General features: G+C 47.5%; 1 protein-coding gene across 1 annotated transcript; it reads right to left on the bottom strand.

Moving 5' to 3' along the window:
• Positions 1 to 19,226: 19,226 nt before the first annotated feature.
• PLPP3 (phospholipid phosphatase 3) lies at positions 19,227 to 61,872 on the bottom strand. Its single transcript, XM_084290785.1, has 6 exons — positions 61,211 to 61,872; positions 37,819 to 37,976; positions 32,421 to 32,704; positions 31,598 to 31,655; positions 24,916 to 25,092; positions 19,227 to 21,018 (listed from the first exon to the last, which is right to left on the bottom strand). Exons 1-6 carry the CDS (start codon positions 61,347 to 61,349, stop codon positions 20,893 to 20,895), a joined length of 942 nt encoding a protein of 313 aa, XP_084146911.1. The 5' UTR covers positions 61,350 to 61,872; the 3' UTR covers positions 19,227 to 20,892.
• Between the last annotated feature and the right edge of the window lie 9,847 nt (positions 61,873 to 71,719).

Here is a 71,719-nt window from a genome sequence, read left to right as displayed (position 1 = left end):
CGGTGGGGACGGAGTCCCAGGCAGGTTCCCACCGTGCACTGACAGCACTCATGGCTTGCACGGTGGCTGCTCTGCTGTAATTGTCCATGTGCTCCTGTTAATCTGCAACAAGTGCACGCTAACTTGCTCTAGTTTCATTGAGTTTGAGGACCCTCAGGTCCCAACACTGTTACTCTGGGACCGTTCGGAGGCAGGGCTGTCACACTGGAGAACCCTTCAGCTCAACCCTATGACCATGTCTGCCACACAGCGCAACTCTGAAATACATGTTTTCAATCACTGAGTATGATTTCATGATATGATGGCTCTGCTAGCAAATAAAAATGAACAAACAAGCAAATAAGCAAATAAAAATAGTCAAAACACCAACAAAAACAACAAATTAAGAAACACTTTCCTGCTGCTTCCCAGTGCCTATGGATTGCATGCTCTCCACAGCTGTGTGTGTCACTGTGAAGAAATGTTCATCACTGAAATTAATTAATTCTTTCTTCCCCTAACAATACTGTTTATAGCACAGATCATCTCTAAGATCTGGCTCCTAAGCTGTATAATTCAGACAAGGGGGATGGCGGAGGCAGCACTGTTGTGAAGATGCAGAAGGTGGTTAAGCTGAGGTTATATCACAGCACATCGTTCACTTTAATGATTTAATTATTCATGATAGCCACTGGGGAGAAGGCAGAAAGCAAGAGCCTTAGGCAGGTCTCCCTTTACCACCCACCCAGCAGTCCTCGGGCTGTGCCTGTGGGTCGTTGGGGCCCTAAGACGTGGGGAGAAGGGCTGCAAAATGACTGCAGCCTTGCCTCCCCATGCTGGACCACCAAACATGAAATCTCCTCCAGGCCTATGTTCTCAGGAGAGCAAGCAAAGAGCTAAAAGAAAACAAACTAGAATTTTTTCAGGGGAAAATAAAATAAAATAAAAAAGGTGCAATAAATGAATATGCATGTTAGCTTTGTTGCTTACTACTCTTATTTTTAAAAAGGGGAATCATGATGGCATCTGCAGCATCAGATGGACTCTGGATCTTCCTCAAAAAGGCCCTGTGATCCTTTAGGTGACAAAAATATTGAGGCAAACGGAATTGCTCCGGTACTTATGCCAAGCTTTTAACAAGCAAGGGGCAGCAGCTGCAAGAACAACCAGGAAATCGCTGAGGAGCCGGTGCTTGACCAGCTTGTGGAAGGTGTTTGTGAGGAGCCGGTGACTGAGCCCCGTGACGCAGGTGGTCCCTTCCAGTCCTACGTGCCTGGGAATGGTCATGGCTCCCTCCCAGGCGCCATCGGCACTGATGTATTTATGTTCCTTGCTGCGGTATGTGAAGCAGCTTCTCTGGAGCCAAAAAGTTTTATACCTGGAAGTTGCACAGGAGACTCCCACACAGATCTGAAGAACGCACATAAGGATCGAGAAGGCAATGATGGCAGTGAGGGCTGCAGACAGTGCCACTGTGCCATTTGGTGGGGAGAAACCCAGCTTACACCCCTCTGCCCCAGTCCTTGGTGGGTATTTTGCTCTTTAACTCCAGGAGCTCTCTCTGCCTGCTGAGGAGTGTTGAGCATAGGAGTGAACGGGTCCACCTCTCTCTTTGTGCTCAAACATGGGAGTTCACATCCTCTGCCTCTTCCTCTCCGCCACTGGCCCCCTACAAGAGCAGAAGCACACCCCAGGGACCGCACAACAAACAAGGGTGAGGGGCAGCGGGGCGAGAACAAAGCCCTGCGGCCCTGTGAAAAGCTCATCCTGGAAAAGGGAGTCGATTCCAAGGCAGTACCGGTAAGGGAATTGAAAAAGCACCAGGAAAGCAGAACAAAAGCAAAGATAACAAGGCTTCAATGGTCTTCTCGTGCATGTCTTAGGCTTCATGCGTACGTGGGTTTCCATATATATATTTCCAGAAGGGAAATAGGAGCCTTGTTTATAAAAATTATGGGCTTGCTTCAGAGTTAAACCTCTACCCTTTAAACAGCAGCCTAAACCTCGGGACTGCTTCATGCAGGGTGAAGTGTTCCTAGCCCACTTTGGTTTTGAAAAGAATATGCAATTCAAGACATTCTCACCCTCCTGCTACCTTCTTTTGCCTTTGCTTTAGTGAAAGAAGGGACAAAAAGCTTCAGGAGTTGCTGTGATTGCATCATTCCTGTGTAGGAGGCCCCATACCTGTTCCTCTTCCTGTGCCCTTCACTCTCAAAGTGCCAAGAGCCTGATAACTACCTCCGTTATGTACCCTTGTAGCTACCTCTTGTAGTTCCCCTTGTGACTACGTCTTGTAGCTATTTCTTGTAACTACACTTTGGTTACCCTTGTCTTGCTGTAGTAGACACAGCTCCCAAAAACCACTTTGCCCCAGGCACTTATCCCACTGAGTGCTCCAGTTTCCAGTTTCCCTTTAAGAAAACCTTTCCTCTTATTAAATACTAAATTGAGTTATTAAGAGGTGTGGTGGTAAGCACTTCAAGGTATGAAGATTCAAAATTCTCCTTTGCTTTTCATCTGCCTCATCGGATATCACAGGGTAGTGCAAATTAGCACCCTACCCAGCCTGGGATGTAAGCCCTCACCCAGGGGCTCTGGTTTGGCACCACCATGAGACCCCACCCCAGACTTAAGGAGGATCAACATCATTAAAATTCATCAAAGCTCTTAACTGAAAGAAATCAGTTGTTGCAATAGTGGTCACTGCTCTTCTCTCAGGCAAAACTCCTGCTGGGAGCACCCAAAGGTTTGCCCAATCTTATATTGCAGCATCTGGGTGCCCTCTAACAAAAGAATCAAACCAGAGAGTTGCATAAATGTGAGTTTTCTTGCCCTGAATCTGTTGTTTCAGTTCACATGATTCATCAAATGATTCCATTGGAGCCTGTAAATAACTCCCCCCCCTCCCCCCATTATTACCCTAATAATTATCCTGAGATCGAAAATGTGTTTATTTTGACTCGGAGATTGTAAAACCACAGGAATAAAACAAGTTTAGGCTGCCAGCACTTTATTTAATTTCTTGTTCTTTTGCTGAAGCTCTGAGAATAACTTCTGTTTCCTGCTGAAGAAGGAAACAGTGTTTTCCTTGACTTATATAAATACGACTTCCCTGCTCATGCATTTTCCCAGTGCTGGAAATAGGCAGAAATCTTCCCGGCAGCCCACGTTTGCAGCCTGCTTATAAAATTTTGGCCTGCACCAGCTCACTTTGGGCTGGCTTGGCGGGTTGGGGTTCCCCCCTGGAGGTTAAGCATCTGCTGAGTCCTTATGGGCACAGGGAGGCTCAGCAGAGCGAGGGGAGGTGCCACCAGCCCTCCATAAGGACCTGCCTCCCAACTGGAGCGCTCTGACTTCATTTTGACCTCATTTTGCTCTTCTGCGTACATTTTTTTCTGTGATTTAAGTCATTCAGCCATAACATATAATCAAGACTTCCCTTACCAAGAAGAGCTGCAGCAAGAACAGAGGGAGTAAAATATAGGCTAGCCATGTAATGGGAGCGTGTGAATGTGGGATGGGAAACGCAGACGGGAGGACAGGAAGGCAGAGCTGCAGTATAAAAGCAGCACTGACATTGGGACTTATTTCTCTGGCATGTATATAATCATACGGTAATACCAAGTTGGGAGAACGTGGTAGAGTGTTTCAAACAAAGGACATGGCTGATGCCTGGAGCTCCTCTGCATATTTATTACATCAACATAATGATATAGAGAAATAAAAGAGAGACAGAGGCTGGCGTTATGAGTGTGGCTACTACCCTATATAGCGCTGCTGGGAACATGCCCGGCTGGGGCTTGGCGTGGAGGCTGGGCTTTGGGGAGGATCCTGGTGAATTAGTGAGAGTTCAGGAAAACACTTCTGAAAACAGCTGTTTGAAAACCTTGTTGTGGGCTGAGCATCTCAGGAATCCAAACCATTGAGCTTCCCAAGGAGGATGGTGAGAGGCTGGTTCATTGCAACCAGCTGGTCCCCAAAGCAGGGAGAGGAAAGGGAAAGGGCTGCTGGTGGGAAATTGATCTTTCACCAACCCAGCAGAAGTGATGGAAGAAATAGTAAACCCTTTCCAGTTGTGGCCCTTCCTAATGGCAACTGCAGCGATTGCCAAGGGAGGTGAGCACTTCTCAGGGTGCTCAGGTGGGGGCTTCTTCTCAAAGTCATACCCTAACACAAGCAGGGAATTACAGGCTTGATGCAAAGATTATAAAATTTAATTATCTAGCTTCTGTTATGCAAGAGGCCAAGAAAGATAACCTTCCTGCCAGGCCTTTAATCAATGATGTGCCTATTTACAGTAGCACTGAGTGATCTGAGGCTCCCTTGGTTTTAAGGGGTTCTGCGGCAAGATGCCCAGATTTCCAAGGCTAAAGATGATGTTCCCTTCATGTCATAGACAAGTGAACTGCAGATCTAGAAACTTTAAGCCCCTTGGAAGCCCTGAACCCCAACATTTTCATAAATACAACTACTTTCCTATGGCTTGACTCTTTCATATGAAGATTTCCCAGTGTTGTCCCCATAAACAAACATTTACATCTGAAGAGGACATCTGTCTATTTCCCTACCAGGGCCATTTTTTCCTTCCAGTGTACTCCCAGCTATCTCACAGATACTTATCTATTTTTCAACTTTTTTTTTTTTTTCTAATTTTATTTTTAATTTCTATTACTGCTGAGGTGATGGCAATACCCTGTAACAATATTATTCTATGCAATTTATCATGATAAGTCTGTTCCACTAATGCAATGGAGTTCTTGTTTGCTAGAAAATAAATAAATAAATAAATAGAATTCACAGGCAAGAAAAATCAGTGCAAGCCATACAGAACTTGCACACTACTGCGGCAAGAGAGCTGACGGGGAACAGCTCGCCTGCTGCTCATAATCAGTGCAATGCATCACTGCTGTGGTCTACTCATAACCCTTGAAATGAGGTTTTAATTCCCGAAGTCTTGCACAAACAACAGAGTTGCAGAGACGGATACACTGGGGTGGGGAGAGAGGAGCAGTGACCTTTACAAGGGAACACCCAGGGAAATGACACACCTCAGCCCAATCCTGATTTTTATTCTCAAAATTTGGCTGTTGGACACCCAACAGTGCTAGCTGTCAGACACCAGCCAGATCCAGCAAGCTTGGCTATTTGAGCACTTAAATCCAAATGAGGCCCAGTAGCACCCAAGTTTTAGGGATGGCACTGCATCTTTTGGCTTCTGAAGCTCCATCTACCCAGAGATCCCCTGTACTCAAGAAATTGAAGAAGGTGACCAAAGTGATGAATAGGTTTTATGGCTGGAGTTAATCTTGCCCAAAGTCTGGGCCTGGTGCCTTTGGGCACTGCACTGATTTATTTACAGGATCTGTTTTGTACAGAAGACTACAGATCAGAACATCCAGAAAGAAAAACAATGAGGCATGCGGCCAATTTATATTACATAACTTGTACTTTCTGTACGATGCATACAGTATTAAGATGCCCACTATTTTGATGGTGATAATCCATGAAAAATAATGAAGAAAAAAATAGGATCCCCCAGTTTCTGTGCATCTTCTCCAGCTTCTCTTTTTTTTTTTTTCTCCCTTGCTTAGGAAATGGAACAAAACTGTGGTGGGCCGAGGCTCCAAACTGGGGATTGTTTTCCCATCATTTTGCTTTTTCCCTCTTCTAAAAAGCCATTAATTTCCCCCTTGCTGCCTTTTGTCTAGGCTTCCCAGCAGGAGCACCAGGCACTCTTGCCCAATGTGCCTCCCTCTGCGGAGAAGCTGCTGTGTGCTGCTGCCATCACCGTGCATCTGAAGCAAGCAGAAACACCCAAGTTGCCACCTCGTTGCTTTCTCCATCAGCTCCTTGTCTCTGTTGAGAGAGCTCCACTGCAGAGTTCCTTGGGGTGAGGCTGTGAGTGCCGGGAAAGACACATGTTTCCCATTAGGCGCCTAAGTCTTCGCAGAGCCCTGGTGACAAGAGATTTTACAAAATAGCGCTTGGTGGAGAGGGGCCACAGGTGGGGGAGGGTTCTCCTGTTGCAGGGGAAGATTTGCAGGGGCTTCTGTTAATTATAAAATAGGGGAGGTGGGGAGAAGGTGACAGAGCCACAAAGGAACCCAGACTTGCAGTGTTCATTTTATCCCCAAGAAGCAAACAAAAAGAATTAACTTAATAAAAAGCTCTCCCACGCTGGCCAGGTCCAACGATGTGCTGTCCAAATCCATGCTGTATCACTCGAAGCTGCTGCAGGAAAGAAAAAAAAAAAAAAAAAAAGAAATAAACCACCCTCTGTTTATATAAATCACTTCATTTCACCAAAGAGTCACTCTCAGCACTGCTCTCACGCGCCGCTGTCCTGTTCCCTCGCCCTGCTTGGAAGCACTCCCTTGTTTCCAGGGTTGTATTACAATCCCATTTGTTTTTCACTATAAAACCAGCTCATTACGTGGCTCTTCCCATCCCTGCTGTTACAATACAGTATGCAATTTTGCATTTGCTTATGACACATCATGATCCGAGCAATATAAATATCTTGGCCGATCTGGTGTTAATCATCTCGTTACCGTCTGATGGGAGGGCAATTGAAAATACACGACGGCTCTGCAGGTTATTCATAGCATCAGCTCACTAATTTTTACTGGAATACATTCGCATGTGAATGACATGTTTATTGGAACTTCTTCTGCAGTCAAAGAGAGTTATTGTGGGCACGGGCTAAACGTATTTAGCCATTATATTCTGCAAGCCGCAGCTAAATGCCAGACTAGGGTTGAGCTGAGTTTGAACAGTCTATCTATAAAGTCTCCTCCAAGTGTCACTGAAACAGTCTTGCAAAAGAGTCCACAGGCTACCAGCTGCATATTAGCCTAATTCATTAGCTCTTAGCCCAATAATGAAATAATAATAATTGTCAGCGGTATAAACGTTGCGGCCAGGCAAAGAGTACATGGAAAACGCAGCCCTCAAAGAGAGCGGGTCATCGGCCAAGAGAAATAAATTCCCTCCAGCTCCCAGCACGCCAGCTGTGTCTGAATCAGCTGAAACGTGCAATGTCCGCAGACTGGTTTTATCTGCTTGGAAGGCGAAGGAAGGTTTGCTCGATGGTGGACGATGATAACGGGTGAGGCTGGAGCGCCCTCACGCCCCTCCAGCCTCCTGGCTGGGCTCTCCCTTATCTCCCAAGGAAATCTGCCTCCTCTTCCAGTTCTTGGCTCCATATCTGATCCTAAAGCACGTGGAGGTTGCTTTGCGTGACAAAGTCCTCCCCGTGGCATGCCCAGCTCCTGAGCCTGTCCCTGGGGTGGGTGATGAAGTAGGTATTTGTGAAGTTAAATAAAAGCAAAAATCCTCTTCTTTGAGGGTTTTTATAGCCCAAATGTGTGTTGCCATGGTGAATTGCTATTTAGATGGCTTCCATGAGAAAAAGACATTCCCATCAGGATGGTTTTATTGGGAATATTCACACCTCTGCACCATGGTTTAATTTTTCTCCCTACCCTGGGGAGCTGTGGACAGCAGAAAACAACAGGCACTGCAGGTTGCCTGGGGATTTGCAACCCGGCAAGCCTGGCACAGAACTTGGTGGGGACACAAATCTGTCCTGAAGCTTCCAGCAAGCTCAGCCCTGGCCCCCCAGAATAATCACCATTTTTCCTCGCAATAAAATGGTCTGGTGCTGCTGCAGGACACAAGGGCTTTTAACCTCCGTTGTGGGATTTGGGAAATTACTTCTGAGTTTGTGAGCCTCACAGTAGGCCAACTATTTTGGGGAAAAAAAATCACTATCCTGCCTTTTCACAAACCAGTGCACCTGGTTCTTCTGCCTCTCCTCATATGCAAAATTGAATGAATGGAAACCAACTAAAAAAATAAAGTTGCAAAGTGCATCTTTCTTATTTAAAAGAACCTGGGATGCCAGCTTTTTTTTTTTTTTTTTTTCCTCTCTTATTTACAAACTACCTATTTTTAGGATATGCCTGTTTTAGTGAAGGAAGCCAGGACAATAATAGCCATATAAGTTTTCATGGAGTTGATTCAGACAACCATTAAATCAAACTGCAGACTTGCAAAATTATGACAGAGAGCTTCATTCCATCCTTGAGATCTCAGCCCCTTTCTGACACCAAAATGTGAATCAAAAACTGAAATAACTCTTGGTGGGTTATTTTTGCTGAAACTTTGCACAACTGCAGGCAGAAGCCCAAAGCATTGAAAAATGCAAAGCACAAAGGACTTCATGCATTGTAAACCACTCCAGCTCAAGTATTAGAAGAGCTGTTCAGAAAGAATCAAGAGGAATTTTGTTGTTGTTGTTGTTGTTTTCTTCAAGAAGGCAATATTTCTTAATAAAAGACAAAAAAAAAAAAAAAAAAAAAAAAAAAAAAAAGCTGTTTTTCCCAGTGCTTAATTTTGGAATGAAACCAGAGTCTGATTAGAAGTGATGTGAAATGAAAATTGGATCTTAAGAGGACACAGCAGAGGACATTTTCGCAGGCTCGTCTTTTTGTTTTTGCTCTCTTTTGTTTGCAGCCCTCTTGTCACGGGGAACAACAGCAGAAAGAGGCCACGCAAGGCTTAAATATGGGCAGGAAATTTCCCACATGGGGACAGGCAGAAAAATTTGCTGAGATGTCAAAATGTAGCCCCGCTCGCCTGGAAGTGGATGTGAGACCAACACCTTTGAAAGCTGTTAGATAGGAAGAGCGCTCATGTCTCATCCCACAACTGGTCGCAATCCAGACATGAGGGGATATAAGGGATTTAAATCCTTTTTGGAGAAACAGTTAAAGCAGGAGTCTGCTGGTGTGTGAGATGGCTAACAGCTAGCATTTGGGCTGGATGAACCATGCATTTTGAGAAACCCCGACCAGCTGCACCACACCAGTGAGACCGCAACCAGAATCTCATCAGGGACTGGGGAGATTTGGCCATGGAGGTCTGACTCAGACACAGGTGGGACTCAGGTCTGGGGTTCCCACATCCCCACCACGGCCCGTCATGGCTAAACACACGTGTTTCCTGACCACAAAATGCCTTGTGATATCAAAAAAAAAACCTTCCCCAGGAACGCTTTGTTAGAAAGTGCTCTTTCCTATGAAACCTTCCGTTTTGAAGATAAAGTAAAAATAAAGAATGAAGCAGAAGTTTTTCATCCAAAACTTCCCAGACATCTCCTTGCCAGGGGGTTTTGGCCAATCCCATGCTAATCCATGGTCAGAAGTTAGGGTTTGTCCTTTCAATAAGGACCACAAAGCTCCTATTTCCTGCCACCCCATCACCTGATGTCTGGTTTGGGACAAACAAGGTGTTTCCCTCCCCTGCACCTCATTTTCTCTACTGGTAATGATGGGCAGTGGTGATTGCAGCCTGCTTTGATGAAGCATCCTGTGATCTACAAACGAAATGCTCTGTGTAAATGCAAGGAACATAATTATTGTTATCAAAAAACAAGCTGCCCGGTCACCTCAGAGCTGGTTTATATGTTCGTGATTGGTTTAGATCAAAAAGGTGATAAAGCAACGTGTTTAAACATGCCATCACATTCCCGATATACCCAATCCAGTCTTGGGGGACAGTAAATATTGCAAGCGTGGTTAACCCCTGTTTCAGGACACTGCAATACCTTTGCCTTTGATAATCTTCTGAGCTCCAGCCGCCCTGCTGATGCTGGGATTTGGAAATTCCCAGTCGATACTCACTCTGCCATACAAGTCAGGTTAGTTTTCAGCCCATGTTTTGCTAGAACGAATTGTGTGCAGACCTCAGGAATGAGAACCAAATACTACTTGACATTTACAGTGGGTATTTAATTTCAGAAAGAGCCTTTGTGTAGAGCAGAATCACACAGCAATGAAGAGCCCCTTCCAGCCTGAAAAACAGCTGCTATTTAGTGTTTTATAATCACTTTATGCCGCCCTCTAAAACAGAGGGTGAGGATTCGAATGCTGCATCCTGTTAAAATTACAGAAGTCTCAATAGACTGAAAGCCATTTTCCAAATTGGAGTTTAGCTGTAATTATGGGTCAAACATCTCCTCTTAAGTAAAAAGCCCCCTTATTTAATGATGTGACACAACATCGCTGCAGGGGCTTTGCTTTTCAGCCGTTTTCCTACCTCTCATTTATTATATTAATCTGGCCAGAAGGAGAAAACAACACAACCATGGGAGGGCTATAAATCTGCCTGTTTTTGAGCATAACTCAAGCCCTAAATAAAGAGAGGTTGGGAAGCCACTTCCTCCATCGACAGGTTATTCCATAATTATCCTCTCCTGTGCTCTCTCCGCCTTCCCCTGCAGCCTGGAGCCAGGATGGGGCCGGGATGCTCGGCACAGTGGACACAGGGCCAAGCCCCACACTCCCCAGCCTTGTGCAAGGCAGCCTCTGTTATCAGCGTCCACAGCATCTTCCCACAGCTCAGACAAAAGCTCTGCGGTTATTTGTAGATGTCTGTAATTTGTGGGGTCCTCCCATCATTTTATTTGCTCGTAAATATAGGACTGGGAACTCCTGCACTCAGTCGTCCTCTTATTGCTTGATGTTTCCTGTGTACCGAGCGTGCTGGCCAAACAAATATTCCCCTACCCTTGTTTACTGCACTCAGCTCTTTGGCATGTCATACATCAGGCCCAGCTTCCTCCCCTGCTCCTTATAATTGTGATTACCTGAATTGGAGCTATTAAAGGCTTTTAGCAGTCCTTTTCCTCCCAAGAAAATGAACCCAAATCTCCAGAATGTCACGTTCCGCTTCGTTTGTACAAACGGTGGTCAGAAATCCTCTCGGGAATATTGGGATCATCTGTCATTATCACCCAGCCCATCTCGCTGTAGCCAAGCTGGCTCCTGGCTGGTTTCCTCCACAGATATTTAAAGGCTATCACAGTATTTATCTCTCTTTCCTTTGCTATTTGTGTGTTAGAAGATCCTCAGGCTTACGTTTCTTTGCTATTTTCATCGCTTTTCCCCTGTTTCAGGAATAGGCAGTGCTTGCTCTGGAAGTGGAGGGTAGGCGACCTGAGGACAGGCTATGCGTGGCAGGGCTGCGATTGCTGCATCCTGCAAACTGCTCCCGAGGGCTTCGCAGGGTACAACCCACACACATGGCCCGTGTGCCATCTGTCCCACACCATGCATAGCCTCTGACATGGAAACTAGTGAGGGAGCTGAGCTCGGGGGGAGTTTTCCCCACTTTAGGGCCACTGGCTATTCTGGACCTGTGAGCTGCAAGGGGACGAACCTGTTGATTTTTCCACTAAGCTGCATAGGCCCCTCAAACAGCTCCGTAATGCAAAACATGTGCTGCTGAGCTCCGGCAGCCAGTTCTCACTTCGGCTTAGCCCATGTTTGTTCAAACTCTGAGTGCCATCAGACAACAGAGAATTTGGGGTGAGGAAAGCAACATTCCTGGAAATCTTGTTCCTGTAAGAACGTGCTCCAGCTGGACACAGGACCCTTACCTGGAAGGTTATTTAGCCCCCTTGCTGCCATTTAGCTCCAGCTCCTGTTAAAACCTGCCCCTAAATAAACATGTAGAGCAACGCCGAGGTTCACAGGGACTTTAGGTGCCTAGCATGTGCTGCACAGCAAAGTGCATGGGGAGCATCATTGGCAGGTTACCTTCCACGTTGCCTGAAATGTGTCCTTACAGCCAATATCGCCATCCCCAGAGGTCTCAGTATGGGGAAGGCTGCATCATTTCCACTGCACACTTAGGAAAGATTGGCTCTGGGGAAAGGAGAGAGGCAACCCCTGCCAATGGACCCAGCAGCTATGCCAGGAGCATCTCATTTTGCTGAGCTCGGGGGCCATGCTCCAGGCAACACCTCACAGGCTGGTGAGCCACGTGCTTGCACGGCTGTCCCTCGGTGAGCATGAGTGGAGCTCACCACGTTCCTCCTGCCACCCCAGCCAAAGGGCTTCCCAGGAGCAAGCCTTGCAGCCACGCTTTGTTAAAAATAATGAGTCTTCTCTTGCTGCTTGCATTGTGTCTTGAGGTACAAAAGAAAAGGAAAACACTCCTCAAGCACTTTGAGATTGTAAGCGATTTTGGAGATAAGGAGGTTTTTTTGTGTGTTCTTGGTGCCTGCAACTATGTAGATCTGCATTGTAACTGGGAAAACAGATTTGAAAAAAATTTTTTAACATTTCCTAATGGGCATTCGTATTTTGACTTTCTGCCTCAATTCAAGAGGAAAATAGTAAAATATCTGAATTTCTCAAGGGATAGAAACCCCACATTCAAAACTGCCTTAATAAAGTGGGGAATGGCTAGCAGAACCCCCCAGTATTTTTGGCAACTATAAATACCAGCAGATCTTCTTGCTGATTATGTACCTTGGCTGATGGAGTAGCTGGTGGGACATACCATACAAATGTGCCTTTAGGATGTCCTTCCCTTCTGACTTGTGACATCTGCCTCAGTTTCCTGGAGTCACTAAACCCAAATGTGAAAGGTTTTCCTTGGACCAAGAAGGGTGAGTGCCTTAGAGCCAAAGCCATCTCAGTGCAGCAACCTCACCTCACTCCTGTCCACCTTGGCACCACACAATATGTAGATATAGAGGTTGTATTTGCCTGTTGTGTTCTTAAGCTCATTTTTTGTTTAATAAACCTCTTGATTGCATGGCTGTTATGTGCAAAAAATGCACAATTTTCCCTCCACAAGGAAAGATAATGCACAGCATCTCATGTATTGACATGACCTACCCCAAAAGATCTCCCCATGTCCATGTAGATGCCCCAAGGGTTGCAGCAGTGTGTGCAGGGGCAAGTGGAGCTAAATCTGTGCCATTTTTCCCCCCTTCTGTACTTAAACAGAAATAGCTGCTCATAAATATAATCAAATTGGGAGAAAACGTCTCGAGGCAAACTCAAAGCTCATTACAGGTCCCATGCTGGAAATGTTTGTGTTATGTTGCCCATAAAGCACAACAGGTATTTTGGTAGCTTGGCTCCAAGCAGCCTGCTCCTGATCGAACCCTCTGGCTGCTTGCAGAGGTGCCAGCTTGTCGTCAGCAGTACCGCTATGTGCTAATATCTTCTCCCAGAGAGGTCTGGCGGGTGGTTCATTAGCTTAAGCACTAATCCTCGCTGCCTTGGATGTATTTGTACAGAGACCTGCTCTGCAAGAGAGCTGCTTTCCATGCTCTTTCCTCTGAACTGTTAATCCACCTGCTCGGTGCCTAGCCTGGCCCACTTCCGCAGGGAGCTGCTCTCTTCTTTGCAAGATGAGACATGCATGGCTTAATGCCTCGAGTGAGCTTGCCTGTACTATTCAAATCTTCCTGTAAGGGCTTAGAAATACAATTGCTGCCTTATTTTCAGTGCCAGTTCAGACAAGGAGCAGGCACACAATTATTTGAATATTTTGTCCTTAATAAACAAGACTGAAGCTGTAACCCCGGCCTGGCATCCCTCCCCTTGCCCCTCTGGCCTATTTAGCATACAGTGGGTGGAAAGTCTTATGCAGGCTTTTGTTTGGCTCGCGTTCGTCGGTGTCTGTGCAGATAACTGTTATCAGCCCCATGTGCCGCTGTTTACTTTCAGCAAGGTCGCATCTGCATAAGTCAGTTGCACTGCAAGAATGTAGTGTATAGGTAACCTCTGGTTCCTCCGTAGCTCCTCTGGAAAGCTGAAATGATTATAGGAATTTCTGCTGTGTGAATTTTAAGGTAAAGGTCAATATATGGCAAAGCTGTCTTTCCGAATATATCTTAACCCTCCAGCTTTGCGTCAACCAAAGAATCATCTCCAAACCTCTCAAGGTCTTTTGCCATGTGTACCTTAGGTCATGGGGCCTGGTTCACACCCTTAACAGCATCACACCTGATTTATACTGAGTATAAATGAGCACGAAGTAACTTAGCCCCCCACTCCAAGCTTGGAAACGCAACCAACCTCCCCAGCATCACCTGACGAATTGCATCTTACACATTGGCATGGAAGTCACTAATGCTCATCTTGCAAAGAGGCCTCTTCTGCAGCTATGGACAACCCAACAAGAGTGCAGTTATCCTTTCCCCAGAGCACCCCAAGGTCAAGCAGATAAGGTGCCTGACAGAAGCAGGCATGAAGGAGGGCAAATGCCATCAAGCGGTGACTCTCCCGGGGCCTGGTAGGGGTTAGGACCTGATAAGGGATCTCCTCTTTGACAGTGTCAGATAAAATCTGACCTACAGGCAGAAGGTGCTCCTCTCTAATTGCTTCTAAAAAGGAAAATTGGTCCTCAGCTATTCACTTCCCCACCGGTTTTGTGTTAACTTGCAGCCTTTCTGACATTTTTGAAAAGCGAGGAAAAACCTGAACAGAAAGTGAGCAGGCTTTAAACTTAGAAGCATTATTTACAAGCAAGGCCCTTGAAAAGCTAACTAGGGGACTTAGCTATGGGAAAATGGTGTGATTTAATAAGATTTTTTTTTTTTTTTTGATAAATAAAAACAAAGGGATATGGTACTTGAGAATACAGAGGCAGTTAGTAATGAAAAATAAGGGAGTTAACAGCACATTTTTAACAGTGAGGCCCAGGAGCCAGTGGGACAGCTGGCCAAGGCATGTGGTAAATCCTACGCAATTTGGCACCTTTGCATCAATCCTGGATGACTTCCTAAAGGCCATGCAGTACCTTAGCCATTGCTATCAGGCTAAACACAAAAGCTGTGGGACGATTTCTGAGCAAAGGATGGAGTGTTGGTGTACTGTTGGCCTCAGCATCAGTTAATTTGTTTGCCATCCATGTTGACGACTCCTGGAAATCCATGAGTTGAAAATGCCATGTCCAACCAGCCTGCACCCGTTCAGGGGAACCCTAGGCTGGGTGTGCTGAAAAGCATTGCCTCTCTTCAATTAAGCAGTGTTTTTTCAGCTGCTATTGTCTCATCATTTACAAGCAGAACTTCCATAGACTTTTTCTAGTTTTTATTATTTTCCCATGGCAAGAAATACTTCATAAAGAAAAAAATATCAAAGCAAAGCCCATTTTTTGTTTTAAGGAAAAGCTTCAATGGTATTTCCCCCCACCCCCCAAGCCTTGGTAGTTATTCTTGCTTTAATTTGAGCAAGGCTTATATCAGTTGAAGTTATACTTGTGCTTACTTGACTTCAGGTAAACAGGACTAATCCTGCTTAAAACTAAACTAAGAATATCTACACAGTTTAATGAAATGGATTAAAATTTTACCTCATATTAAACATTAACAATCTTTCTTGTTCAGACAAGCCCTGGGAGGCTGGAGAAACATTATTTATTTGCCTTCTACGTCACTGAAATTTCCTTGAAAAGAAGCAAATTATGCACTTGTGTAGAGGGCCAGGCCCTTTGATATAATGGTGTTGCATTGGCTTGTGCTCATGGGAGATCTGGCTCCCTTCCTCTGTCGGATGAAAAGAGTGTTTCTTTTCTTTTTTAGATTTTATTTTATTTCTGAGTTCCTTATTAAAACAGCACAGTTCTTCCTGTTCCATTTGTGAGGTTTCTTTAGGGAAAAGATCAGCCTAGCACGTATTAAATGCTCTTTGATTTAATTTATATCTCCAAATGACCTCAGCTGGCACGCACCCACACCACACACCTGGAGATGGAGATGTCAAAGTTTGGGTGGAAAGCCAAGATTTTCACACCGGTTCCTGTACAAAGTGATGGCTTTGTTTCACTTCTCTCTTTTTCAGGGTAAGTGAAGTCACATTATTTCAAGTTTTGGTGTAGCTTTAATTACTTCAAAGACTGCAGGAGCAGGCTGAATTCCCATTAATTCCCATTTTTCCCATCTGTGTATATGTATGTGTACGTATATTTTGGTGTTTGGTGGTTCTTATCCTCAAATTCCTGCTGACACGTGGGAACACTAAAAGGCGTTTTTCTTAAATCACAACCCATTGTTCCTGTTGGTTGTGAATCCTCAGTACAAAGTGAGATCAAACCCTGCAGAGCTCGTGCCTTTGCACACCGCAGATGCTGGTGCCTTTGCTACCAGCAGCGAATTAGCCAGCAGCCTCACACTTCACGTGTCCCAAAAACACAGCACGGAGAGTCACCTGATTAGCAATGGAAAAAATGAAACACACCAACAAACAAACAAACAACAACAGCAGCAAAACACCAAACACCAACACAAAGACGGTCATATTCTGGGGGAAGAACAAAAATTAAACGTTTTGCGCAGCCGCGCCTGTATATATTAAAAGCAGTGCTGCCTGCGAGCTACCGCCGCGGTCGCAGTCGGCGGCTCTCGAGCAGGACAGGAACAGGCCGAACGAGACTTTCTAAGGAAACCAAAGGGCACTGGGAGATTTTTCCTCGTGACTGCGCTCCCTTCTAGCTACAGATAGGACGGGCTAGGTATTCGTCGCAACCAGTCTGATCACTGCTACCCAAACACATGCATAGGTGTAGTCTGTGCCCCGAGGAAATCATAACTTAAGACAAGCTCACGCAGGCACTCCCACGCCGGCTGGTGCCAGCGGGGGTGGCGTGCAAAGGTGATAATTGAAAGTTGTTGGGTTCGAGGGTTGTTTTGTGTGTGTTATTTCCCCCCCCCGCTGAATCAACAGGTTGTTGTTTTGGACCTCCTGCTTCCTTCAGTGAAGGTGGCGACTTGTCTTCAGGCTCACAGGTCTGAGCCCAGGCCTGGCAGGCCCCTGGCACCCCGTCAGCAAGTGTCGGGAGGTGTGCAGGGCTGGGCAGCAGCCCAGGTCTGTAAGGAGGCCCCCAGCCTGTGTTTACAGATGGCAGGAGCCGGGTGATTCACCTCATTCATAAAATCTGCCTCTCCGATCTCGGCCCCAGAGGTGAGGCTGAGCACCAGGCCTGCCTTTTGGGAGGGGAGCGGTGGGTGAAGCCGAGGGTGCGGCAAGAGAAAGGGGACGTCGGGTGAGAAATGCAGCAAACACGGGGTGCTGTCTCCTGAGGTGTCCATGGTGTGGTCAGGAGGCTGAAACCAGCTTCCAGCACTGAGCTGGAGGAGCTCAGCCTCACAGGTCCTGTGGCCCTGTGGCTGGCTGCTGGCTGGGTCGCTGCAAACAGCTGGATGAAACCTCCGGCCACCCAAACGAGCCAGGTTTGGAGCAGAGCACAGCAGGTCCCTGCTTGCAGGAAGGATCTCCTCCCTCTCCCTCCCTTGATTGAAAACTTCATATCCAAAAAATCATCAAGCAGAAGTTCAACAGCTTCAGCGTCTGAAGGCTGCCAAGCATTCTTGCTGAGGGAAGCTGTTTGGGTACACCGAAACACGGCCGAACCTGGGGCTTGCGTAAACCTTTCTTACCTTGGAACAAAAGATCTGCTCCCATGGCAGTCAGGTGCACTGCATGAATCGTGTGAAAACACGCCGAACCGGTCCCTGTGCAAAAAAAGACAGGTTTGACTGGAACAGCCCCTTGTGCAGAAAGGACCTGCCAGCATCAAAGGCAGATGTGTGCTGGGTGCTCCACAGCCTCCGATTAGCATCTGCAGGAGCAGAGCCCACGTTTTGCAGCACTGAAGGCCACAACGGGCACCCAGCCTCGGGCTCCAGCAACGTGCCTGGTTTGCATAAATGTGTTTGAGTCTTTTCATCCATCAAACTCACTGGGAGAGCTGCAGCATGAAAACCACCGTGCTGCCCAACCCAGCCAGCCACAGTCTCGTGGCTGCTCCCCAACCCCGCTGATGTGCATGAAGGACCAAACCTGGCACGGTGCATGCTCCAGCAGCATGCACAGACTCTGCTCAGGGACTGCCTGCAGAAGTGGTTGCCTTCAGATCCTAGAGCATGTATGGTTTGGTTTTAAAAGTGTTTGGTTTTTTTTTTTTTTTTTTTTTTTTCTTTTTTCTTTTTCCATTTCACTCTTTTCTCTTTCATTTCCTTCCTGCCCCGCAGGAAGCGATGATAACAGATATGCCCCATTGCTGTTCTCATGGCTCACACTGCCTGCTCAGATCCAGCCACCCCATTCAGTCTCCCCTCCACACTTGTGGTGGTGCCTGTGATGTGCAATTGGCAGCTCGCAGTGCTGCTGGATGCCTCCCACACTGGTGTCCAGCATCACCCTGCCACTGCCTGGACCAGCATGCCCAGAACTCATTTCTCCTCTAGCACCTATACACTCACTCTTCTGCTAATCGGGACAGGGCACTCTGGGCTGTGCTGCTGGCAGTCATCACTCCCCTTTGCTTATTTACCAAGCAGTCAGCAGGGGTGAGCAGCAGAGCCAGAAATAGGACACGGTGCTATTGACACCAGGACACACATTATAACCTTAAAGCCTGCTGCCTTGTCCAGAAACATGCACTGACTGCCTTTCCTGCCCCGTACCTGGCCTACACATCCCACACAAGGCCTCCAGCATCTCACCACCTCCCCAGCTGCCTGATGCTCCCCAAGCCCTCCTCTGTCCCCCATATATCTGTACAACTGCTTCCATACACCCAACACTAGCAAAGCTCCCTTTGCATTTAGGACAGGCACAGGTTTACTAAGTTGTTCCACACGTAATAAAATACTACTGCTAATTACGGTAATAATAGCAAGTGCTAGCTGAGCTCTGCCTGCTTAATTTCCACCTGCTATTTATTTTCAGTTTGATGTGGTATTCACTTCCTGTCATGCATTCTTGCAAATTATTTCTGTGCTGCGTTATCTTGCCAATGTGGTTCACCCAAGGAGTGGCCGAAACGCAGCTCTGACTGAGGGTGTCACCACCAAGGAGTTAATTTTGTTCTCAGATCCTGTAGGAGTGGGGGAAAAAAAAAATCAAGCCTGAAGTGGAACCGTACGCTGTGCACGTGTGTGTATGTGAGCACACGCCACTGTGGGATGTTTTTTTTTCCTCTTTTCCCCTTCCACCCACATCTTCACAACCCATCAAGCTGCAAGGCTTTTGGTTCAGTTGCAAAGTATCATGGGGTTGTTTCATGGGAAAGGTGTTGGCAGAGTTGTGAGCCCTCCTGGGAGACCCAGCAGCCAGACTCTTAAAAACAAACAAACACACAAAAAAACATATTTATTTAAATCTTAGAATATTGATGGAGAAAGGGATGCAATCAATAAAAAGAAATGTCCTTAAAGCCTGGGCATTGTCAGGAGCAGTTCAATGCAAACCTGTGATTGCAGCCATCATACCCTCTCCACCCAGAAGCCTATCTATGGTGGCATCGGGTCCCCTACATCCAGATGACTCGTGCATCAAGTCCCAAAGGGTGACCCGAGTTCCCTGGGCAGGAGGGCTCAACCCAAAGGCAGGACGCAACACACGTGGGGCTGTTTAGTTGTGTTATGAGCTTTTATTTAAAAAGCACATTTATACAGCAATAATTTCGCAGATACAAATTTTAATTTTGTATTCTACAAAAGTCTTTGAATATTCTTCTCTTTACAAAATGGAACATTACAAAAATACAGACAATTTAATATGATTTTTTTATACAAATGTCTCTAATTGTAGTTATTTTCATTAAAATATTACTACCACAGAACTACAATATTTTAGTCGACTATAAAAAATTAATTCAATGCTTTTTTAAGCAGCAAAATGTAAATAACACAGGTCAGGACACAGTTTATAGTCATAGTGGATATATCTAAAATTGTTTCAGAAATAATATTTTACATAGTTAATTTTTAAGGTTTTATACATTATTTATATAATATTTATATATAAAAAAATCATAGCTTGCTATAGTTGAAATGATAGGACGGATTCTGTACGAAGGATGTGCAAATGGCCGTTCTGCATGCTTTGCGTGATCCCTTTGCAAGCGCGCTCTGTGAAAGGTCTGCAAGCCAAAAACCTGTGGTTTCCGGGCAAAAACAAAAACTAAAAAAAAAAAAATTAAAAAAAAAAATCACACTCGGCGGAGGCACAACTGATTTCCCACCGGCGTCCCCGAACGGAGCACTCCGCCTGGCACCCGCAGCGGCAGCGCACACCAGGGCGCCAACGGGAGAAGCGGGGGGGGGGGATGCACGAACCGACTGACACCCAGGCTGGGACGTGCCGCCCAGCAGCCCGTCCCAAAACGGCAGAATTAAAGTTTCCCCGGGACTCAGCCCCGAGGTCGTAGTGCGAACGTGCCTCCGGCAGAGCCGCCACTGCCCAAACCGTGAGCGCACAGAAAATCTGCTGCGATTTTGAGGGGGGGGAGGACCGGGAAGCGGAGGATGCTCTTTTCCATTTTAAGGCCATTTGCGGCTGCTGCATGCGCCCGGTGGCTCAGGCAGGATGAAGCCTCGCCAGGAAGCGAGCGGGAAGGAAGAAATGTGGCTTTCTGTGCCAAGGGTGGGTTTGTTCAACCTCGCTGCGTGTCTCAGGACTGCTTGTGAAAGGTGTGTAGTGTGAACAGAGACCCTCCGGACATCTTTGACTGGGCAAGCTTCTTCTACGCTAAGTCACAGTATGGAACAGAGGAGGCAAAAACAAACTAGCATCCGATAGGAAAAAAAAAAGCAACTCTTACAAACCAATCCCAGATCTTGACTCAGTGCTGTTTCTCATACATAGTGCTATATAATTCAATTGTGAGTTGTTTTTTTTTCCTCGCAGGCATTGGACATCTTCATCATAAAAAAGAAAACAAAAACAACTAAGATGGCCAGCTTTCCAAAATCCCTTAGTGTTCATTACGCTATGAACAATTTGGCGTTCACTACAACATGAACACTCAAACCAATTGCACATCCAGGACTCCGGCAGCTCTCTTTGCTTGTTCATCTTTTTGTCGTGTGTCTGTTTCTCACTGTCGCTTCTGACTTAGTTGACCACCACCCCTTTCCTCCAAATGTCGCAAGTTGAAAAGACCACAGAGTAAGACTTTACCGGTCGGGCAAGAAAGTCTCTCCCTACATTCTACTGTCTGATGAGATTTGAGAGCAGCAGGTAGTTGCTGTCAGCAGTCATTTTTTTGCAAAAATAAAAAATAAAATAAAATACAACGCCAATCCGATCTCTCAAAGGCCTACACCATGTTGTGATGGTTATTGCGTTCAATGATGTCCACAGGTGAAAGGATCTCCTTCCGGATGGGGGGCGGTGGCAGGCAGGTCTTTGTCTTGGGTTTGAAGAGGTCTGAGACGTAAAACACCTGGGGGAACAAGAGGGAAAGGCAAACTTAGCCCCACTGGGAGATGCTTCATTCACAAATTTGGTTTACAAAGCACGTACAAAGCTGCAGGCTCAAACACTTCTTGTGCTGTTGAATTCCTGCATGTAGCCCCAGCACCTGCTACCACCTTCCCGTAGGACACAGAAGGCTCAGACCTCACATAACACAGCATAAAAACATGACAGAACAATTTCATTTATTGCTGTGTCTTCACCAAGAGCAGGACCCCAACCCCACTGCTGAGCGGGTTAAAAAGCCAGGAAACAGACACACAGCTCACACTCACACAAAACAAAGGTCTCCAATGAGCCTGCCTGACTCATGCAAGCCGTTTTAGGGATGGGATCGATGTGAAATAACACATTTAGGCAGACACCAGGTAGGCAATGAGACGCCCTCAAATCCAAATTGTACTAAACATTACAGGCAGCAAGTCCAAAGCACACGATGGACTTGATTCACATCTTGCCCTTTCCCCACCGGCCCAGAGAATAGAGGAGGAGCCATTCCTGACTGCTTTTTCCTAAATATCCCGTGATGTAAGCCCTCTCCCGGATGTGAAAAAGCCAGCACTTGGCAATTTTGGGAGGCAGCAACACAATAAGAAACAAAGTGCTGGGAGGAAACTTCCACATCCTCCCTTGGCAGCCGCTGCACTGAGCTTATCAGCGCCGTCAGACCGGGGCACTTTCTCCCATGCCAAACCTCAGCCCCACACCAGGAGGGAAAAGACTTAGACAGCACAGATCCTCCAGAGGTAACAAAAAGCAGCCAGGATTCTTCTTTTTGTTAGCTGGTACCAAATCCCAGAACTTCAGTTGTGCCATCAGTGGCTTCTGCCAGCCCAAAGTCGCTGGCTCAGCTTCAGGTATCATCAAGCGCTGGTAACTCAGAGCAAGGTGTGGGTTAGCTGAACTGAAGCGCTGGGAAGAGCAGCACGTGGCAGCTGCAGGAATTAGCAGCACATTTGACTTTTCTCCTCCAGTACTCAGATCCAACATCTGAGCAATAAGATAAATGAGGGGGGGGGGAAAATCCAAGGTGCTCAAATGAATAATATCAGATTTACACCTTCAGGCTGGGTAACGTGGGGAAGGAGCTGAGACATTCCCCTCTGCTTCTCCACATTTTCTAGCTACCCACAGCCTCACATGGCAAGTTTAGTTGTCCTTGGAAACAACTTTTGCAAGTCCATATCAGCACAGGAAGATAAGGAACTGAGCTGAATAGACACCAAACCTGCTATAAATGGCAATTCACTCCTACAACCATAACTGCGGATTCAGGAAGCCGAGCTGTTGCTGCTCAGCTTTTATTGCTTCACAGACAGGCACGGAAGGAGCTGACATGCAAAGTGGCCTTTTCCTTGGGGACGTGTTGGTATCTGGCTGCCTGGTTTTGTAACGGAGCTGGTAAAGTCGTTTACAGGGCATCCAAGCAGCAGCATTTGCGCCTCTATTTCCATCACAGGATCCAGCTGAACCCACAGAGGATCACAAGCCTGGATCTGGCCTCTTGCTGCTGCATCTCAGAGCATGAGCATCTTGAGCTGCTCTGGTGATGGTTTTCCTCTTGGCTGTTAACAAGCGTAAAACCTCCGCTCAGCTGGCTGCTGGTGCCAGCGCTCTTGCGTGCCCACCTCGGAGAGCTGGATTCAATCAAAAAGATGTCCAATTTCTGCACCGACACAGCCATGACAAATTGATTTACGGGAGGAGAGTACTCAGTTCAAGAAGCATATGGGGATTACGCTGAGCCTGGTCCTTGTTTTGGACAGGAGTGAGTTATGGTGGAGTGTCATCCTGCGCACTTCAGCCTTTACTGTGCTGCTTGCTGCTTTTCGGGGTTTCATTCAGAGACTGGGTAAGAGGTTTCCTTTCTCTTTAAACTGTATTTCACTTCAACGTGGCTGGAGGTTATACAAACACTTATAGGAATCATGAAACATGATCTTTTGGGGTTAAAACAGTGTGTTAAATCCTCCTAATGCTTGAAGTGTTTAACACAAAAAAGGACTAATAAACGTGCAAAGTTTTTCACTTGGATTAGCTCCATTTCCTGTAGAAGGTGCTCTCCACCCATAAAGAAAACTTGACAGCAGAAGACTGAGCGCCTGTTGTACAAAGCCAATATCTTATATTGCCACTTAGCAAGTCATATTCCTTTTTGGTATGCCGAAGAATTCCTTAATCACAGACAGAGAGGTTAAATCAACCTTCTGATCAAACCAGAGCAACACCAGGAGTGTGTCCTTCTGACACCTCCCCTTTTCTCTCCATCAGAAAAGACATAAACTGCACGACACATAGCAGGCTGCCTGCGACGTGCATAAAAACTATTTCCATTTAAGCAGTCCTCATCATATTTCACCCTGGAACCAAGTCCGAATGTTTCATCAGCTGGAAGCGCTTGACACTAATGTCTTCTGCTTGTTATTTCAGGCACTGGAGGACAAACGCGTCTGCTGCAGCACAACCTGGATTTAAGTCCTGGCAGTCCTCGGAGGTGAAACCCACAATTGGTTTCTAGCAGAAATTATAGCCTGATAACTACGGTGTTTTAACGGCCATCATCCGGCGTGCTGCTGAAGGCTGTGCTGCAGGGAGGGGAAGAGCAGCAGGTCCCTGCCTCTGCTTTGCAGCATCCCCTGCATGAGCACCTGAACCCAACCTGGGCTAGCAGCCCTGGGACACACCAACAAAATGCTCTAAGACTTCCACCTACCCCAAAGAGTCTGGGGTGAGGCTTTCCTGGCTTCCAACCCCTGTCTCCAAAGGGCATGGAGATGACCAGCCCTTCCACAAGCTGGCTGGAAAGGGCAGCGCCAGCAAACCCGTGCCCACCTGTGAAGCTCACAGACAGCTGCTTCCTACACTGCTTTGCCTCTGTACAGGAAAACCAGCCCAGCGCTGCTGTGGCCTCCCCTTCCCAGCACAGCTTCCATCTGCTAGGGGGAAAACGGCCAGATCTGCTGCTGGCCCCAGCCAGGAAGCCTGGGGATGTCTGCACCAAGCATCCGGAGAGCTGCTGTCTTCCTGACACCGTGATCCGGGCAGCCGCTGCCCTATATCCCAAATACTGCTGGCATATGGAGAGGTTAACTGCACCCCTGTAACACAGCCTGGTGATGTGACCCGGTGTCTAGACCTCCTGCATAACCCGCAGAGGAATAGATGACCAGGATGTGTGGAAACACCCTGGCAGTATTGGTATGGAAGATGCAGGAGCTGTGCTGACGCTGGCGGCAGGGTTAAGGCAGCTGCCTTCTGCATCTGCTGGCTCCACGTGCCTGAACGGGACTTTGGCACTCGTCAACACCACAACCCAACAACCATTGCCCAGTGGGTTAATAATGCTTTATAACAACTTTCCAGCCGTGCCATTTTTGACTTAGCTATGGATTATTATCAATGAGTGGAAAGTATATACACAACCTATTTTCTCTCCCTGAGAAATAAAGTATTAGGGAACTTAATTCCTTGCCTTGTTTTGCATCACTTTTCCATCAGTTAAAAAATAAAACAACAAAAACACCTCTAGACCAGAAAGTGGTAAGCTGTTACAGCCTTGGTTTGGGGAGCTTGTACAAAGACACGAGTGACCCCAGCCCCTTTGTTTCCAGGCAAGGCAGCAACCCTGAGAACAGCCCCAGTGCCCCCCACCACTTCCATCTGTCACTTCCAGTTACGGGGCCTGCAGTCAGGTCACTCCTCAGAGAGTAAATTGCATGAGAGCAGCCCAGGCTGCCACAGACAAGCAGACACAGCTTTTGTTAACAGTTTTCTCACGAGCCCTTCCGCTACATTAAAAAACCGAGCTCACAGCAGCAGCACCAGTAACCCCTGCCCCAGAGGCCCCCCCTGCAGCAGCACTCACCACGCAGTAAGCCACCAGGGCTCCCTGTGCAAAGCCTGCCAGCACGTCGGTGGGGTGATGCTTGTGGTCTGACACGCGGGACAGGCCGGTGTAAAACGCCATCATGATGAGCGTGAACTGCAGCAGGGGACGGAGCAGGCGGGCGCCCTTCCACGTGAACCTGGCCTGCAGATAAAACTGCAGGGAAGAGAGAAAAAAAGAAAAAAGGGTGAGTTAATTTGAGGGTCCCACCTGCACTGGGGTAGACGCAGGGGCCCCATGGAGCAAGGAGGGGGAGTTTTTAACACAAAGGATGCTCTCTACAGGCCTGTGACCTCCTGCCTGCCACTTTGGAGCCTGGCAAGGGGCTTGATACCCATTTACAGCCCCTTTTGTGCACCCAGAGCAGTTCACACTGCCTTGAGACAGGAGGGAGCGAAGCTCTCACCAGAAACCCCAAGCAGCTTAATAATACCATTTACCTACTGAAGCAAAATTAATTGGAAAGCTGATATGGGGGAAGCACTGTGTTGGTTGATTTAGTGTGTCTGGCTATTGCATAAGCATTCTATTTACCCCTTTTTGGAAGGAATACACACCAGGCTCGTTAAAGGAAACGAAACATCATGTCATCGGAATGGAGCAGATGCTCCAAATTACCCAAATTGTTAGCCAATTAGCATGGAAGAGAGCAGCACCAAAACAGCTTGGTGCTGGCTAGCTCACATTATGATTCTGGGGAGTATTTCTGCAAACCAGCCAGAGTCTGGGAACGGGGCCACATCCCCACGGCACACACCCCACACTGTGCAAACTGGTCCACAAGATGCTGGGGGACAAGCTATGGCTCTCAGGTCCTCGTGGCACCCCCCACTGCTGCAGTCTGGTGAAGTAAATGTCTCAGGAATACTTTCGGGTCCAGGGTACAGTGCAAAGCTCAGCTTCCAGTATGTTGTTGCAGAGCAAAAATAGTTCCATGTACTATATCTTACAAACTGTTACCCTTAGTTCTACCAGGGGGTTTGAAACTTAATGTCTTACACTTCAGGCTGTGTCCCACTAAAGCCATTAAGAATGAAATTTGATGCTGGGTAACCTGACATTTGTCCCTTTAGACCACCCTAACATCCCCTCAAATCGTTGTATCCCCCAAGCTCGAACTAGATAGGTCTAAGTGATGAAGCAAATTTTTGGTTAAAAATTAGCAATAAAAAGCTAACACTGAATTTGAACATGATAAAACAGACACCTTTTGGAGTCTGAAGTGATTTAAAAAAAAAAAAAAAAAAAAGCACAAAAAAAACATAGGAAATTCTATAAAACCAGGAAAGAAATGTCTAACTTGTTTGAGATTTGTGCTTTGGGCAAACCATTTTATCAACTAGATTATACAGAGATTTTACCTTTTCTTTAGAAACACTTGCAAAAACTGCCCTCCCTTCCCCTGCCCAGCCTCTGCCCCGGTGTCCTCTGGCCCCGGTGCCTCCTGCTCCAGGAAACAGCCAAGTCCGAAACCACTTGGACTTGGAGCAAAACTTGCATGTTTGCATCGCGATGTCCCGTTCCCCTACTTCCATGCAACTTGCACTCCATCCCCACTGTGCCCTGCTGAAATCAGCCCAGGAGTTCAAAAGTTATCACAAATTGCCATGCAGATGCAGACAGCAAGGTCACGCAAGCCCCGTTTCCTTCAAATGGTGCAAGGGGCTGTTTGCATACTGATTCCCACTTTCCCCAGCACAACCCTGGCCTGTGCAGCTTGTGTACACCCTCTGGCCCTGTGTAAGGTGTGGAAAGGCTGAGCAGCACTGTCCTGGGTGTCCTGGAAGCCACCGGAGCACCCAGCACCGACTCACACCCACACTTGTCTGAGAACCTGCTTCGGAAGCAGGCTGGGAGCACGTCCCAAGCGATGCCTGCTAAGGACTGCCAGGTTTGGGTGGGAATGTGGGGCTGGACAAAGCTCTTCCAGGGAGGGGACGGCGGAGCAAGACCACAGCCTGGGTTATCTGCACCACAGACTGTCACAGGGCAGCTAAAGGCAGGAGCAGCATCAATGGGAACAGCCCAGAGAAGGGGTGGATGGAGAGAATGAAGCGAGATCACAGCAGGAGCTGTCTGGAGCTCCCACCCACTGCCTGGCTTCTGGCAGGAGCCGAATTACCACGGAGCAGATGGCTTCGAGGGCATCGCATAGCTCTGCTCCTGCCAGGGGACTTCCACAGCGTCGGCGGGGACAACCCGCGGCCACACACAACCCCTGAGCGAACCCATTGGGGAGGAGCTGGCAGGGGACACGGGCTGAGAACCTCATCTCCAGCCTCCCAGGGCTTTCTGCCACCCAGACATCCCATCCCCTTCACGCTGCCCCCACCACAAGGCTGAGCTCCACCAACCACGGCTCTGAGTCACCCGAAGGTTTCCTTCTGGGAAGCAGCCGGTCTTGTTCAGGAGTTAACCTGACGTTACCTCCTCCAGCCCCATCTGGAGCAGTAACTGAAACGGTGTGAGGCCAGAAGTCCTCAAACCCTTAATGTAGGCAGAAGGATAAAGACCTCCCAGCACCAAGTGGACGAGCTGATCGCCTCTTCCCCGCCTCTGCTGGCTGCACAGCATCCTCCCACCCTACTGGGAATATCGCTGTCTGCTCGGCAGAGAAGGTCGCACCTCGGCCCCAGCCTCTGGTATAAACCACTTTTTTCACGTACTTAGGTCACCACCAAGCCTCAATCCAAGTCCACAACCACCACGGAGCTTCCCTCGTACACATCATCACTCAGCAGCACGGCAGCATCGGGAGCTTCTCTGCCCTTGGCAAGAAACCCCAATGCAAAGCTCCACGGTCACCCAGGCAAAACCAGAAGCACCTGTAAGTTTCCATACAAACAGCAGACCACAATGAAACCCCTTCTGATCTGAAGGCTTCAACCTCACCCACCGAATGCCCATTAACATCTAAGCTGCTCTGTTTCACTCTCATTTTCTCCAGAATCAGCCAACGCTGCTGAGGGATATTAACTTAGTTTTCCTTCACCCTCTGAGCGACTGGCTGGGGTTTTGGGGACGTTCTGGCTGAAAAAAAAAAAAAATCAGCATTATGGTCTCAGGTACCTGATGGGAGCAGAAAACCCCATTGCTCCCCTCAAAGCCTCCCCACAAACCTGAGGTGTGGGCTGGGTGCACCGTGAGCTGTTACAGACCTCCTCCTTCCTCAGCCTGCTATAAATATGGGCTATGGGCTCGCTCAGCCAAGGAGCAACAAAGCAAGGAAAATTAAGACAAAGAGGATTGCCCAAGCGCAATTTCCCCTTTTAAATTTTTATACAAAGGCCTGATGTTAATTGGGTATTCTTGGTGACAAGGAGGCTGCGAGAAACTTAGCCCTGAAGTCTCAGGGCTTATAATGAAATCCCAGGAGCTCTGACTGTGTGGCAAACGCCTTTCTGTGGGACTTTTCCACCAAAGCCCTCCAGGGCTTGGCATCAATTCACAGGTCCCTGTTGGGATCCCATGCCCAAACCAATAGTGCCCAACAGAGACCAGCTGGCCACAGGGCTCAGTGCTGAAACCAGGCACTGGTCACCCACCGCCTCCCTGTTCCTGCCCAGCCTCAGACCCTGCAGGACCCTCTGCAGACCCAACACACTCCAGCAATGATGGATTCTGCAGGTATTTTCCCAAATGGAAGGCATTTTGTAGCATCCTTGAGGTCTCCAGACAGACCCCGTTGGCCACAGATCCCACCAGGGCATACAGCATATTACTGACCATAAACTTGTTTCTGCACGGGGTTTATACACACCAGCACATCACTGATGAGCACACACAGAGCAAACTTCCATCAAAAATATCCCCCTGCCCACGTGTGGATGCTGCATTTTAAAGGTGGCTTGACTTCAAGCGTGGGGTGATGTAATATCTTTTAATAGACCAACTAAAGCTTTCTGCACCCACGACCTCCATCGCGTGGGACACAGGACTTGAAGCCATCGTCGTGCTGAATGGGCTGCAAGAGCCATGCCAGGGCATGCCAGGAAGTGACTTGTTCTTGGAAAATGAAGTATTGTTCAACACAGAGCTTGGACGTTGCACTTAGGACATGGTTGGCCAGCTGAACCCCTGCAGCTCTCGCTCAGTCCCACAAATGCCCCCAAAGTGCCTTCACCACCATCAGTGCCTCCAGTTTGCAGAGGTCCCCCGCCAGCTCCCAGTTGCCACTGCTCCAGCAACAACCTGCTGCCATGTTACAACATCACCGTCCCTAGCTAGTCTTCCAAAAATCCCCTCATGCATTTATGGCTGAACCCTGGATGTGATTTTTTTCCCCTGACTTTTTAAGGCACTGCACAACTGAACAGCCGGTCAGAGGGAGCCTGCTACCAACCTTATCTCGGTCACTGGACAAGGTATAGTTTAAAACAAAGTCATTCTTAGGGGACAAAACTGCTCCATGGAGAGGAATAAGGAGAGCAGATGGGGAGAGGAGCAGCGGCTGTTGGGTGCTGACAGCTCCAATGTTCCCATAAGGGGAAAGGAAAGGATAGTGAACAGATTGGAGCTGACTTTTTGCTCCGAAGTCATGGCCCCCAGAGTTACACAGGAGCACTTCCAAAGCCTGTTGCAAAGCTAAAAGAAAATTAGGCTACTTTGTATTAGTGCAGGCACTAGTACAAAGCAGCATTGGAAAACGAGCCACATTTTTTCCACATGTCCTAAGGGAATGCTACACGTTACTGCTTTAGGGTCTCCAGCGCACCCCCTGCCACCAGTGCCTTCCAGGCATCTGAATTCTCATTTTGCATCTCACTTGTTCCATAACCACTGTTTTTTCAAAAAAACAAGGGACAAAAAGTCCTGGCAAAGCAGAGCGGTCTGCACGGCGCCCTTTGGAAAGCGGGTCAAGCCCTGGCAGTGTCGGCCAGCTATGGCCAAAGCGAGCGGCTGGGAACATGGGATGGGGCTGGGCTCTCCCCGAGGCACTGCCTGGGAAGCCCAGGTTTGTCCCCTACCCTGACACAGGCTACGATGCTGTGAAAAGGGTGAGAGGTCGTGCTGGGCTTCCAAAAAGGCCTGGGAGCTGCCTCTCCTAAAAAATAAAAGTACCAGTAACCTTGCTAAGTATTCGAGGAAGAAACACGACCGACTTAGTGGGGACTGGCAGTCCTTGCTGCCTCCAGATGCCAGGCCAACTTATCTCCCTGCCTGCAGAACACTCAGAAATAAATAAATGCCCCTCCCGAGGCAGTGAGAGTGACAATTTCCAAACTCAGCTCGGAAAGTTTTGCGAGGGCAGGGCAGGAGGGCCGAGCCTCCTGCGAAGCATCACGAGGCGGCTCCGGCACGGGGTGGGGGAGATGCTGCCAACCACCACGCTTTGGGTGCCCGGGCTGGGGCACAGGAGGGCCATTTTTGTGCAAGCAGTGATTTTTGTCGGTGGGAAAATGGAAAAAAAAAACAAAAAAAAAAAAAAAAAAAAAAAAAAAAAAAAAAAAAAACCACCACACATGCTGCGGCAGGGAGCTGGTTTCTCTTTTGTTTCCTGCCTCGTCCTCCCCACACTGGCTTCTGGTAAGGGCAACACAGGGGGTGCGGGCTGCTTCTCCCCCAGCCTAGCACCTGGCAGAGCTTCAACCTCATTATTGTAACGTGGCTGGGAGGAGGAGATGGCCAAACTGTTTCCCAAAATATTTCAAGAACAGATTAAAAAAAAAAAAAAAAAACTACAGGGGGAATGAGGAAAGAATTTAATACACTCCCCCCATACAGCCTGGAAAGCTTAGTAATTAAATTACAGGAACAGCGCCCAGCCCACGGAGGGTAAATCCAGGGATTAAAAGCCAGGAGGGAGCTGCAGTAATTTATCTTTTCAGAGGGGAAAGTAGAGGGACGGGGGAAGCACTGCTAATAGATAAATAAGAGTTCATGTTTAATGTTTTTACAAGCACTACAAGCACAGGGCTGGTTCTTTGCTTGCCAGTCTGAGCTTACAGGAGATGGGGAGGGGGGACAAATCTTGAAAGGAACCTGAAACCTTTTTTTTTTTTTTTAAAAAAAGCACAAATCACTATCCAAATCCCTTCCACAAAAAAAACTCAGTGCGGGACCTTTTTGGGGGCGCGGGGAGCGTGCCTGAGGCAGCCCTGGCAGGAAGCACCTTGGCACGGGCCCCGTGCAGGAAGGGCAGAGCCATTTGTCACCGACAAAGGAAAACGAGCCCCAGCCCTCCACGACAGATCCGGCCGGGCAGGCAGCTTCACCTGCTCCGCCAGCCCTGAAACACAGCCTAGGAATCAACCCACACCCCTGATGGAGATGCCACAGTGCATCCCCCCACCACCACCATGGCCAATGCAGTATTTTGGCACCCTCAAAATTCTCCCTGGTGGAAACCGCAGCTTGGGGTGAGCAAAAATGCACAAGTCATCCGCTGGGGTAGTAGGGCTCGGATTTAATTGCAGCCTTGGCTACATCCAAAAGCTGCACAGCTCAGCTATAACCCGGGAGTTTCCAGCCCAAATAACACCGCAGGGTCCAAAAGTGAGATTTTTTCCACCATCGGCGTGTTTGGGCTCTTGTTTTCAACCAACGCCCCCCATCTCTAGTCCTCATCTCACTACTGTTGCTACCAAACGGGGGTGAATGCCTTGGGGTGGGGGTCAGGAGTTGAACCAGCTCCATCTCCAGTAAGGCTGAGGTCACTTACCACCAAATACAGCATGGTGTAGAGGGAGAAGGACGCGTGCCCGGAGAAGAAGGATTTCCTGCAAAACAAACAGGTGCTAAGAACCAGCCACTACCATATTCTTGGTGTCACAAGATTACACATAACAGGGTAACTTGCCCATTAGCTAGCGAGATGGCCCCAAAGCAGAGGGAACCACAACCCCCCCCATCTTTCGGGTTACAAAAGCCCTGTTATCCGCCCTGCTCGCTCCTGAGGCCGAAAACGAGCGGATGGGCAGGATGTGTGCATTGTTCGTCCCTTCCTGGTCTATTCGTGGGACAGCGCAGCTATTTCCAGGACAGCATGATAACTCATCGTCTCGCCTCAAATAACCAGGAAACCGTGAAGAAATGAAAAGCAAGCACTTCTCCGGTTGCTTAATTACGGCATTTAGGCGCCCCTCATTTAGGTTCCCCCTAAAAATGTCAAAACTGGGCATGGGATGAGTCTGATGAGGAGCGTGAAAGGGAGGTGCTAGGGACCTAAAGGAGAAGCCCTCCCTGCACAGCGGGACGGATGGCTGACATTAACTCAGCTCTTATGGTGAATTCCCAAACTGAGCAACCTCTCACGAAACAATAGTGTAGGAGTACAGAGAAAGGAAGAAGAAAACTATTCAGGCGAACCCCACGACTCCCGAGGGAAACCACCCGTTGCTGCAGCCTTCCCAGGGACAGCAGCAGCGAAATCGTCTACTGCTGGCAGAGAAACCCTGAGAATATTTAGCGTGAGACACCGTTTTGGCATCGGCAGCCCATTTCTTTGGACGCTTTCCCCCTGACAGGGACACAAGGGCTCTCACCTGGCTTCCTGGACCTTGCTGTCGTTTCCCCTGCAGGTGTAGTTCTGGATGTAAACCCCCTTCCCGCAGCTGATGGTGGAGAAATCCAGGTCGCAAACCTCCAGGAAATGCGGCCGCAAGCGCCCGACGGACACTTTGGCAATGTCTGTGAAGGACTGGCTGATGGCACAGCCAAAAACGAAGCAGCCCACCTGCTTGTAGAGCGCTGCCACGTAGGGGTTCTGGATAAAGGAGTGCGACTTCTCCTTCAGGTAGTGGATTCGGTACAGCTCTCCCGTGATGATCTGCGGGGATCAAGCAACACAGAGGGGCTGGGGTTAGAGAGAGGGAAGGATGCTTTGCAAAACCAGCCGAGACAGCAAGATGAAGATGTGCCAAGCTGCAAGCCAGGAGAGACAAAATTCACTCTTACAACAGGCTGCTTAATGATTTGCTCTTCTTGCTCTGAGCATCTCAAACCAAGAATCTGTTGCCATAGTGAGTAAAGCTTAGTCCAGAGGTTGCCACCTCCTGATCCTCCTCATCTTCCGCTTTTTACTGCCTCTCAAGAAGAGATTGCACTCCTCAAAGTTTCGTTTATAGAAAATTTAAAAAAAAAAAAAAAAAAAAAAAAAAGCTGGATTTTGGTTTAGTATGTTTGTGTATCTTCACAGAACTGAAATAGTGCCCCATTCTATTCTATTTCAGTGTCACAGAAATAAAAATTCAACATAAAACAGATACATAACATGGGATTGTTTGGGAAGGAGAAGCCAGATCCACTGTCCCCACATCAAAGTGACTTTGGAAAGGAAAAAAAAAAATGAACAACTTCCCAACCTGTCTCTTTTCCTCTTTGAAACCCATGCACACAACAGGGCATGACTCAGAAAACGCTGAGCTTCCCAGATTCTGGCCCCAAATTTGCCACCACCAGACTCCATTTCAGCCATGCAAAGCCACCACACACACCAGGTATTGCTGGGAACCTCAAGGGATCCCTAAGTTGCATGGCAGCAAACGATGCATTTGTGGTGCCACCAAAGGCTTTGGCAATATTGCCATCGCAGAGCAGAGGGCTGGCTTCTTGTAATCCCAACTTTTAAAAGGCAGCTTAATGAAAATCAGGCTGTGAAACCAAGTCCAAATGTCTCACCTCTCCCAAAGAGGCAAAGGCTTAAGTTGTTCTCTGTCACGTTACACACCTAGCTTTTGAGCTCCAGATTTATAACTTCAGGATTTCATTCATTACTTTAAATGCTTTTATACCTGACCAATAAAGCAAGGCAAGGGGTTTCTTTGTTTTGTTTTGGCTGCCCCATCGTCTCTGCCCCTCTCTGGTCTGGTCACAAGGACGGCGATACGTAAATTCAACCATCAGGAAAAATGCCTTCATGTTAATCCCTTTCTGGAGCAGGCAGCAATATTCCTGCTGGCGTGGCAGCCTGCCAGAGGCGTTCAGGAGACAAGGCTCCCCTGCCTACCTTTTTAAAAGCTTGGCACAACGTTTGGAAACTAATAAACTGGAAAAGTATGGCAATTAGGCCAAGAAGAGATGAAGTTGTATCACTGTTTGAACTCACTCGTACCACAGCTTGGAAAACAAAGGTTGACCTAAGGCGTCTGAAATCGCAGCTAAGCAGGGTTTATCAAGAAGAGATACAAGTACAATAATGAAAAAACAAAAACCAAGCCAGATCTTTCAGCAGCTGTACACAGAAATACATCAGGCAGCTGCACTGTCATCCAGGGCTTACACGTCAAATCTAATATTTACTCTTGGAAGCCTGGTCGTGCCCAAGAGCTGCCTGGGGAGCTGCAGCTAACCAGCTCCATTTTAATCCTCACAGACTCCAAACCATCATTTGCACAATCTTTATCCCCGTTCTGGGCTACCTTCAAGCCTGAGCTGGGATCCAGGAAATCTCTTTGCATGAGAACCACAGAAGAATGTCAGAGCATCTCCTGCTCCTCTGCCAGAAGGCAACACTTGGGCATCCGGAGTGGATGCAGATGATGGATGCGGATGGTCCTTGGGGCTGTTTGGAGACTCACTCCCATCCATCTGCATCTCCCTGAGTTCATTCTCATGCTGGTGACAAAAACCTGCAAGTACCTTGTCTCTGCCTTCATCATGCACCCAGCATACAAAGGTTTCTGCCATGCACACAAGGGCACAGCCACTGCCTGCAGCCTCCTAAACACCTAAATCTGCAAGAAGGAGAGCTGTGAGGCTCAAAACTCCCAGCTCTTGCTAAGGGGAGACGAGCTGAATTAAGGGTGACATCTGATACCAGCCGATGTGCCATTGCTCCCAAAGCACAAACAGCCACGTAAAGCTGAGACTCCTGGCCTGGGAAAAGGCATGTGACCAACATTTTTAGCAAGGACCAACAAAAGTCTGGGGATTAATATTTTTTTCTCACCGTTGGTGGTCTCGGTAATTGCACATATGTAGCAGATTGTAAATTGGAGACTTCATTCCCTCACTAACACACGGCTGGGCAGCCATGAGCCCTCCACGCTCAGTTAAAGTCATGGCTCAAGCTTAATGAGAAGCTAAAATTGGGTAAACTTGGTTTTTTGGCAGTGCCGTCCCAGATAAAGCAGGATGGTGGAAAATTAACGTAGCACAGATGTGCAGGAACTGAAAAGACATCCTGAAAATGAGCAAGTCAAAGCTATCCATTCAGCTCTGCTCCTGCCTCGTGTCCCTGGCGAGCCATCCACGTGGGATGAGCGCCGTGACCGCCACACGTGTTCAAAAAAAGTTGGCCATTGTGACAAAGGCAATAGCAAGCTCTTCTGTCTGTGCATGCCTTTTGCACATTTTCAGTTCTCATGCCCATTTCACTGTTATCACAAGGTATCAGCAGCAATTCAATTAGCCTGTGATTGCTTAGAGTCTTTCGAACCCTTAGGTCTTTGGAGCATCGTTCTCTGTGCTTAATTGCATTGAAGCCTATCACCTCGAACTGCAAAACAGTCAGCTAACCTGGATGTGAAACTCATATTACCCATGAAATCCACCTCCTTAGGTATTTTCCACAGGTGTTTACAGCTCATCAGGTGTCAGGGCTGGGGCCACACTGCAGTGGTGCCTGCACAAGGCTCAGGAAGAAGAAAAGGGCATTTTCCATCCCAGTGAACACCAACGTGCTTCTTTAATCCAGGAAGATCAAACTGACAATTTTCTAGCAGAAACAGTCAGAAGAGATGTGGGAGCACACAGCCCACAACTTCAGGGTCATCTGCATGGGAATTTGCCTTTCATCAGTAAATACGTAGGTATTAAAAACAAATGTGTATCTCCTCACAGCCTGATGGAAGCAAAGGTCTGTGGCTCTGTGTTTACTTAACTGGACCTCTGAGTGTCCTCAAGCCATTTAAAACATGACCTGGACCTTTTGCCCAGGGCTAGGCTGCCCATCACGCCACGTAAGGCAAGGGTGTAAGATTTTGGCTTTGCCACCCAACATGCCATCCCCCTGGCAGCCCTCCTAACCGCTGCCCTGCCTTTCGAAGGCAAATGTTTTGAGCAAAAAGGAACGGAGTCAGTGCTTTGTGGATTTGGAAGGAATTCCTATTATGCTACAATAATTCTGGTATCTGGGTTACATCTGAAAAAGAGGTCAGACTGACTTGAATTTTCCACGCGTGCTGCCATAGCACAGAAATCTGTTTCTTCAATTCCTTGTTAGCCATTTGTATCACTCACCAGCAAATAAGGGAGCTTGTGAATTTACCTTATTAAATTACATTTGTTGTGGGCACAGCGAAACCAGCGCAGAAACATCTAATTCTTTGGGGATTTTCTTTTTCTTTTAATTGACCTGCTATTTCTTGGTAGAAAGCTGATGGATCACATAGGCAGCTGATTATGTTTCCAGTTTCTGTTCCAACTCCTCTATTTGCCACCGCCTCATTACTGATCCGAAGCACACTCCGCATGCAGCCAGCATGACGATAGCTCAGGCAGTAATGTGAAAATGAGGGGCTTTCTCATTTCATTTTTATGGCTTTTCCACACTCGGGGGTAATTCACCTGCAGGGTAAAATTCTGCTGCACTTATGGAATTAGGGGGTTGTCACCTTTTGGGGGTTGCTTTGAGTAGGGAGGGAATAAGCAGAAGGTGTTTTGGGGACCTATTCTGCTAAGTAAACGCACGTGGTCAGGGAATGATGGAGAGATGGGCACAAGCTGGCAGATGCACTGCACATCTCGCTGCTGCCTGCGAGCAGACTCATGGCCTATTGGCAGCAAAATGAAAGGAACGGGATGGTTTCTGCTGGCCCCAGTGAGAGGGAACATTGGCGCTTCATGAGCGCCCAGGGACAACGCAGGGAGGCTATTCTGGGGAACATTCATTGGACTCCAAGATCTTTGAATGTCCCTTCCAACAGAACCGTTCTGTTATATTAACTACTCAAAGCAGCAAGGCTGGGGACAAGGTGTTACTGGAGCAGGCACCATGCCACACTAAAATATCTACCAGCCATGACATTGCTCCCACGAGGGAGGATGGAAGCCAAGAGGGGAACAAGTGCTCCTGACCTCCCCGTCTCCAGCATGGAGCAAGAGGAAGGCAGCATCTTTGGGAAAGCACCTGAGCTGTGCTGCCAGCAGGTGAGCAAGGAAAATGCAGGTACTTTTCATTAAATAACTCATTGGGAATTTCATCTGCAGATGCAAGTGTTTGACCAGCAGCCAGGAGACGGCTTCTGCCCAAGCATGAGACACGTGCTGGTGGAAGGAGGCTCAGCTCCATGGGCTGAGTTCAGCTTTTTGGCTGAAATATAAAGCTCTCACTGTACAATCATCATCTCTTAGCATAGCTCTAGGAAACCTGGCAGGAAAAGAAATGAAGACGTTGGGAAGGTGGTGTATCAACTACTTTTTACAGTGAGGGCTCTGGGAATATGCTCCCCGTGGAAGATTTTAATTGTCTTTTTAATATGCCTATATTATACAATCTCTTAAAAATCTAATACTAACCTGTGAAACTTTTCCAGGTACTGGTTAGCTGAAAAGGTTCATCTTTTTATTATTTTTTTTTTCAGCCTTATAAAATAGGCAAATACCTAGAGTTATTTGAATAGGGACAAACCATGCCAAGTCCTCACTGACACTCAACTCTTTTTGCTTCTGCTCTGAACTCCTACCACAGGGTGAAAAAGCTCTTGCAGAGCTCCCAGACTTGCCCAAACAGCTTTGGGCCTGTTTATGAGCTTCGAGAGTAATCTTATTCCTCCCATTACCAGCTTTCATTTGCAAATGTTCACTGAACTTACACGGAAGTCAGATAGCCGCCGAGGAGAGGTGCACCTCAGTACATAGCACGGACCGGCTACAGAGGTTAAAAAAAGCTGTCATGAATGCCCAAGGGGCAGGAGAGGAGGCTCCAAAGATGGTACTTACAGCAAGGATGGCAATGAGGATGCCTGCAGCACACAGCACTGCATCATTGATCGTCTCCATCGACTTCAGCGGGTACCTGATGCTGTCATCGTCGCAGTAGAAGCCCCGCTGGTAGGGCTGGATTGTGCTTGTTTCAATGATGAGGAAGGGCAACCCAGCTAGAAAGAAGGGGAGACGATAACCAACCCATCAGTGATACAAGGTAAATACAAACGAGCCATAAAAATTATACATATATACATATATGTACACACATATAAAATAAAAGTAGAAAAAACCTTGCAAACCACCCAGTGCCATTCCTGATGCTTCTCTTTTCCTATTGCTATCTTTCCAGAGGGGATAGCTTTGGGTTTTGTTTTTCCAAGTTGCTCTTGTGGGGAAAAAGCATCTCTCCTGTTATGGTTATCAGATGTCTGCTCTGCCTGGTTTCAGTTAAGCCTCATGCACTGCAAATATTAACTTACAGGAACGGACCCCAAAAGCAATCCCTCGGCAAAAAGCCATGAAAGCAAAGCTGGCACTTTTCTCCACGGTGGGCTGATGCCCCACCGCAGCGCCCTGCCGCCAGGCAGGACGAGCTGTGCAAGCAAACACTGAGGGATTGAGTATCAGCACTGCATTTCCTACCTGACTGGCCCAGCTAAAGTCAACCCACGTTCCTTTTATACCTTGGAAGCCTTCCTAGGCTCCCTCCTATTTACAGGGTACGGGCATGCTGGTACCCTCCCATGCCCTAAGTCTATGTGTTTTAGGCAGCCACAGGACATCCGTCCTCCACCCATCCACACAAGGGTAACCTGAGCTTGCACCCAGCTCCAGTAGCTACTGAAAGCCCATCAGAGCCCATTCCCCTTCAATCACACTAAGGCCACGTGAAAATCTTAATAAAACACCATTTGAAAGCCCCTACACAAGTCAGATGCATCCAACCAGCTCAGCTGGAGCTCTGCATCAGGTGCTGGGCTCAAAAAACAGACTGCCATGGATTAGGACACACAAAAGGACACCAAGATTGCTGCGCATGTGAAACTCCGTATTCTCCTTAGTGTTTTGGTGAAACACAGCGTTACCTCAAAAGGTATTTCCCAGCCACAACGTTAACTTGCACAGGGCACACACATTCCTCATGCCTCAGTCTCCCCATCCATCTTTGCTGTTAAGCAGTACATCCCCATCAAAGCAAGGCCCTAATTCTCTGAACCCTGTTCAGAGCAAATCACAGACCACAACGTGCAGGAAACCCTCCTCCCACTCACAGAGCAGAACACTGGCAAGAGGAAAACAAACAAGGCAAAGCACCTGATGCAGCACAGCAAGAATATGTAAAGGATGGGGCCAAGGCAAAGCAGAAAAACCATGAGCCGTGGCCAGTGGAAAGCACAGGGGATGCCATTTAGGTGACAACACAGAGTGGCTCAAGCTTTGGGCCAAAATAGCAAGTCTTATGCCCAGACCTTGTAGAAAGCATGTGGGAATGTTTGTCAACCACCAACTTGCTTAAGCCCCCCTTGGTTTGTTAGCACAGCTAGAAGTCCAAGAGATCAGTTTTTTTTTGTTTTGTTTTAAACCAGCAATGAAAAAAAAACAAAACAAAACAACTATTTTTTTTTTTTTTTAATATAAATTTGGATCACAGTCCACTGAGCGTGATTTGCAAAGGTACTGCTTGAGGAGTTAACACATAATCAAAATAACTTTCCTCATCTCCACGGGAACAATTTTTGTCCTTTGTTTGCGCAATCCATTTTGGCTCCCTTTGCTCTCTGTTAACAGGTTTACCTAATCCAGGATTATTAGGGGTTTTTTGTTAGCCTATTAACAAAAAAACAAAAGAAGATAGTGCCACTCATCCGCTCCCTGCTCCAAGTGAGCAGGGCCAAAACCGCTCATACCCAAAGCCTTTTGGAAGTAGCCAGGGCCACCGCTCAGGACTCCTACTAGATCACCTCCAAAAGCTCCAGAAATGGGTTAATGGTGAGCATTCGGCCCTGCAGTGCTTGGCAGGACAGGGCAGTTTCCAACACATGTGAAATGATAAACCAAGGTTTCAGACCTGCATGCCCATCTCGGATTTGGTAAATACGATCGGACATCTCGTTTGAATCCAGTTGATCTTCATTCTGCTATTTAACTGTTCTGAGGCATAGCCAGCTTGGCCCTGAAATGTGCCTCTGATGCCAGCAATATGATATTAATAGGCCACTTAAAAAATCCTTAGTTTCCCAATGAAAAATTGCAGTAGAAGAGCTAACGGCGCTCGGTGTGATCCAATTTCACATGCACTTGAAGCGGCAGCGTAACAGTTGAACTCGGGGAGTAGACATGCCACGGTTACGTGGCTTATTGTTATTTCTCCAGTTCCTCTTGTTAATAGCTTTCACATGACAGGTCTGTAAAACACATGTTCCCACAGACAATAAAATACATCTGAAAGCTAAAACTGGCTTAAAATAAAATAAAAAAAAAAAGACAATAGTGTTCCTATATATTATATGAACCCAGGAATAATAAAGATTTGTTTTCCCTTCATTCACTGAACAGCATGGGGTAGTATTTCCGCATTTCAATTATATGTACGCTTGCCACAGCTATAATAAGAGCATAACTGACCTATATGGTATACATTTTCTTTAAGCGCGCATAGGCATAGTTCAGAAAATCCAATGGTTTTGTTTTCTCTCCTACAAACTTGTGGTTTAGTGGGATATTGCCAATCGAGTCTTGACATTTTTCCAGCAAAACAGTAACCTCAGATTCCCTTTTTTTTTCTCCCCTCCCCTTTTTTTTTTTTTTTTTTTTACATGAGAAACATAAACACACTCCATAGCTGAACGGATATTGCTTAGAAGACATAACATGCCCTTGATTTCGAGGGCTGGGTAAGAGGCTGCTTTTGCAGCCATAATTACCCAAGCAACAGAAGACCCTAGCCCCAGCCTGTGCTGAATGGTAAATTGTGCTAAAGATGGCTCTTCTTCCAAGAGATTATTTCTTGGAGCATGGGTTGTCTACTGGACTAGGTCACCACCCACATTTTTTTGGCAAGGGGGTTCCAGCACGGAGAGGCCTGAAGCAGAGCCAAAAGGCGTCCAGAGAATGGGTTTTGCAGAAAACACTACAGAGGGAAGTCTGGAAGAACACAGAAAATTAAAAGCGGAGCAAGATGCCTTTGAGATCCCTTAGAAAAACACCACAGAAACTTTATTCACACTAGGAGGCAAAGGTAGCCAGAACTGGAGCTACAGCCCATGCACCCTTGGAAAGGCAAGGCAAAGTAGTGTAGGGTTATACCAGAGAGATCACATTTTGCCTCATGACTTCTTATGCCCCAGTGTAACTCATTTTAGTGATAAAAAATTCAGGTTATGAATCCCTGCCTGCAAAGATTTGCATCAACAAATTCAACAGCTGAACTGCCCGCAATGGTGCTGACTTTCCAACCTCTACCACTTCCCATCTCCTCCACCCTTCCCACTTCCCATCCCCAGCCACAGTACAGAACTACTGAGGATAGATGAGGTACGTCTCAGAACGTGCTAACAAGTGGCAATTTGCACTGAAGTGACCAGTAGCCCTACAAGGCATACAAAAAATTACACTGACTTAGGGATGGTCCACCTTCTTCAAAAATGGCCCTATTTGGCCATTCTGCCTGTCGCTGTAAGGTACCTGTGTTCTCAGATCACTTGCAAAACCTTTAATAGCACTGCAGAAGGACTTCACATCCTTCTTATTACTGGTATCACCATGCTGAGATATTTTATGCAGCAGCCAATGAACCATCCCCTAATGCATCAAGACCACCCTGGCATATTCATATGGGACCATGTAGCCAGAGATGGGATTATTATCCCAATTTTTCAGACAGATAAAACCAAGGCAGAGTACAACAGAGGGATTTGCTTATTCCAAAGTAAAAAAGGTAAATGGAACAGAGATTGCCTTTCTGAATTGTAACATCCTTCGTAAGGTAAAGGAAAGGCTTTTTCCCCCATACATAAAGGGGAATTTCTGCTTTAATAACAGAACAAGGAAATCCCAACCACATGCTTTTATCTAACTACACTGCAGGAGATCAAACAGGGCTCCAAACCATGAGCATAACAGAAATCTCCTGGGGGCTGATCCTGCCCCATCCAAACCCACAGGGGTTTGCCATGGGTCCGCGTGGAGGGCGGCACAGAGCAGGTGTGGACACTAACGAATTGTGCGAGGCACCACAGGATGCCGCGGGGCTGGACGTTGAAAAATGATGTTGCTTTTGTTGGGAGGAAGTCCAAGTGACTTCGTGACCCCAAACCGCTGGTGTCCCATGCTAATATTGGAGGCTTTCAATTTATTTATCTTTCCATTTAATAAAGCCAATCAAGTTTGGAAAATCTAGCACCAAGGAAAAAAAAAAATCCTGTCCTTGATCAGCACCTTTATCAACAGGCAATTAATAGGCAATAATCCTGGGAAGGCTGGCAGGGTGCAGGGGAAAGCTAAAACCTCACCGCCGAGCCCAAACAAAATCCCTTGCAAAACCCCAATGTACTCTCCGATCAGCTTGAAACGTGCAGAAAATCAAAGGCAGAAGAAAGGACTCAGTGTTGGGTACAGCACTTTGAATCTTGGAGCCTTTGAAAAGTTAGCACTTGTGCGGATTTAATGAGAAAAAAAAATAAAGGGATAAGCTTTCCTTGGCCACCCATTGGAAAAGTTGTGGAGGGAGCAGGAGGGGAAGAGCCATTTTGGCAGTGACCCACCTATGTAGCTCTCATCTTCCCAGCCCAAACTTCACCTTTGCACTAAATTAAACACCCTCTCAGTCTATTTTTTTTTTAATAGTTTGGTTTTGATGGAGGTAGTTTTTTTTTCCAGAAAAAAAAAAATTCTTTAAAGAGAGCAGGTCAGTGGGATGTTGCTGGCTATCTCAACAAAGCAATGATAATTTCTAGCAAGCGCGCTGTGATGGGTTTGGCTGCCAGTGTCCAGGCCGTGGGCATGTTTTTAAGGTTTCAGTAGATTACAGGTCTAGCTTAATAAGTGAAAAAAATCATTAAATAATTTGGCAGGGCTGAGTGGGGCATCTAATTCCTCATTCAAGATACATTGTGTAAATATTTGGGTTCCAGCAAGAGACAGGCTTTCTATTTGAACTATTTAGTGGCTGATCTTGGGTACATATAAACCTTATTTGGTTTACGATATTTGTACATATTTTATAATGCATAAAACTATATTTGGCTACAGTGAGCTTTTACTGGGGCTTTAAATGTTGGCTTCCCCAGCTTTTGGAGGAGAATGGCAGCACTTCAGATGAGAAATAAACACATCAAGCTTTGGCAGCTACTGCAAGAGTGAATGACTCTTGAAGACAGTTGACATTATATAGATACAAATATATGTACACACCGATAAAATTTTATAACACGAAGAATAAAACTATTTCCACATTTTCATCATATCAGGCATATGCTGACAGTCACTATAGGGCCTGACGCTGCACCAGCACCAACAAAAAGGATGGAGGAACAAACAGTAGGAGGTTGGTCAACAAAAACTACATCTCAAAGGACCTGATCCATAGTCAAATGACAGCTAAAAGAAGAATCATGCTGAATTATGCTGGGATCTTCAAAATTCTTGAAAGGATCAGTGAGTGCCTCCTCAATGTTTTTTGACTGAATCTGGATACTTAATACTCATATCTTCACCAGAGGCTAATATCAGAAATGCACAATACCTTCAGCCTCACATTTTATTAGCTGCAGAGTTGTAATTGTTCTTCACCATGGTTCCAGCTGTCCAGAAGACCGCTCTGGGCATCTTCCCGTATTTTGGAAACACATTTAATGTCTTTGTTTTCAAAACAGATTCCCATTCAACTCACTCTATTACAGTTCTACTACTTAGCTACGCAGAAACGCATGGGGATAGAAGATTCCCTAAACATACATGTACAAACAAACCCTAGACTTTACTGTAGACCAGGTACCTGCTTTAGAATAACGAAGAACCTACAAACAAGGAGCAGTATGCATGGCATTTCACTGATTTGACCCGTTTGGAAAAGTCCCAACACACAAAGGGCTGATTTCCACTAGAACCAAGACCCTAGTCCATTTTCTACCTGCTGTAGGTTCTGCCAAGTAGCTCACACTAACCTTTGCGGCTGCCTACGTCAATCTGTCTGGTGCTCTTCCTAGCTATCAAGACAGCGACACTTCCATCCACTTTATAATTATTAGTTCTATTTCAGCCAATTCATAGGGACTACACAATGTAAACCTCACCATTTTTAGGTCTACTAGGTCTGCTTCCTGATGGGCAGACACAGGTTCATTGTTCATTTTGACCTAGATGATGATATTTTCTAGACTTTACGTTGTGTTCCCCACAACACCTCTTTAATAAGAGCTGGTTATGCAGGAATGCTGGGCAAAATGCCTTCTCATGCCTGTGAGAGCAATGGCAAATGAAGAAAGCAAAGAGCACTCATCTTCTATATGGACAACCCTGTAATATTTATGACCCCAAGCCGCACAGGTATTTGAGAAGTGCCTCTAAAAGGAAGTGGTGACGGTGGCAGGAACGCCACTGGATGACTGACAGCTATCTCTACCTTGAGACCAAAACCATTATTCAGCAGCACAACCCATCTTTTGCAATAAGTACTATCTGGAGTACGCTCATTGACCCAACCATTCTGGAGGACATTAAGAGAAAAGCTCTTGGTCACAGATACTTTAAACCAAATGTGAAATTATTTTCACGCACTGCAAATTCCTCTGGGTTTGAAACCCCAGCAGGAAACGCTTCCTTATGTGGACGGAGCTCGCTGTGCCAGACCCATGCACTCGCTCTCCAAAGGCTCCAGATGAACAGGAGCGCTGCCATTGCTTTTGCTGGGAGGAATTCTGCTCTTTCAGAGAGTACCTGTTACCTATTTCCAGAAGTAAACACCACGTACAAAGGAAAAAAGGAGAGAAAGGAATTCTAAGAAGTATGTTAAGTTGTTCCTCCTGGGAGTTTGGCGTTAGCTGATATATTAAAAAGAGCTTTAATATAAAGTGTGCATATATTTTTAATACCTAAAAAATGCGTTAATAAGAACAAAAGCTTATCCAAGTCACAATATCTAGATGCATATAAAATTCTGCATTTGTGGGGTAGAACGGATCTAAGCCAGACTGGCCAACCCACAAAAGTTGGAGAGGATGATTATAAAAGACATTATAAATAGGAACCCAGAGACGGCGCCAATCAAGCATGATGGAAAAAAAGCCATAAGCTCACATTGTCTAGAAAAACAAATAAAAATGCAATGTGCCATGAAAACCCAAGGCATCAGGATCTTTTGATGCACCTCTATATGGCCAAGTGCTGTGGAAGGCCTCCTAGATACGCCAAGTCTGACCTAAGATGACCCAGCTCAAATAGAGAGGGGAAAAAAAATAAGAACACATCCTCAAACCCTGCAATACCCAGGGCAAACAGAGCGTGTGAAAAACACGCTGTGGCAACCATTATGTTTTCAATTAGAAATGAAGCGAGCCCAGTTTCCTCTGCCAGTCAGTGGGGTTTGGAAGGAGCTCTGCCTCGCCACGGCTTCTCTGGGTCTGCCTTCGAGGAAGACCTCGCACTGGCCCCACTGACACACACTGCCATGGGCACCCTCCAATTTGCCCTTATAACAAGGGGTCTGCTCAACTCTGCCAGCCCCTACTCAAAATTAAAATTCTGCGGGCTGTAGGTCTCACGTTAATATACAAGAATAATGAGCAGCGACTCCTTACCTCAGCTCACTACTCCAAACACTGCCAGGTATAAGCTACTTTTCATTGCACAACCATGACAAACCTTAGTAAAAGCTTACAGTGGAAATATAAAGCTGCAGCCAAAGTGATGCAGTTGACCAAATCCTATTATTTTTTAAAACAGTAAAGGAGCAAATGCAGGAATACAGCCAGCTCACCTGGTCCACATCAGGCCCCTTAAAACAAAAACAAAACAAAATTCATCTGCTAAACTTCCCGAGCTTCCTCCCTGCTTGCCCGGAGCATCCTGGCCAAGCTCTACAGCCATAATTGAGCACGTTTTTGGGAGCAACTGCTCCTTTGCAGGAGGAGGCCGCGAGTAGCTTTGTGACCCCGTTCTGTCAATGTACCTATTGTAAATGCAAAATCCTGCGTCGGATTTGCAGCAGCAGCCACCTGCACAAATAATGCGGGGTTATAACTCTGTAACTGAAGACAAGCACTGAAAGCTTAAGAAGTTTGTAGTCCAAAATGCACTTCTGACCTCTTCCTTAAAAGTTCACTAATCACTTTTAATTCATAATTTATTTCCTCTTAATATACTCGCTTTATATAATACTCCCTCCTCTTATTTTTTTCCTTTTTTCTGGAAGTTCCCCAGGAGAAAATGGTATTACACAACTCCCTTGATTAACTGGAAATGAAACTTTTCCCCCTCGGTAGTCGTGATCTGGTACACTTTCCAGGATATAATGCACAGCGCTGAAAGAAAATCAAAAAAGCATGAGTGCAGGTGGAAATGGTTCAAGAGCCCTTCAAGTGATGGGGGTTTAATCTCACTGGTCCCATAGGCAAAGCCACACAAGGCTGTGCCTATGCCCAATGGGTTAAAAAGATCCAGGATTATCTCATTTCTTCCTCTCCTGTACTTTGACTGAAGTCGCACCATGAGAGTGGCACCCTAATATACGGCAATGTGTGACATAGCTGAGACTGCGCTGGTATCCAGGTAATATTAAAAATATATATAAATAAAATAAAATCATGCAGTTAACTATACGAGCTTCATATTACAGGGAGGGCAAGCCTTGTACATGAAGGCTTCTGCCTTGGCCTTGCTGCCCAGTTGTGCGGGTTAAGATATTTTGGTGAAAAACAGCTGTGAATCGGCTACTTCGGTGGTCACCTTGAGCAACAGAGGTGGCTGCCCCGTACTACCAGCAAGGATGGGATGAACTACCTCTCTGTAACAGCGGCTCTGTGGCCAGGTGACACTGCATGGCCCTGTTCCCTTAGGGCAGGGCAGAAATGGGGCCGGATCCGAACAGCACAGGCAACATCCAGGCTCCTTATTTACACGCACCCAGGGGACACAATGCATACAGTGTTCTTTAAGAGCAAAAAATGGATAACTCCCCATTTCCCTTTCCAGCCCCCTCGTAACAATGCCCTGCCCCGCTGTCAAGGAACGTGTGAATAAATTGGGGAAAAAAGGTTAAAGAAGCCCAAGGGAATGGCAGTCCCTTTTTCTTTATTGCGGTTAATTTTGACAAAGGCTCTACTGTTTCCCTATTTTTTTTTTTTTTTTTCTTGAAGGGCTTCGTGCCAAGTTGCATTATTCCTCTTCACCATGGTACTGCCATGAAACTTGCCTGGTATGTTTGCCTGAAAATTGCAGGTTTTCAGGGAAATTGTTTTTTTTTTCCTTCAACAGCTCCCTTTGTCACATCCATCATGAAAAGGGGAGAGGGGCTCAGGCCTGACCACAGAAACAAAATGCCACAGAAAAGCACCCCCAAGCCTCTGAACCGGGCACCCTACAATGCCACTGCTCAGCATCACAAAAACCTGCAGAAACCTCCAACACCCCTTTTCCCACCTCCTTTGCAATCTCAGCCCCATGCAATGTGCCACAACCCACTTCGCACAGCCTCTTTTCTAAGCGCTTCGACGCTTGGGAAAAAGCCCATTTCTCCCTCTACCACTGGCATGGTTGTTTGGAAGGATGTTTTTAAATGGAAATAGTTTCTTTTCTTGCAGCCCATCATGGCAACCAGAGCCCCCTGGCTCCTGCTGCCCAGGCAGGAGCTTAGCAGCTCGTAGGGGGTGTCCTCGATTTCCAGCCTATTTACTGCTCCGGTGAGAAAGGCGCCTATAGATGCTCCAGTTCTCAGATCAGAGCTTGGAGGGACTCTCTCATTCAACAAACCAGCTCTTTCTAAACGCTGTCAAAGGAGTGATTTGATGCCTTTCAGCGCTCGCTATACAAAACACTGAAAGACCAGCAAACTTCAAAAGCCGCAGAAGCAGAGCTGGAGTTTGGCAGGAGTTCATTAGCTGCCTGTGTCCTTCTGTGTGTGGCTTGTAATTACATGCAGACCTGATGCCAAATCCTAATCTACCGAGGGGTACCAATTAACATGCTGCTGGATGATTCACAGGTAGCTAATGTCGAGGTTTATACAGCCAGCATGCCAAATAATGCATGCATTTGTTGGGGGGTGGCAGGTTGGTTGTTTGGTTTTGGAGGGGGAGTAAGCTGGTCTTTTTTTCCTCCCTTCTTTCTGAGTTAGTGTAAAAGTGAGGTTCTGGCAGCAAAACTGGGATTGTCCAGCTCGCTCCCAGGCCACACACCAGTGGGGCTAATCCTGCTGTCACTGGGGGATGTGCACATCCCTTGGTGCACGGTCTGGATGGAAACCACTGGGGTTTTGCTCCTACACTACAAGCCATCAAAGCTCACCAGAAACATATTTCTTTAAAAAATGGATGAGTGGCATTAAATAGTTCATTACTGCTCTTTTGCTTCCACTCACCCCAACAAGGGCTTGCAAGTTGAACCACCTATCATGTTCTCCCTTCACATAAACACTACTTTTCTGCTCCACAGAGGGAAAACTCTACAATTAAGGTGCAGGTTGAACTCCATACTTGCCATTCCTGCTGCTTTCACCCTCTTGCTAATGTAGGTAGTAAAACAGTGACAGCAGGAGCTTGAACAGCAACTGGAGAAATTGAGGAAGCAGGTACCTGAAGATAATTCACCTCTGGAGGAATAAATATATACAAAGCTCTATCTCCTGCAAAAGAAAATATAGCAGCTAACAGATCGTGGGAGCAAAAAAGCCCTTCTCTAACTTGAGATCTGCGTCCCTTCACAGCCAGCTGGCTCCCGGAGCAGCCCTTGGCAATTAAACCTTGGGAAGTCAAACAACGGCACGGAAGCTAATCTTTTGTCTTCCTGCTTTTTAATTCTTGTCCTGTATTTGATCTCTGAGCAGAAAACACAGGCATCGAGTTCCCAAGCAAAGGGGAAGCCACAGCGGAGCAGGTCCCTGCCTGCCGAGCCCCTCGCTCTGTCGAGCAGATCTCCCAGCACCACCACCGGTTCTCCCATGGAGAGAAGGAAACCTAGCCCTCATCTCATTTTCCTACTTGATTTTACACTTTCCAAAAGCCAAGGCAAGTCCTCTGAGCCTCTCTTCCCCCTGGCATGCTGTGGTTCAGTGGCCTCCTGTCCGCAGAGGCGCCGTGAAATGAGTGGCACACAAGATGGGCAGCAAAGCTCTCTGCCACAAAAACGCATGCCAGCAGGCTGTCCCATCACCTACCACCCATCAAATGGGTGATAAACATGATGACCACTACAGCTGGGAACTGCTAAAATGGTCTCTGGTCTCTGAGATGGGCTAGCCAAGCACGGGACTTTTTCAACATGCATCTGAAGACATATTTTTCCATTTGCTCCCAAAGAAGTAAACCTTATTGGAAACAAAAGCAAAGGGAATAGGGATAACAGTTTGTTCCTGGCTGCCTCTCTGCCCAGGAGCCCTATGGATCTTTATTTCAGATTTACTGGAGGTTTGAGGCTGCTAGCCAGAAACAAGGCTGGACGTGTTGAGAGGGAATTTGCAGAACTGGTCAGCCCTGGTGGAACATTGCTCCTGGAGGCATCAGTCACGGGAGAGCTATGCACTCAAAAATCATGGTTTGGTTGCATTATGGATATAGCACCCAGAGGCCCTCATTAGCAGTAATTTGATAAATTTTGCTCTTCTACCTTTACCCAACAGCCAATTTCTATACAAAATTTTCCAACAGCTTTTAAGCATGCAGACGCCCATGTCTCCCACCATCCCTCCAGACACCCCTATTTCCCTACATTTGTATTTCCCCCTCTCCATAGGGCGAGCAATTCTCCCATCACACTCCTTCCCCCCATACCACTGCAAAAAGCCTTCAGCCCCGCAGGGTAACTCAGCGCTGACACCGGCGGGCTGCAAGCACAGCCCAACGCTCACACCACTTTATCTTCCTAATAAACCTTTCAGTGCATTTGACACGATACAGATCTTGTCCAGCCAGGAAAGCTTTCTTGCTTATCAGAAGCATTTTTAATCAACTAGAAGGGAAAACATGGCCTGACGTTTTATTGCTTCCTTGCGCTTTGCTTTGAGATGTTTCAGTTTTCTCTGATTTGTACTTTTGCTAATCTCTTTACACGGGGATGGGTGGAAAGCCTCAAGTCTTTCATGGCCAGCAGCTTCCCCCAGATAATTTGGAGGCAGGGCAGGGAGAGGGGCATGGGGCAGTGGGGAGGGCACATGGTGGGGTGAGAGAAGAAGGCACCAGGCACCAAGCCCTCACCCTCGCGGCAGGTCCTGGGACACGGTTTTGTCCTGGCCACAATTACAAAACAACAAACAGCGTCTGTGGGGAAGGGTCATAAGAAGTTCAGCTTTCCTCTATTAAAACCATCTGGTGCCTATAAAAATAAAAAAAACACGACTGGTTGGTTGAGATGGTTGGTAGCACCTCCTCTCCACTCTGCTCTTCCTGACATTTCTTAAAAGCTCAGTGGCACTTGGAGGTGCCACCAAAAGGGAAAGGGCTTGTACTGTGGGCCGTGGAGTGCCCTGCCCTCAGCACAACAGCAGTGGGGCGCCTTGTGGATGCACATCCCACTTTATCATGAAGGTGTCCTGGTATCCATTTCTCCCTGTCTGAGCCAAACACTTGCCCACCAAGATCCTGTTCCCCCAGCAAAGGGTTTCTCCAGGTTGGAGACACCACCAGGTTCCTCTTCGGCACCAAAACTCTGGGAGCTGGGGGCAAGGACCTTTATTTTCCCTCTCTTTAAAAAAAAAAGAAAAGAAGAGCCTAAACCTCCCCTTTGTTTCCAACAGAAATAAAGGGGAAAAGAGAAAAAAAGAAGAGAGGGGAGCACTTACAGGCAGCTCCCCAGCCTGTAACACAAAACCGTGCTGTGCTGGGAAACCTTACACCGCGCCGCATCCAGCTCGCGCACTCCCGCGCCGCTCACTGCCTCCCGGATGCTTCCCCAAGCCCAAACTGCCCTTGAGAGAAGCCAAGTCTCAGCCTCTGCTGAAAAGCCTCTTTGTTTGGATTCCCTTTCCAAATCAGCGTATCCTGAGATTGAACTCCCTCCCACCCCTCTGCAGGGCTTTTTAATGTTCGGGTGCCTTGGCAGCAGCCAGATTCGCCAGCAGGTTTGCGGTCCTGTAATAACGTTCAAAACCTCGGCGCTGGGGCACGTACGGCGCTAGCAGCTTTCTTCACGTTAAAGGAGGAGGGGGGAAAAGTATTGCAGAATTACTTCAAACAGTCCTTTAATCGTGAGTTGTGACCAGAGGAGCTAAGTTCTCCTTAATTAAACAGCAGCTTTAATCAGGATTCATTAGGCTGCGTGAAGACACAGCAGCGAGCTGCAGCAGATTCTCAATGCTATGTTAAATCCACTTTCCTGTACTAACCCACTCTGTCTGCAAGCTCAGGGGAACAAGTGTGCTAAACCCACGCAGCTGCAGTATGCAACTTGGTCTCCTATCTCTCTTTAGGTCTGCAAGCACCCCGAAAATCCTGCAGTGCCCCTAGGACGAGAAGATGCAGTGCATCCAGGACAGGACCTCTGCACTAGCACAGCCCCAGCTGAGGCCCTGCAGCACAGATGGCAGCGAGGCAATAATTGCAGTTACCTGGAGCTAAGCACACCAGACCTCACAGCAAAGGGCTGCAACTCGCCCAAGAAGTCCCCTGGTGTGCCAGCACCAAGTCCTGTGGTGACTCTGGTGTCATCCAAGCACAAAGCAAGGGACGGTGCAGCAGGTTTCCCCTCCACGTGGGTAACTCTGCCAATGCCAAAGGGAAAACGAACTTTCTTCCCTGAAACCCCACACCCAGAACCTGAAGCAATATCACTGGGAAAAGCTGGTTTTCCACTTGCAGTGAGCTTTTTCATCGACCTCAGCATTATATCTTTCCCTGTGAAAGCAAAATGCTGAGCGTTCAAGCAGGTGGATTTTCAGACTGTGGACCCAATCCTGCATTCGTAAAGCAACATCCAGTTTTGCAGATGACTTCAGCAAGAGCAAAAGCAAAGTCTCATATCTGCAATCCAGATGCATCCTATGGTCAAACTCACTCCCACTCATCTGACCATTTCAAAAATGTGGCACCCATAGACCCTGCAGCAACTTTAGGCATTGCAGAACTTCTTTGTGCCCGTGCATGTGATAATTTATCAAAACAGGCTCTCTCTAAAATGCTATTTGACTTTTCCATGGTTTTGCATTTCACAAAGATTCATGCCAGCTCAGTAAGAAAAATAAATGCCACAAAACTTCTCCTTTAAGGAAGAAAAAAAAACAAACACAAAAAAACCAACCCTCCCCAGACCAATGCTTTAGAAATGCTTCCACATGCTAATCAGCCTCCTATTCAGCTCCAGACTGAATAGGACTCCAACAATGACAAAGAAATACGCTGAACCTATTCCACATTTCATCCCCTTCACTCAAAATGTTGCTGTTACCTTGGTTTTCTGCTGCTTTGTGGGAGCTGCAGCAGAATGACCACTGCATGCTAACGCGACAGGGAGGGTCAAGAAATGGGGAGTGTTAGGCAATGAAAGAAAAAGAAACTTATCCTGGATTATGGGTGAAAATAAATGGGATTATTTTATGAGATAGTCACTGATGCTGCAAATTTTTATAAGAAAATAAGAAAAAAGGCAGGCCTCTACTGAAAACAGCCTTGTATTGCTATGCAGAAAAAGGAAATTCTCCTTAGCTTGGCAGTTCTGAGGAAGCAAAAACACCCTCCAACCCCTTCTTCTGTGAACTATCCACCTGTGCCTCTTGTTATCGGTTGGTAGACCTCTCAGCACACCTCTTCCATGCACCCTTACCAAGAAAAGCCTCAGCCCTGGTTTGGGGAAGGGCCGAGCCAGCTGCAGCTGGTGATCCAAGGCTGCTTCCCTTTTCTGCAGAAGTGGGAAGCGTGCAAGGGGGGCCACCTAGCTACGTTCACATAGGAACCGAGGTGGAAATTTCAGGGGCAGGTGCACACATATCCTAGGGACAGGATTCGGCCTGGCCACGGGAGCCACAGACTTCCTCCTGGATGGCACATGGCTTAGGATCAGCTTTCAAAAGCTGCCTCCCTATCTAGGGAGGCCGATGAGGCCATGGCACAGAACTTGAGCCTACAGCTGCACTGAAATGATCAGGAATTAGAGGTACCTCGTTACCTCCACAAACCCCACCAAGCACCTGGGTGCATCCATAATGGAAATTTGGCCTTTGAGGTGTGCCCTCATTGTGCTCCTGCTCCTCACCCATGGGGGCGGATGCTCCTTCATGTTCCCTACATCAAGAGGCACAAACCTCCCCGGCCACAAGTCAGGACAGCAGGCTCTGCACAGGGATCATTCCTTTGGGCCTTTGAGGTCCAGGGCAGAAACCCAGGAGCTAAAGGGAGCAGCAGCTCTGCAAAAAGCCAGGGCCATCTAATCACTGATCAAAGGGCTGCTTCAGAAACCTGATAGCACCAAACCGAGTCACAGCTATCAGCTTCAGAGGAGCCTTGCTGCCTGCCGCCGGCTCACCATCATCCAAAATAACCCACGAGCATCACTCGGGAAAATAAACGCACCCGCTGTTCACTAAGCAGCATTCTGAGAGATATTTTTGGCTTTCCCTTTGGAAACTATCACTTTGGAGAGTGGTGGGCCTAACAAAAAGCCTTGGAAAGCCTCAAAGCTCTTCTGTGCTGAAATACTTGGGGTGCAGGAGCGGTTGCCACGGCCACTGTGCTGCTGCAGCAGAGACATCGCAGACAACATCAGTGGGAAAGACCAGCAGGGCTGGGCTTTGAGAAAAGAGCATCAAACCACCCCAGAACAGAGGTGGGGAATAACTTCCCAGGCCAGAAAGCCCAGACCCCGCTTGTCACAGCAGCTTTCAAATGCAGTGGTTCGTCCCGAGGCATGCAATGTCTCAGCCGTGAATAAGCACACACTGGATTAATGGCAGTGGAATTGATGTCTGCTTGCGATGCCTGCCTCCAACACATGCACAATCAGATGAAGGGCACTGCTGTAAAAGCTTTCAAAAAGTGACCGTCATTCTTGCTAATTTACAGTAAAACCAGATGAAAGCTAATTACAGGGAATGCAGCTTGTTGCTTCCTCTGCATGGCAGCAGGCTACAACCCTGACACCATGGGGAAAAGCAAGCTCTCAGAGGGATCATCATTTGCTTCAAGAGGGACGTCTGCCCAAAACCACTAACCAGGGACTTTCACTTTTTCTGTTTAACCTCGTGGAAAGAAGCACCACACTGCGCTCAGCTCCTCCGACCGGCAAGCTGAAGCAACCCCAAGAGGTACAGCCATCTGCAAACCCTCAGTGCCATGTAGGACACCTCCGTGCCACAGCTGCCTGCACTATTCAGGGCAAGGCCCAGGTTTTTCCAGCCTAAACCAAGCAAGAGCACTGCCAATCCATCTTCAATTTGTGTCTCAGCCATTGCAGACTTAGCAGAAGGCTGCAGTCATCTCCCAAGCTTCTGTGCTGTGCTCAGTGTAGCTGCCGCATCCTTTTGGGGCAAGGGATGGAAAATGATGCGAAAGTACTAGAGGATTACAAATGCTCTCCAGTGATTCAGTGTACGCAGCAGTCAGACCACACGCAGCTCCATTTGGGCTTTGGCTAGCAGCCCCAGCCCAGTCCCGTAGCTCCTGATGGAGAGCACCATGTGCTCTGATAAGACAAGTTCGCGGAAAGGTGCAAGCTACATACAGGCAGCACTGGAATGGGAACACCCAGCACAAAGAGCACAGGCATCCTCAGAACATCAGGAGCTCCGGAGTTAGGTTACAGGCTCTGCTTGTAATATTTACTTGACGCGGAGAGTCGGTTTTCAACCCTCTGTCCTCAAAACATCCAACGCATGTGAAAAACAAGCCCACTTACGTGACCAACTTGAAAGTACAAGAGTTTAAAGATATTTCTGGTACCTAGAGCTGCCTGGCCAACCTATGTTTCAAGCTTTTTAATACATTGTCTTGGTGATAAACTTAAGGCAAGTTTTCCAGTGGTTTGTGTCAGGAAACTCCATGAAGACACTTTCAAACTCCTCTTTCTTGGCAGCATCCTTCCTGCTCAGGAGAATTCCTGAGCACGACCTCCCAACAGCTGCCCCAACACAACCCTGCACGCGGACACCTGATCTACACTGAGGAGCTTTTCGCGTGCTAAAATCGTGGAGTGGATCGTGCTTCTGCAAATAGGTGTCACGAGAGAGAGCGAAATAGAAAAAAGGATGGGGTGGCTCTGACTGGGATACGAATGTCCTTCTGTGAAAGGGATCACACTGAGCCCTCAGGAGACGGTGCATGGGGCATCCTCATCCCAGCTTTCGGTGAGACCTCTCCAGCCTGACAGAAATCTGGGCAGGGGCACAGGGCAGAGTCATAGTGCTGGAGGCACAGAGGGCTCCGTTAGCCTCTGCTGAACCAGTTCCCACTGCTCTGCCACACCAGCCACCCAAAGAATATACGAATCATGAAGTGTGTTCAGAAAAACAACTTTAGACTTTACCATTACAGCATAAATGCTGGATTCTTCAAGTCACTGCTCTTCTGAGGCATTATCATTCACTTGAGTCACATGGTTGTTTTTTTTTTTTTAAACATGAAACCTGAGCTATCAAAAAAAGCAGCATAACTGCAGCAGCCAGGGCCCTAAGCACCAAAACACCACAACACAGGGCAATGATACCCAGCCCCCAGCTGGCATCCGGGGAGGGGGGTTCCCTGTTCGCCCCGTGACACATCCCCCGGGGAAGCTGCAGCTCTCAGAGCTGGCTGCATTGAGGCTAGGCTAGGAGGGCTTGGAGGCTGCTGCCTCTCCCCACGCTGCCTTCAACAGGCATGCCCTTGTTCGAGGCGAAGGCAGACCAGGCGACCACAACGGTCCCTCCTGGATTGCCACGGATGAAGCAGGAGCATTGTATGAATGAAACGGAGAGGACGGAGTCTGCTCCTCCACAGCAAGCTACAGAACAGGGCTGGGGTGTTTTTTTTTCCCCTCTTTTAACTCATTTCAGACAGAGATGGAGGCATGCGAACAGCCTTCCTAGCTCAAGTATGCAAACCATTTCTGGGCGGTCTATGGAGGCATGAGCATCTGGAGGATGTACTGTCAACCTGTATCTAGGCAAACAAAGTCAGACCAAGACAGCCCCAGAAAGGTATGCATATTAAATCGAGTTTTAAAGGGTATAAAAATAATCTGTTTGATCTGGGAGCGATGTTTATATTATTTTCTGTGCTCACTACAAACAGATATGATTAAAAAAAAAAATGTCGTCTACTGTAATTGCGATCCCATCTCCTGCCTGTCTCAGCAGCAGGTACACAAGATTCAAAGCACTCCTGGCCACGAAGCAGAAGCACGTAATCCTGCTTTCCTGGAGACACATCTTCAGCCTGGCTGAATTCCACCAACTCAGGAAAGCAAGCAGATTTATACCCCCGAGGACTCGGTCTGCCATAGGTACAGCACTTCCTTGTTCTGCAATTAACACCTCAGGTATAATTGTCACTAATAACCTGCTCTTGATACTTTTTGTTTCAGTTTTTATAAAGTCAACACACGCACACAAAAGAAAAAAAAATATTTTAAACACCTCCAAAACATTTCTCTCATATTTTCTTCCAGTCATCTTTTGCTCTTTCTGTCCTCCAAAAAAGGGGCAAAAACTGAGGATGGATATCATGCTTGGATGCTGATTGCTGGTTCAGTCTTGAAAAATTTTTTAGAAGAAGCATCCCAATCAAGGTACAATGGGATGCAGCCATACAGCCCCTTACCAAGATGCCTCCCCTGCAAACCTGCATTCACCAGAGCATTTCCACAGCATCCATCCCTGAGACAGACCCTGCTGCTTCGTGACAGACCTCTGCCATGAGGAGCTCCTACCAGGATGAAAAGAAGCAATACATAAACACCAACAACCAAACCTGATTTAGGGATGCTCCAAGCACGATGACGGCTCTCCACCCACACAGCTTCTGCCGTGTGGTGCAGGCCCAGACCTCCCCAGCCCAGGGAAGGCATGGAGAAGACACCACCAAGGCACTGGGACTGCTTGGCTGGTTTAGTGTGGCCAGAGCTCATTGTCCCTCACCAAAAATAAGAAACAGCTGAGTCAGCAGTTTTTCAGGTACCTATAGGAAGATGTTACCTGCACATCTGCACGCCCTGCATGGCAGGGTAGTCGTAAAAAAACAAAACAACAAAAAACAACCCAAACAAAACAGAGTTGCTTAGCTCATCGGATTCAACTTTACAGCCTCCAAAGAACTCTAACCTCATCCCTCATCTTTAATTCCTCCCACTCCTTACAATTAAATGACAAACCCAGGCCTGTTTGTGCCAATTTTTGTGATGGCATGGCAGGGGTTCAGGTGGAACTCAAGCCTTTTTTGCTTCTGGAAGCTGGACAACAACACAATTTTCTACACAGACGAGAGTTAAGAGTAACCTAAACTGTTAGCCCAAATTACAAGATTATATCCCCGCTTACATAAACATTTCAAGGTCCTGCTAGCATAAATATTTACTTTCAAAGTTCATTTTAGCATCAGACTCACAACAGAAGAGATGCCAAATTTGTGAGAAAGCTGAAGAGATATTAAGGGCGTAAGAGGCCTATCAATCTGTTGCTTCAAAACTTCCTGAAGGCAGTAAAACTTGTGTTGTGTTGACTAACTGTGACTGGCAAAAAAAAAAAAAAAAAGAAAAAATTCAATTAGAGACAGAGGATGAGAAGCATGGTAAGTTAAGCATGCTTTACATCTCACCAGCCCTAAATACACATGCCCATAAGCCTGACTTCCACAAGCAGAGGAAGCGGGTCAGCCAGATGAAACCCCTCTATTTTATAGCACAAGCAGGACGTTTGGGAAGCTGCTGTACCTGCGCAAGCTGCAAAAACACAAGCTACTGAAGACCCTAGCGTGCCCTGCTGGCCTTGCTGACGCAGCCTTCCCCTCTTCTGAGATGAAACGCTCGGCTTGGCGCCTGTCAGCAGAGCACAGGTGGCTGCTCACAGTTTGCCTAATGCAAAAAAAAAAAGCAGGACTGAGAGGAGCAAATTTAACCCTAGATGCTACTTCCATGGGAACAGCCTCCAAGACATCCCACCTGAAGGGTCGGGATAGGAGGACTTGCCCCACTGGGCCCACGTCCCATGCAGAAAGGTGATGGCTGGTTGAGCTGCTCGCAACCAGGGCGACCACTGTAGGTGGCGTGAGGTCCTCACATCAGACCCCTCCTCAAAAACTCTCCCATTGCTCCTCAACCCATGCCACTGACCGTCTTAGCGGGGCCAAGCCGAACCCCCCAGGCCGAGCTCCTCAGCCACATTTTCAGATGTGTCATGGTGACCAGCAGGACTCTTCCAAAACCACCAGGCTTGCCTGTGGCCCTAACAATTTCAGGAAGCATCTTCTAATTCTCTAAACAGAGCCATCCCGAGAAGAGGAAGCAGATGGAGAAAGTTATTTTCCCCCCTCGAATGACCTGGTTTAATGCACACTCAGTTCTTTTCTGCCTCTTTTACCCAGTTGAACTCTGACACACAATTTCTGGGATGTTCACGGTATCTGTGATGAAACCTCTTGTTGGTGCAAGAAAGCAGAGATTTGTCAGTATGGGTGCTTGGCACATTCATATGCAGAGTGCACTCATCAGGAGCGGGGTATTCAGAAATATTTAGCACAATCCAAGCTGGAAATGCAGGGGAAATTGAGGGTGATCTGGTTTCTCAGATCTTCACGAAGCCCACCCCACCAGCAATGCTCTGGCAGCTGCCAAAGCAACGTGCTCCCATCAATGGATTGACAACTGCTCCCCACCATCCCTGAGGAACAGAGATACTAATCTTCCCCTCATGCATTTGCTATCAAGATAACCATTATAATGACGATGAAAGACAAAGTGGATCTTTCTAACACCTTGTATCAAATTAAAGCTGGAGGAAGCTCCTGATAGTGCTGCTTTACTTATTTTAACTTTCTGAGATGTTTATGATAATTGTCTTCTGGGTAATTTGGTTAAATTTGTATGTAAACAAAGAAGAGTTTGTACACATCTGCTGCCTCACAAAAAGCATGTGTCATTTCTGAAAGGCATTTCAGCCATAGCTTATTCTTTTCATTTCTCCCCATAGAATACTGACTCAGGGCAGACTTACAGCAAAATAACTGCAGCAGAAGCCAATGCATCGTCATAGCCCTCTGCAAATCAAATGACCGGTTTTAATATTTCCTAAAGTGGTCTTCAAATGAGAAAAGCCTTCTGTTTCCCTGTTACTCCGAATGTGTTTGGGCAGCCACTCAAGGGGCGTAACTCACTTTAACTGCACTGGAGGCCATTGGCCATGCCTACGTGCACCAGCAGAAGACCCTGGCTCAGTGCATCCACCTTAAAACAAATCATTTCACCCAACTCTGCTTCTCATTAGCTTACGTAGGACTCTATTTCTTTACTGGACATAGAAATACCCCTCATCTTGTAACCATCCAGGTTCCTCTTCCAGGCTTCAGCTAGAGCACTTATTTTTCCCTCCCTCACTTCCAAAGTGTTTTCCTTGTGACAAAGAAAAATAGGAATCAAGTGCCTGGAAAACTGCAAACTCTTAGTTTTCCCTAGAGGAAGGCAGAGAGAAGAGCAAGCCAAGCCTCCTGCGAGCAGGGCAGCTGGCTTTCACAGCAACTCATGCAAAGACATCCACCAGCAGGTCCCATACTGCTGGGCTGGGTGGATTTGAAAAGCCCATCCACAAACACACACCCCGGCCTCTCCATCACATAATCACCTCCCTTGGCACGTCCCACCAGTGCTCTTCACCTGCATGTCATTAGCCAGACCAAAGCTCTCTCCTTCAGCTGTTGAATTCATGCTCTTACTTTCAAACATTCCTCACCCTAAAAACAACCCTTGTGTTTACTCTCTGATTTCCACCTGCAGTAACGTGAAACAAAGCAACAATCACGGCTTTTGGTGTATCACATTATTCACTGCTAACAATACCTTCCAGTGATGCTTGATAAGTTCTGTTTACCAAAACCATCACAAGTAGAATAACACATGTCAACTAATTGCTTTTTCATTTTGGACCCTTAGTCTAGAGGAGAAAAAAACAATACACAACAACAAAAGTCCTTTACCCATTCAAATAGCACTTACTCATGCCAGGAATGCCTAAAGTCAAGAAAACTTGAGTAAATAAAAGTTTAAAAGTTCTGACTCCTAGGAGTTGTTTTACTAGGAATCCAACCTCCTGTTTCAGTAAGTGAGGTAAGTCAAGCTACATTTCTGCTTACGTTAGTTTCACATAGAGGATACCGAGTATTTTTATTTTTTCCAGATACAAGATGAAGCTTTCTGCACTGGCCCCTATTCTTGTGGGAATATAAAGAGAAAACCATGCCTCTCTTCTTAATATATTAGTGCCTCGTAATATACACCAGATGATCAATAAACTACAGAAAAATTAAATCAAACTGACAGTCCTCAAAAAAACGGGCCCTAAGCAGAAACAATTGTTTTAAAGACTGTGGTGTCTGGAGTATTAAACTCACGTGCTGTTGCGTTATTAATCTCTTTGTTGGAAGCCAGTTGATTTCCCCTGCCTGCGTCTGTCAATTAAATATTCGGCATCGCAGCCATAATTGACCGGTTGATGTTTTGGCATGCGAAGGCTTTTCGGAGGCAGAGCGCTGACAGTTTCTGTGCCTGCCCCACCACTTCCAAAAAGACCAGCGGGCTGAGGCTGGGGCTCCTCCAGGCACTGGGAGATGCCCGGGCGAGCTTCAAAGCAGCTTTTTAAACAATCAAGGGAGATGGAGGGAAGCAGCACCACCACCCCCCCGGCACAGAGCAGAGTCAAAGCTTTGCTCCCTGTGCCCGGAGCCCCCCAGCACTGCCTCCACCTGGAGCTCGCAGCCCCCGGGGGGGCAGCGGGGACCCTGCCGGGGGCACCCCCAGCGCCGGGGGAGCGCACGGCAGCGCGGGGCCGTAGAGTTAAACAAGTTTGGGGTTTAACAAAGTTAAATAAATTGCAAAAAGAGCTGGCTCGGGGGGTTGTGCACACTTCCCAAGCTTGTGTGTCTCTCTCTCACCCCCCCCACCCTTCCGTAGGGCCCCGCTTTTGTTCGGGAAGCGGCGCGGCCCCGGCCCGGCTGGGCTCGGCTCAACCCCGAGCCTCCCTCCCCAGCGGGACCCGGGGAGAGGATGAGGAGGAGAGGGGAGAGGAAGGCTGGGGCGCCGTGCTCACCCATGACGAGGCAGAGGAAGTCGAGGCAGATGAGCAGGGCTTTCTTGCTGCTGCCTTTGGCCGGGTTGTTGTTCAGCGCCGGGCTGCCCCCGTTCTTGCTCTCCGGCGCGATCGCCTTGTCGTACTTGTAGCTCTGCATTATCGGGGGCGAAAGCCCGAGCCGTGCCGTGCCGGGCCGAGCCGAGCCGTGCCGAGCCGTGCCTGGCCGGGCTCGCACGCGGTGCGCCGGGGAGGTGCTGCCGGAGCCGCTCCCGGCCTCTCCGCTGGGGCCACGGGAGGTTGAAACGCAGGCGGGTCTTCCCCCGAAATAAATAAATAATAGCAACAACAAAGTTTAAAAAATAAAAAAAAAAAAAGAGCAAAACAACAACAACAACAACAAAAAAGCACAAAACCACCAGCGAAGGTGGGAGGGAAGGGAGGAAAGAAGAAAAAAAAAAAAAAAAGAAAAAGTTTGCGGCTGTCCCAGCGGCGGTGGAAAAGTCCTGGAGGAGAAGTCGAAGGGAAGGAGAAAAGCCTCGGCGTGCGCCTAGCAGGGCGGCTGGGTGCCGGGGGAGAGGTGCGGAGCGAGGGGCGAGCAGCTCCCGGGGGCAGGTGGGCTCCGCGCTGCGCTGCCTTGGGGGCTCCAGACGCGCCCGCCCCGGCCGCTCTGGGAGCCACCGGCTCGTTGCTGCACTTTTATTTCGCGAGCTCCTTTCCACCCCTTAGAAAAAAAAAAAAAAAAAAAAAACGAAGGGGGAAAAAAAAAATATCAGTCACTTCGCCTCGGATGGGATATCCAAGTAAGCACAGCCCCTTTCCTGCATCTGACATTTTACATAGCTAATTAACTCCACATTTTTCCCTGAGGGAAGTTGGAAAAAAAAAAAAAAAAAAAAAAAAAGAAAAGAAAAAGAGTCAGGAACTAAAGTTTTTTCGCAGAGAGCCTCTAGCGTTCACAAAGCAGAGGAGTGCAACAGCGGAGGGAGGGGGGGAAGAAAAACAACCAGCCTTTCCAGGGAGGACTCCTGAAAGGTGGTTGTGGTGTGAAGGGGAGAAAACTGGTGACAAATAGCTTAAAACTCTTTCTTTTTTTTTTTTTTTCCTCCTCCTGTTTTTTCCCCCCGCCTCTAAGCTCTGCTCCCTGTGCTGGGACAGGCCCTTTTCCAGTGTGTGCAGTGCCCACAGACCCTAAAACCCAACAGACCCCAACAGGGCCACCACGCGGGGCCGGGTCCTGCCGTGCCCGTGTGGGGCTGTAGGATGGGGTCAAGTGAAGGCTGGGTGCCACCACCGAAGCCTAGCATCCTCATTCTCCTGTGGCAGCAGCACCAGCTTTGTGAAATAAAGGTAACAAGAGCGTTAGGAGTTAGGTAGGGGATTGTTACCTTGGCTAATTGTCCCTTTGGTCTAATTAGGAATTGCCAGGGATGCAAATGAAGCGTTCGCCAGGAATCCCGGATGGCAATTTTAACAGCTCCGAGCAGGGAGGCCGGGGGAGTGGGCAGAGCCTGTGGGTACCAAAGGATGCTGCTCGGGACAGCATCTGACCGCTATTTTTTGTGCTTTTGCCTTGTAGCTGACCTCGGGCTCCCGTCCGCGCTGGAGAACCACCGCCAGCGGAGCTGCAGACTGCAGCCAAGGCAAGAGCCCGCGCCTCGGCGGGGGCAGGTTTTCCAGGAATCTGTTTAGACACATACCTGGGCACATTTGGGCCAGCCTGGGAGGAAGAAAGCGAAGTGGCTGTTTTATTATTTTACTTGTATATGTGCGGTGTAAAAAGAAAAGGGAAAACAGACCTTGGGTTTTTCGCCAATTCTTTCATCGCGCCTCAACGGCATGGACTCAGGTGCTGTCTCCCACCCTGCTTTGGAGGAGACACCTCTCTTTTGCCTCAAATGTCATGGTGAGGAGGGAAAAACCATCAATTTTTGACCCAAAACCATTCCCGGTGGTGACGGTCACCCAGCTGGGGCCACCTTGTGACTTCAGGACACGTCTCAAGGTCTCTCTCTCCTTCCCCTGACCGCAAGTGCCAAATTTAGGCTCCCCAGCTGCCTGGAGCGAGTGGAAAGAATCCTCACATGGGAATTGTCACCCACCCGGGGCCAGCCCTGCTGCCCAGCCCAGCTCCCTCCCCAAGGGCTGGCACCAACCTGCCCCAAGGAGCCTGTGGCTTTCGGCAGCCGGCTCCAGCCGCCCCGAGCATGCATCCAAACCTGCTGATTGACAGTGATCCCCATGGAAATTCCCTGGGTTCAATTCAATTTTGTGTTTAAAGTGAGAAAATAAAATAAAATAAAATAAAAAAGACCTGTCATTGTAACAACAAATGAGTAAAAAAAAAAAAAAAAAAAAAAAGCCTTTCTTTTGCTTAAAGGGAAAATGAGGGATACTGAAATTAAAGTTTTAAATTTGCATTTACAAGGCCCCTCAGGCCACTAATGTTTGCATTTTCATAACAAAAAGATTGTGCTGTTAATTGATGCAAGCAATGGTGCACAAATAAGTCCCAATCTTGGGCAATTTCTTAAGGGAACAGCCACTACAATCCCCCATTGTCAAGCGTGAACTGAGCAAGCCATCGGTGCCAAAAGGCAGCTTCTGTGCCTTGGTCAATAATATGCAAGAGATTCGTTGGTAATAATTAATTGTTCATTCATAAATGCAATTATTGAATGCACCACGCACCAGCTACCCTTTTAGGGCTCAACTTTTCTTCTCAGTCCTACTCTAAATTCCTGCCGTGGGCTGTACTTGTTCTTGATATAGATTAACCAAACCAACTGCGTTTATGTTACCAGTGAATTTAACCCCACTTTTTTGGAGATCTCCCATGATTTTCACCATCTTCCATTGTGAGCTGAACCAGGCCCCAATGAATGAAGAACACAGCGTGAGGATAATTTATCAGAAGATAAAGCATTTGCAGTAAAATTTCTTCTTGCCCAGATCTGCACCTTAACTGTAGTATTTCAGAACCCAACAATATTAAAAGAGAAATCGTGTTTTATTCATCCAGTCTGGTCATTTTATGAGAATAAGCTCCTTTAAAACCACCGTTGTAGCAGGAGTAGCAGCAATGGGTTGCTTGTACCCCTTGTGTCTTTGTATCTGCAGGATGTGGCTCCAACCCCCCTATGGAAATCTGCTTGTTCCACAACAATAACTTAAAACTGAAAGCACCTCTTCCACATTCAGTGTCACCAGTCATCATGATTCAGGTCAAAGGGTCTCACTTCTGTCAAAAAGAAAGAAAAAAAAGTTTAAAAGTTCCTGGTTTTACTTTTTCTTCTATAGGAGAACATGGCCGAGGGGGGCAGTAGGATCTGGTCTGGGGGCAGAGCACCCTACGGACAGCTGCAGTTTCCACCTGGTGCCCAGGGTATTTTTGGGGGAGAGAGAAGGGAAGGGAGGCAGTTCCTGCTCCAAGGCTCATGGGTGTATTTTATTCCGCTCGCCCATTATTTGATGTAAAATCACTATTAATTGGGTCGGGAGTGCTTTGTTAGCCCCTACAACGTGTTTCATTAATCTGGCATTACCACTGCAGCAGCAGCCCCATCCAACCCCGCTGTCCCTCTTGCAGGTTTGGGGGATCCCTCCCGCTTTGCCTGATGTGCTGAAGCAATGTGAGGCCGCAGAGCAGATGGGTGTTTCAAGCATGTATATTTGCACGTTTAGTGATGCACAGCCCAGTGCCAAAACCACTGCCCCCTCAGACATAGAGTGGGGTTTTATATAGGAGTCCCCGTGGCTTTTCCATCGCAGGGACAATTTGGCAGCAGCTCTTCTATGGATGGGACACGCAGTGGGAAGGGGCAGGCACTGTCTGTTGTGTTGTTCAGAGCCATTCATGACCACGTCTATAGGAAACCTAAAATAAGAAATCAGTTTGCAGGTTGTTATCCTTCTGTTATCTCAGATTGTTCCCTGTCAGATGGGGAAATTGGAGCAAAGTTAACATGCTGAGCATCAGGTGGCCTGATCCGGAGGCACAAGTCCTGAACAGCAGGGACCTTTTTGAAAGTCCCAAGCTGAACCACTGCTGCCCCGCTCAGACCTATTCTCAGCCCCATCTCTCCCCAGCCAGGAGAGGGGCTATGAGCAGCGGGGAGAGGGTGCAGGGGGGGGCCCTGCCAAGGCCAGCCCAAGCAGTATTTTCTGCCCTTCATGAAATCAGGCATCCAGATTTATGCAGGCCAGGGGGGTCAGCCCTCAAGCACGTGCCTCAGTGACCCACAGGGTAGGAAGCTGGGTCAGAGACCCGTTCCTGGCATCCCAAATCACCCAGGGGTCAGATGCATTTGATTTGCCAACAGCCTAAAAGTCCAGCCTGTTTTGAAACCAGCTTTTGTCCCACTGCCAAGTTTCACAATCCTGGTGTTCCTCCTTAATTTAATTTAGTTCCCCTAAATCTTGCTGCCTCCTGAAGTGCTCTGGTTACAGGATTCTGCTTCGCATTATTAAAAAGAAAAAAAAATAATAAAAATCAAGTGACACGATTAGGAAGAAAAACAGCCTCAAAAAATCATCCGAGAGACCAAAAGGCACACAATGTAGGAAAGAGCACCTCGTTATTTCACCTGAAGGTGTCGTGAAGTCAAAGGAGCCCGGTTTGGGACAGGGGCCCCTGGGCGCAGGCAAGGGCGCAAAGCTCCTGCGGAGGCAGCGTGAGCGCCTTGTCCCCAAAAAGGAGGCTGACAGCACCCCCTGCTGCCTTGTACCTGCCTCTGCTGGCCCAGCAGCATCCTTCATCCCCGGCCCCACAGCCCTGGGGAGGCACCAGAACAAACCTGGGCTGGGAAATCAAAGCAGAGCTTAATGACGGAATGGGCACGTTAATTATCAGAACCCCCCGTCCTGCATAACGCGCGCCCTCCCCAACTGGTGGCATTAAAAGGGATTTCAGTGTAGCAGTATTTTCATATATTTCCCTCGAATCCTTTCATGTGTTTATTAGCAGAGCCTTAAAGGGCTGCCTGTATAATTCGTCCTTATGTGCAATTTCTGCCAGGGAAGGCATTTTCACAGTCAACAACCGTTAATGAAAGAGGTGGCGCATGGCTGCACTGCTCCAGACCCGCTAAAACCCAGCTCTGTGCTCCGTGCTGGCTGGCTCCCAGAAGTTTGTTTGAAAGTCAAGAATGTGGCATGTTTTAATTACTCTGCGAGGTCAGGATCTAAATGAAAGCCCCGTTGGAAAGAGCAGTCTTGTAGGAAAGGTCCACACTCGAGATTTTAGCCCCGAACCGATTATCAGTTAACACATCGGTGACGTCTCATCTGGACACTTCCCAGACGGTTGTTGTGGGATGCAAACATTCATGGTTTATAATGTAAACAGGCACATCTACATTTTTTCAGCCTGGACTGATTTTGGGTCGCAAACCATCTAAATAACCTGTTTGAAAGTGCTCAGCATCCAACCAAAAAGAGAAAAAATATAAACGTATTTTTCTCCACGTCTAGACCAAACCATTTTACAGGCCACCCGATAGCTTCTGGCATCTCCTTCAAAGCAGGCATCGAGCTCCTGAGCACACAGCCAGGCAGGTGTGTGGACTGGGGCCGAGGCGGAGTGAGCTCGTGTCCTCCCAACATCTGGTACGAAGATGGAGATGCACCAGGAAAAGCTCCTTCATCCTTACTGCCGTCCCACGTGAGATGTGAGAGTCAGGCTGGGCATTTGTATACAATGCACGAGTCCCCGGGCTTATCTGCTCACAAGTCTCCATCTCGATAATTCATTGTCAGTGAGGCTGAAGTATTTAAATGTGTTTGCAAGGGGCCAAGCTGGACCCTCCCCAAATATTTGCTTCAGCACACAGGTTTGGTTTGCTCTCACCCTGGCTATCCTGGTCTTGATCTGTCTATGCCATGCAATACCCAGGAGGTTTCCTCCGTGTGTACCAGAGGAACACTATCCCCCTGGGCTGCGAGCCCTGCACCAAGACTTTGAGGGGCACAGCACACAAAAAAACCTCACCAGTAACCTTCAAAGCCTGCTCTTTGCTCCCATTTATCTTATCTAGCACTCCACTGAAGTGTGGATTTACATAATGCATACCTAATATATTAATGTTCCTATTCATCGGGGGGATCTCAACACTGTTTTCTTTGAAAGCCATGCCAAAAAGCTCCTTGCAACAGAAGATTGTTTTATAGCTCTGAAAAGGATTTTCTTCCCCATTTGTCTTCTGAATACTCTTGCAGGGGCTGTTCGATACTAGGATAAGAGCCTGGTCCCAAAATTCGAGGAGTGGTGGGATCCGCTGTTGGGTTAGCAGGACGTTACAGAACTACTACAGCCCTCACGTTACTGACTCAGGATGAACCACTTGGTTCATGCCCTCTGTCTGTCTACAATATTTTCCCAAATTATCCTGCAGTGTAGCCTAATAGCCAGAAAGGGTCAAGCCGGGCCTGCTTTCATTTGTCACACATTCCCATGAATGCAATTAAATGCCTTTTTTTCACCTAAGTGCACAACCTTCTACCTCACTTTTCTGTGCCAGTTTAATTTTTCTCGGGACATTGGATTTCAAAAGACTGAAGAAATGCAGACAAAGAAGAAAAGCCACTGAAATAAATGATGTTCAGGATATGATACTGGCTTTAATACAGCTCAAATGATGTTACAAAGGCATGCAGACCACAGCATCAAACCACTGGAAGGATGCTGCTCTGTTTTCTCTGCAAAGCCACAGAGATTCACTATAATACATATCTACCCTCTTCTTTGCTTTATTTTGAAAGGGCTAAATAAATATTTGCTTTTATAAGTTTGTTTGGGCATAAGTCATCTTCTAGCCAAAGGCACATGAAGAAAAATGAGGAGTAAATTACCTTTTTTATTTTAAATACTGATAATGATCACCTCTTGGAACAAACTGTTGGGTTAGTGGTTGATCTCTCCACTTTCATGCCATGCCTGAACACCTTTCTGGAAGATATGCAGTGGCTGAACAAAAAGTATTGGGCTCGGTACAGAAGAGGATGAAGTTAGGGGGCTTGAGCTATCCAGAGCCTACAGCGTTAATGGTCTCCTCTGATTTTCAAAATCTGCAGGTTTGCTCTGAACCAGGGATTATGAAATCGCAAAGAGTAAATCCCTTTAAAATTGCTAGTAAATGTCAAGAAATACACTTTAAACACACAAAGACAGATTCACTGACAGTTGTTGCACAATAGATCACAAATAGCTTGCGTGCCTTGTCACAGGCCACTTTATCTCCTTTATCCAGTCCTGCCAACACCAAACAGTAAATGTCAAAATCCTCTTTCAAAACCCTGAGATTGTTTCGAAACAAGAGGGAACCAAAAGCAAAAGAAGACAACCCCCACTGTTCCTGATAATGGACCGTGGGGAGAAGACATGATCTTTTCCCATTTTTTGATCCATTCTTGGTCATGTTGCTTTCACATCCCACTTGAAGGCAGCAGGTAGAACAGAATGAAACAAACATAAATAAATAAATAAAAGGCACAATGAGCACAGTAGTTAAATTGATATGATGAAAAAAATCCCTAAAAGGGGAATCCTGCTCCTTAAAATAGCTTGGCACCAGGCTGTAACAAGAGACCCTTTTGCTGATGCCAGCGGGGGAGGACGAGTACAACATGACTGCCCTCGGAGGAACTCAGCCTGGAGAAAGCAGAGACCTCTCCACCATGACTGTTTAACACCTCTGATCTTACAAAGAAAGCAATAAACAGCACCCTACTTCAAAAGTTTCATGGTCCATAGAAATGAAACTCGGCTAGTCCACCAGCAGCCAAAAGGCTATTATTATTGTGACTTCTTGTGCTGATACGATCTAAAGAAAAACACACATCTAGGCCTAATAATAATAAATAATAAAGCTATTCATACAGCCTGCTGCTTACACGATGGCAATTTCCCCATAATTGTAGGTAAAAGGAACAGGCACACAAACAGGAGCCTGTAGTAACTCAGCATTACCCAGTGCTCAGGCTGAAGCTATTTCTTGTAGGTACATATACTTTGGGGAAGAAAACTATTTGAACTCCAAGCGAACCTCAGTAAAACTCTCCTGCATTCCTGGAGCTGTATTCACACCAGGAAATAAAAACAAATAAACAAACAGACAAAATAAAAAATGTAAGGGCATGAAGGTGTTTTAGAAGGAGAATGGGGTTTGGATAGTGATGAGACCCAAAGTGATGAGGTTGGTGCAGGACCTCCAGGCAGTGAACCCTGACAGTGCTAAAGCCACCTCCAGCATGTGGCGTCCTGGCTAGTGACAGGGTGATCTGAAATGATGCTGGCAATTGCACAGCACTCGTTCAGTTGTTAAACTCCAGGTCACACACAGGCGAGGCAGGCAGGGAGCGCCGTGCTCCTCCTGCCTGTGGCTGCCCACAGCCACTTACTCATCTGCTCTCCTGTCTGGCTCCTGCAGACATTTACTCCCCAAATTGGGGAGTAATCCTGCCCAGAGTGGAAGCTGTGTGCTCCCTGAAGCACACAGAGGAGTGGGATGGGGCTGGGGGGATGCGAAATGCTCCCCCTGCTCACCCACACCACCAAAAAGACATCTTCTCCAGGGCAGAGAGAAGGAACTGCCATCCGGCCAAGAGCCACCTTTTGTGGTGTCTCTGCTTTTCCCAAAGTTCAGTGATGGCCTAGGGAGCTTGGCTTATTTATAAAACTAGGTGAAGTAAAAGTTAATTCCCTCATTAGGGGATGTCTACCAGCAGTATTTCCAGTCACCCGCAGTTATCCCCCGACTGCACGCCTCAGGGGACACCAAGTGCCAGCAGATGAAGAGACAGCAACGTGCACAGCATGCTCGAGCACTGCTGAGGCTGGCAGCATCCCCCAACAAAAGAGAACATGAGCAAACAGCCACTGGGCTTCAACACACCTTGACTGGGGCACAGTGCCTTCCCCCTCCATCCCCTCACCATAGCTGCCTGCCCCATGGCCCGCTGCTCAGCTCGGCAGAGAAAAGCCCCTGTGGGATGGTAGCACAAGTGGGAAAAGTCCACGTCCCCTCTCCTTTTTATTCTCCCAGCTGTCATTAGTATTTTTGGACCCAGCTGCAATTGTCATTTCAGAGCCCAGGAGCCCCAGCTCCACACTCTGTGTGCCATCTAGTGCTCAGAGCTGAGACTGGAGGAGCCCTCGCAGGTGCCAGGAGCTGCTGGGATCTGCTCTGCTCCTCTTCCAGCAGCTGCTGCCACCCTTCTGGCTTTAAGCAGCTTGCTCACACCAGGCTGTTTCCCAAAGTCTCAGCAGAAATCATAGAATTGTTTAGGATGGAAAAGACCTTCAAGATTTTCAAGTCCAGCAATCAATCTGACCTATTGAGTCCCATCACTAAATAGGAAGGAATGGAATCATTTAGGTTGGAAAAGACCTTCGTCTGTGATTTTTAATTAACAAACTTTCTTATGACTGTTTTTTTTCTCTTTTTTTTTTCTTTTTTTTATTATTTTTTTTTTCTTTTCTTTCTCTAATGTACAATTTCAGGATTTCAGGAATGACCAAACGTAAGGAGGTGGGGTTCCTTCAGAGGACAGCATCTGCTGGAGCCATCTAAAATCTGTCTCCAACCAGTGTAAATACTAGTACTTGAAGGAAAGAATTTATCAGATGTATAAGAGAAGGCTGCCCCAGGAAGTGCTTATTTCTCTTCATTTAACTGTGAAGTGAACCAAAGTGGGATCCAGCCACCTCTTCAGTGGGTGGCATGGGTCCTGTGCAGGGCTGTCCTGGTTTTGAGGGAAACTTTGGATAGATTTCCACAAGCCAGCATGGTGAATTCAAACAGAAGAGGATTCTTCATGGATTCAAAGAGGCACCTCCCAAAGATGGTTTTGGTCTCCAGGTGAGGAACCATCCAGCCAAAGTGCCAGGGCTTGTCCCAGTGCCAAGGTAAGGGGTGATGATGCTCGATCAGCCCCTGAGATTTGTGCATCCTAAGGAGGACAGGCAGGTATTTTACCCTAACTCCAGCACTGTGCTGCTGGCCGTGACTTTCCTGCATGGTCTCCATGGGGTGAGCATCCCACTGGTGAGCACAGCATATGCCAGCCCATAAAGCCCTTCCACCACCCAACCTCAGTCCCCCAAAGCATCACAAGACTCTGAGGCTGGAATCCTCCTTCCTCTTCCTCCTCTTCACCCCCTCCCAGAGCTGGGGGCACCCACTCCACATATTCCATGTACATCACAACCCCAGTGGCCGAGATCCCAGTCTGTCTCGCCCAGCCCAGGTCTCACCTCCATGCCACAAGGCAGACGTATCCTCAGGGCACGTCTGCTCGCCGGGCTCCTGTTGCTCCGCTCCTGCCTGGAGCCAGCAGGATGCAAGTCAGGTCTGGTCTGGCAGCCACAGAGCAGTATTACGGTTCAAAGCAAGCTGTCTGCCTGGGCTGCACCTCCCCAGCAGGTAACCCTGCTTTCCCCTGCCTGTCCCCCAAAAATGACATGCACCCACTCTGGTGCAATGAGGCTGGAGGGATGGTCACTGCTCAGTTTCCTCGTGGCAATGCCTGGCT

This window comes from Netta rufina (genome assembly GCF_964035555.1).
Source record: "Netta rufina genome assembly, chromosome: 8".
Classification (NCBI taxonomy): domain Eukaryota; kingdom Metazoa; phylum Chordata; class Aves; order Anseriformes; family Anatidae; genus Netta; species Netta rufina.
The sequence above is the reverse complement of the archived record's forward strand: the minus strand, read 5'-3'. Positions and strand labels throughout refer to the sequence as shown.

Bases quoted from the DNA above. Each gene is read 5' to 3' on its own strand.
- PLPP3 (XM_084290785.1), bottom strand. From the start codon at position 61,349: ATGCAGAGCTACAAGTACGACAAGGCGATCGCGCCGGAGAGCAAGAAC. The intron at 32,705-37,818 runs GTAAGTACCATC...TGATCCCCGCAG, and splicing joins TCCTCATTGCCATCCTTGCT to ATCATCACGGGAGAGCTGTA. The intron at 25,093-31,597 runs GTAAGTGACCTC...TCTTCCCTGCAG, and splicing joins ACACCATGCTGTATTTGGTG to TTTTATCTGCAGGCCAGGTT.